General features: G+C 39.5%; 1 protein-coding gene across 1 annotated transcript; it reads left to right on the forward strand.

Annotated features, from left to right (window-relative positions):
* The first annotated feature begins 10,676 nt into the window (after nt 1-10,676).
* TRHR (thyrotropin releasing hormone receptor) lies at nt 10,677-54,506 on the forward strand. The gene is made up of 2 exons (XM_047842788.1): nt 10,677-11,465; nt 54,099-54,506. Exons 1-2 carry the CDS (start codon nt 10,677-10,679, stop codon nt 54,504-54,506), a joined length of 1,197 nt encoding a protein of 398 aa, XP_047698744.1.
* The last annotated feature ends 17,583 nt before the right edge of the window (nt 54,507-72,089 follow it).

A 72,089-nucleotide genomic window follows, 5' to 3' on the forward strand; every position in this document is an offset into this window, starting at 1 on the left:
ATCATCCACTTTCCCCTCTCCCCCATCCGCCATCAACCCTCAGTTTGTTCTCAGTATTTAAGAGTCTCTTACGGTTTGTCTCCTCCCTCTCTATAACTTTTTTTCCCCCTTCCCCTCCCCCATGGTCTTCTGTTAAGTGTCTCAGGATCCACATATGAGTGAAAACATATGGTATCTGTCTTTCTCTGTATGGCTTATTTCACTTAGCATAACACTCTACAGTTCCATCCATGTTGCCACAAAAGGCCATATTTCACTCTTTCTCATTGCCAAGTAGTATTCCATTGTGTATATAAACCACAACTTCTTTATCCATTCATCAGTTGATGGACATTTAGGCTCTTTCCATAATTTGGCTATTGTTGAGAGTGCTGCTATAAACATTGGGGTACAAGTGCCCTTATCATCAGCACTCATGTATCCCTTGGGTAAATTCCTAGCAGTGCTATTGCTAGGTCATAAGGTAGATCTATTTTTAATTTTTTGAGGAACCTCCACACTGTTTTCCAGAGCGGCTGCACCAGTTTGCATTCCCACCAACAGTGCAAGAGGGTTCCCGTTTCTCCACACCCTCTCCAGCATCTATAGTCTCCTGATTTGTTCATTTTAGCCATTCTGACTGGCGTGAGGTGGTATATGAGTGTGGTTTTGATTTGTATTTCCCTGACGAGGAGTGACATTGAGCATCTTTTCATGTGCCTGTTGGCCATCTGGATGTCTTCTTTAGAGAAGTGTCTATTCATGTTTTCTGCCCATTTCTTCACTAGGTCATTTGTTTTTCGGGTGCGGACTTTGGTGAGTTCTTTATAGATTTGGATACTAGCGCTTTGTCTGATATGTCATTAGCAAATATCTTTTCCCATTTTGTTGGTTGTCATTTAGTTTTGTTGATTGTTTGCTTTGTAGTGCAGAAGCTTTTTATCTTCATGGGATCTCAATAGTTCATTTTTGCTTTTAATTCCCTTGTCTTTGGAAATGTGTCAAGTAAGAAATTGCTGTGGCTGAGGTCAGAGAGGTTTTTTTCCTGCTTTCTCCTCTAGGGTTTTGATGGTTTCCTGTCTCACATTCAGGTCCTTTATCCATTTTGAGTTTATTTTTGCGAATGGCGTAAGAAAGTGGTCTAGTTTCATTCTTCTGCTTGTTGCTGTCCAGATATCCCAGCACCATTTGCTAAAGAGACTGTCTTTTCTCCATTGGATATTCTTTCCTGCTTTGTCAAAGATTAGTTGGCCATAATTTTTCAGAGTTTTCTATATCACAATCATAATTTCAAAGGCATCAGTAAGAATTTCAATTCCACAAATTCCCTAACTTGCTATGAACATAATTATGATGAATGAACAAATGCTTGCATTTTTTGTTAATTAGTTAATAAAATTACTGAGGCATAAAAACATGCAATGTTATATTTTACATTAACTCAGTTGTAAATAATAAAAATTATATATCACTAGGATCTCCATAGATATATAACCTACCCAAACCGCTTAAAACTCCATTGGATACAGCAAGACACACTTTATGACTTAGATATTTGAAAATTTCTAGATGGTGTTTTATCAAGTTTAATAATATCAGTTTTATATTCGACAAACACATTGTATTTACAGAGGAGTAAATACACTACACTTCTATTATGTGCCAAGTGCTGGACTGAGTGTTCGATATGTATTACATCATTTACTCATTACATCTATTCTAAGAATTATATTTTAAGTCAATAATTTGAGAAAATTAATTTACTCATTTATACACCAATTTGTGTTGTGCACAAACTCCCTTTTCTGTGTACTTTGTACATTCTCTCTGCTGCGTGCTGGCGGGCACACAAATGCACAAAACAGCGTTCACCCTTAACTTACATAGTTACTTTCTGCTTTGAAGTTTTTACCTCTAGCCATTATGAATATTTTTATGAAAACAAAATATGTAGATTTGTATGAAAATGGTACAATCGTTTTGGAAAACATTTTGGCAGTTTCTTAAAAAATATAAATATATGCCAAATTTATGTCCCAATAATTTCACTCTTTGGGAATTTAGTAATTCTTATCCAAGGAAAATGACAAAATATTTCCACAAACATTGTATTTGCATAGATATTAATAAAAGTTTTATTCATAATGACCAAAACCTAAAAGTAATCAAAATGTCCACCAATAGGTGAATGTATAAACAAAATATGATATCTCCATATATCCATACAATGAAATTTATGTATCAATAAAGGAAAACAGGACACCTCGGTGGCTCAGTTAGTTAAGCGTCTGATTCTTGATTTCAGCTCAGGTCACGATCTCATGGTTTGTGAGCTCAAGCCCTGCATCAGACTCTGTGCTGACAGTGCAGAGCCTGCTTGGGATTCTCTCTTGCCCTCTCTCTCTGCCCTTCCCATGCTCTCTTTCTATATATTTCAGAACAAATAAACTTTAAAAAAAAGAGAACAAACTACTGACTTATGCAACAAATTGATATTTATGAAAAACATTATGCTGATTTAAAGAAGCCAGACACCAAAGGGTGTGCAACGTATAATTTCACTTACACAAAACTCTTCAAAAGATAAATATAATCTTGACATAGAAATCTGAACAGCATTTACCTGAACACAGAATTGTTCAAGGGATATAGAATTGACTGGGAAGAAACATAGGGAACATTTTAGAATGATGGAAGTTTTCTATATCTTAATTGTGGTGGTATTTGTCAAAATTCATAAAACTCTACACTTCAAGTGAATTATTTTTATTTTATGTAAACTATCTCAATAAAATTGATTTTTAAAAATTACATATACACATCTGGAAAGCAGTGTTTTGTGTCTGCGTTTGTGTGTATGACGTAATAAAGAAATCAGAACAAAGGAGGAACCAAAGGTCGAGTACTAAATCGATAGATTTAGTAGGCAAAAACAAATTTTATTGGGAAGGCCTTATACAACTATTCATGTAAGGACATACATTTGGACTTGAGATCCCTAGCAGCCAGAATACAGAATAAAATATGATCAGCTACAAGATGGAATTTTATAATAACTTAATTTCAGTACATTTTTGAATTATATAAATATTTAAAAGTAGATTTAGTGTACCATAAAGCATGCAGTGAATCAAGATTAAACACAAGCTCAGAAGTAGGATGTTGTGATTAAAATTCTTACTCTTAAATCTCCCACTTGGGTCATGCTTCCAAGTAACACTTCAGGGAAACTTCTAAATGGTGTTAACTCTTCCTAAACATGCTTCACCTGACCAGATTACAAATGCTACAGACTGCAAAGAAGCAGTAGCTGTGTGTTTGTGTTTATACTTTTCACTTTTAGGTTTTTTTCAGTTGAGTTCTACTGTGCTTTTTTTTAAATGTTTATTTATTTTTGAGAGAGAGCACAAGTGGGGTAGGGACAGAGAGAGAGGAGGACAGAGGATCCAAAGCTGACTCCATGCTGACAGCAGAGAGCTCAATGCGGGACTTGAACCCACGAACCACGAGGTCACGACCTGAGCCAAAGTCGAACGCTTAACGAACAGAACTACCCAGGTGCCCCCACCGTGTTTTGTTTTTAAATCTAAGATCCATTTTTTTCCACAAACTGGGACATTAGGTAATATAAAAGTATATGTTATAGAGAAACAGAAAGGAAGGGCAGCTTGTGCCCAAAAGACACATTCACTGTACATCTTACTTTACAATTTAGGGTAAAAAGATACCATGTCTTTTCCAATAGCACAAACACAACTTCATAACCCCATTACATAAAGTATTTTCTTTTGTTGATCAACAGCCAACAATTTTCCCCAGCTAATATTTGCATTTCAGCAAAAATGGATTTTGACATTTGTCTGTGGTTTGCCAAATGCCTTCTCCTACTCCAGGCTCTAGGCTGAAGCCTATACCTGCACAGAGGAAACTGGAGGATCCTTAGGTCAGCATTTAGGTGATTCAGCATCGAATTCTGTTTTGACTTTGTTTTCTACTTCCAGAACCCAGACCTTCTATCTCAGTTCCAATGACCAAGTCTTTACCTTGGTGTTGTGTCTGAACCTTAAGTTGATAGACTGTATACCATGTTCAGCACGTCTAAACCTAGAAGTCTGCATAGCTCTACAGTTTCTCTCAGGAACCTGAGTCCTGTGCTACTGTTCTGTTGCCAAATTGTTCTGATGCTGTCACCCTTCTGAATCATTGCACATGCTTTGCATGCAGTTTATTTCATCCTCGCACAGCCTGGACCACCAAGAACCACCAATCCTTCATTCCCAGAGACCAACATGTGGTGGTACAGCTCAGTGATTCTAAACCACTGTTGCCCTAACCATGCGTAGGCTTCACTTGCTAGCTAATTAAAGAATATCTGTGAGTGAGACCTTAGTATGTGCATTTTTTAAAAACCCTCCAGATGATTCTCAAACTCAGGCTGAGAATAGGGCGAGGCAAGGGAGGGTGCTAAATTTAAGGGGTGGGGGGAGGTCCACGAAAACAGTAATCAGGATGTAACTTTAGTGTACTATTTTTTTAAACCATAATAAGCAAAAAAGTAAAATTTTAAGTAAAGGCTTGGAGCCTGAGTTGAAAGGGAAATTTTCATAATATTGATCATGTCTTTATTTAAAATTTTGGTATTTGATTCATCATAGGCTTATTTGCGTTTATACTAATATAGAAAACAGTCCATGGAAATATTGATTACATTATGTGCTGAGGTTTAGGGTGTCCCCTGAAATTTTGCTGTCTCCTTATCGTGGTCTGGGCCATACAAACCACTGACCTAGTCGGATGCTCTACATCGTCTCTGACCCTAGTGCCAGTTGACCGTAGTGAGCAGGTGGGAAATTGTGCTCTCTACAGACAACTGGCCCCCGGGGTCAGAGATGATGTAGCACTTTCCACTAGGTCAATGGTATATATATGAAGAACAAGTCAACTGCTTTTGTCCAGGGTCCCAATCTCTTTCTTAAGTCTTAGTCTGATTCTAGGAAATACACCTGTATCCAAAATATGTAGGAGGACTAAGCTAGTCCTCCTTTTTATTTTTATTAATATTTCAGTTAGATTTTTTAAATGTGTGCTTATTTGTTTTAAGAGAGAGAGAGCACAAGTGGCAGAGGGGCAAGGAGAGAGGGAGGGAGAGAGGAAGAGAGAGAGAGAATCCAAGCAGCTGACAGTGCAGAACCCGACCTCACAAACCATGATATCATGACCTCTGCTGAAATCAAGTGTTGGACACTTCAGGGCACCTGAGTGGCTCAGTCAGTTAAGCATCTCACTTCGGCTCAGGTCATGATCTCATGGTTCATGGGTTCGAACCCTGCATCGGGCTCTGTGTTGACAGCTCAGAGCCTGGAGCTTACTTCTGGTTCTCTATCTCCCTCTCGCTCTGCCCTTCCCTCACTCATGCTCTGTCTCTGTCTCTGTCTCTCTCTGTCTCTCAAAAATAAATAAAATGCTAAAAAAATATTTTTAAAAAGAGTTGAATGCTTAACCGACTGAGCCACTGAGGCACCCCAATATGCACATTTTTAAAACTCTTTCTAGGTGACTCTGATTCATCATCGCTCCCCACCTCTCACATCAGAACCATTGAGCTAAGTCATATAGTACAGTGTTGCTCAGAATGTGGTCCACAGAGCAGCAGCAGCAGCATTGCCTGGAAGTTTATAAGGAATGCTCAGGTCCCATCCTTGAGCTACTTAAACAGTAATTTGGGGGATGGAACCAGGAATCTAGATTTAATAAGCTGTCCAGGAGACTCAGATGCATGCTAAAGTTAGAGAACTGCTAAATGTATAAATAGTCATCTATCTATTAATTGGATTCATGACAACCAGTAGACAGCCACCTACTCCCAAGATGGCTAAGATCACCTCCAGAGATGAGGGTGGGGCTTGCCCTAATTCTTCCTGTGCAGAGGTAGGCAGGCCCAGCAAATGTGATATCATGTTAGCCAATGTGTCTCAGGAACAGACACTCACCAAGCAGATGGTTTCCTGGGGTACCCACGAAAAGGAAAGCCAGATTCTGAGAGCAAGCCGTGTGATTAGAAGTGCCAGGAGTGGGAAGCAGAAGTGCTAAATCTTTCCTGAAGCTCAAGGGGCAAGTCTGAGTCCAGACCAAAAAGAAAGCCCTGACTAGGAGTCCAAGGACATTCTTACAAAGGAACCTGTGAAGTCTGATGCTTGTTTTTATTGTTGCTGGCTGGCTGGCATGTGGGTGAGGTGAGAAGGCATTAACTATGGGCATAAGGTCAGAGAAAATAGTCTGGGACTGAAATGGGCATGAGAAATGCATGCAGTGTGTGGGTTTGCCATCTACATGGCTTAGCTGGGACTTATCAGCCTTTTTTTCAAAACAGATGCCACTGGACTGTTTTCAAACTTCTCTCTAGTCTGAAGTACTTACAAGATATAAAATCTGCGGTTGGTTTACAATTTAAGATACTAGTGTGAGAAAAAAAATCAACTCAAATGTAAGGTTTATTTTATTTTATTTTTTAATGTTTTTATTTATTTTTGAGAGAGACAGAAAGACAGATCATCAGCAGGGGAGGGGCAGAGAGAGAGGGAGACACCGAATCCGAAGCAGGCTCCAGGCTCTGAGCTGTCAGCACAGAGCACGATACGGGGCTTGAACTCACGAGCTGTGAGATCATGACCTGAGCCAAAGTCAGACACTTAACCGACTGAGCCACCCAGGGGCCCCTAAGATTTATTTTAACTGAACCCGATTTTGTGCAGTTCTTTACACATAGGGGACATTTATTTGATATCATCTGATTGAGCTTTGAAAATGAAAAGCCTAGCTTATGGAATCTCAGTTACTTTGAAAATATAATTTTGTACAGAGCATGAAGTTGATTAAAAAACAGACAGAACCACAACTTCACAGGACGGTGAGGTCAGAGTTTGGACCCTCCAGAGTTGAAAGAACAGCAAGGTACGGGGCAGGGCAGGGGGAAGATGGTCTGAGTCAGAGCAGAAGGGAGGGCTCCTCACGAGAAAACCTGCCTGGTTACCATCACTGGCTGTCTCATCACCAGTGCCACCTCCTCATGGCCAGAGCAAGATCATAAAATTGCACCCCCCCCCCATCCTTGCCACTTTACACAGCTGGACCTTATCTATCCTATTGCCTCCTTTCACCTGTCAAAAAGCACCTGTACTTCTCTTCAAGAATGTTTTCCAATGTTACCTTGCCTCTGAAGCCCTCCTGGGTCCCTTAGCTCATTGCACCGCCCCCCACCACCACCATGGATGCCTTCCCCTGCACTTCTGAACCTTCTCAACATAAGCTTTTAGTGCCTAGATCCCTGTAACTATTTATAAGTCTGCTTCTCTCACACCAGACCATGACCTATTTGAAGATAAAAACAAAATTTTACATACTGGGTGCCTGGTACATAGGAGGAGCATGACAATTATGAGCTAAAAAATGAATAGAGACCTGGGGCGCCTGGGTGGCGCAGTTGGTTAAGCGTCCGACTTCAGCCAGGTCATGATCTCGCGGTCCGTGAGTTCGAGCCCCGCGTCGGGCTCTGGGCTGATGGCTCAGAGCCTGGAGCCTGTTTCTGATTCTGTGTCTCCCTCTCTCTCTGCCCCTACCCCGTTCATGCTCTGTCTCTCTCTGTCCCAAAAATAAATAAACGTTGAAAAAAAAATTAAAAAAAAAAATGAATAGAGACTCAGATTGACAACATCCTGCAGAAACGCTGAAGAATGTGCTAAGATTTGGAGTCAAGGTGGATTTGCCAGAGCAGATAGCATTATAGATGGGCTCTGCCCTCATTTTACGACCCGAAAGTAAGACTTGAAGTAAGGTCTTCTCAGGAGCCCTGAAAGCCAACTAAAATCCAGGGCGGGGGGGGGGGGGGGCGGGAAATGAGGGGAAGATGTGCCATATGAACTATGACTTTTCAAAAGGTATTTTGGGTTGGAGATGGTGATATTGGGGCAGAGTAGGGAGGCAATGCCTTCTCCTTAGAAAGCACTTTTTTATTCCAGAATGTAAATGGCTAAGCAAGAAAAGGGGTGCTCAGAGTAATCTCTGTCCTCTAGTCCAGAAAGAGAGGCATGGAGGGCATCTCCTGTCCAGTCTGCTAAACAAGTTGGAGGAAGAAACTATAATGCTCGCAGAAATCCTACTCATGGTGAAGGAACGTGTATTTGGCTCCTACTCTAAGGAACTTGCTTATGATAAGGAACCAAGACGCAGATGGTTACAGAGGCCAGGTATGTGTGATTACTAAGTGAAGCTGGAATGTGTGACAGACAATAGGGAGCAAGTATGGAGTAAGGATAATAGAAGAGGGCACATCCTGTATCAAGGACCCCCACAAATTACCACCCACAACCACTACTCAACTCCAGGTGGTTATTTCTATTCAGGAATGTGGGCCCACATTTGCCAGACCTTTCTAATTTTTATGAGAGGCGGAAATTCAGATTTAGTACACAATCTCCCAATTTTGAAAATTAGACAATAATTTAATTATTTTAAATCACACTTGAGCCTACATTGTATGAGCCAAACAATAAATGCCTCAAAGCTGAATCTGGGTCATGGGTTATTAATTTGTAATATGATGATTTGAAAAGAGAAGGAGATAGTCAAGGAGCACTCGGTGGTTCAGAGAGTGAAATTACTCAATATGATCCAGGAGTTCCCCTGCATCTTATTGGTACCTAGCATTGAACATGGCTTTGATCACCCCATGGTTCTGTATACTCAAAATCTACACTTCCATTGATATCTAGAAAGAAGAACATCTAAACATCTTAAAACAGAGAATCAAACCATTTACCATACAGGAAATTTGGTTAAGGGCTGTTTTTCGTTGTCAGTTAATAAATAAGAGTGGACCAACATTAACATTTGGTGTATTAGGTTGGTGCCTGTGGAAGGGAGACATGTTTTCTGAGCCTCTATAAAAAAAACCATAAGGATTTTAGAGAAATAAAAACCAAGTGGAAGTACAGTTTTCTAAAAAAAAAAAGAAAGAAAAAGAAAGAAAGAAAGAAAGAAAGAAAGAGATGGAACCATGAAGTTTCGTTTCAGAGGTGTGGTACCAGAGTTGCCCTGGCCTAGATTTCCACAGGATGCGTTTTCCACCTGGAAATAAATGAACACAAAATGTTGCTGGGTAGTATGTGTGGTTGGCATACCAGAAGTGGATGAATAGGGAAAAGGCACCCAGAGAAGTTAGAGAGATTCTAAGAAGTTATGCAGAGCCAGAGTTGAAAAACAAACTTAACAGATCATATGTAGGTTTAAATCAATATTTTTAGCTCAAAGAATTTTTTAAAAACTGATTTTTATAAGCCTCAGAAGATCACAGCTGCCATGGCTTAAAATCAATTTTAACTCATTTTCCATTCATATAATATGAGAGGAGGGAGCCAATTTCACTGGTTCACTTGAGAAATAGTTTAAGGGTTTCCATAGTGGAGAAAGAAGTTGGTTTCAGTTCAGACAGATATTTCAAGCTTCAAGGGCTGTGTCTGGACGGAGAAGGATTTGCTCTCCCGGAAGTCCCATCACACACAGGGAGTGTGAACATATTTCAGGGCTTCTCAGGTACTGGAATTCCTGTGGCACTTAGACTAGAAGAGACTACAGTCCCAGCTGCCTCTGGAAACCTTGCTTGTGATTTCAGCCTTCCAGACAGACCGAGGACCCTGTCATCAGCCTGTTTAAAAGGAAATCCTTCAAGGGGAGAAGACTCTGAATCAGTGAGGACTGGCTGGCCAGTGTGTGTGTGTGTGTGTGTGTGTGTGTGTGTGTGTGTGTGAGAGGGAGGCGGGGGAGGGAGGGAGAGAGAGAGCATGTGTGCTCATTAGGGGACGCTCTATGATTCGACAGCCTCATTGTTGCTGCCGCTGCTCCTGCTGCGGCTGTGTGGTCTGTCAGCAGTTGGAAAGAACTGCAAGGGTTTAGAGGAACTGCAGGTCTGAAGACTGAGCGCTGCTAAATGGTATCCCCGTCAACAAAGTAGACGAGACCTCCTGCAGGATTGGAAACTTGGACTTATTACTGCTTCATCCACCTGGAGAAAGCAGGCAGCGCCACAGAGGAAAAGGTAAGAGAAGAAATTGGCCTCTACTGGGAAGGCAGGGCAGGGGGCATGGGGAAATGGAGGCTCAAAGACTTGCTATTTTGTAGCCAAGCCATCCCACCCTCAGAGAGCAAAGGAGGCAAACGCTAAAATCCTACCAAGCTTCATCATTGAGCCTTTTCCCCCTGGTACATTTTTCTTCTTTACACTTTTCCCAAGCATCTAAGAGGTCTCTTTGTATTTCTTTTTCAGCGAGAGCAGGTATCATTCAGTTTTTCCTTCTGGGCAGTCTTTCAAAATAGGGAGCTTTCTCTGTTTCTCTTACAAGCTTTTTCGCCATTAAGAGGAAACAGGTGCCTCTTATTAAGCTGGTCAAAAACAGTTGCTCCTTCCTACACGAGGGTTGCCTTAAAGGGAGTTTTCAGAAGTACATGTGAGCCCTGTTACTGTAGAAACACGAGAGGTGAAAGTAGCAGAAGAGAGAGCTACTGTCAGTGACTGGCCCCATTTGAAACGGTGATGAATTTGGACTATAACTCTTCACAGGGGGAGAGAACCACTGAGATAAAGGCAGAACACCAGGAAGAGGATGTTTTGAGAAGTGTTTCAGAGAAACTTCAAGTCACTAAAGATGGAAAACGAGACAGTAAGTGAACTGAACCAAACACAGCTTCAACCCAGAGCAGTGGTGGCCCTAGAATACCAAGTGGTCACCATCTTCCTTGTGCTCGTTATTTGTGGTTTGGGCATCGTGGGCAACATCATGGTGGTCCTGGTGGTCATGAGAACCAAGCACATGAGGACCCCCACAAACTGCTACCTGGTGAGTCTGGCAGTAGCTGATCTCATGGTCCTGGTGGCTGCTGGCCTCCCCAACATAACAGACAGTATCTATGGGTCCTGGGTCTACGGCTATGTGGGCTGCCTCTGCATCACTTACCTCCAGTACTTGGGCATTAATGCCTCCTCTTGTTCCATCACAGCCTTTACCATTGAGAGGTACATAGCAATCTGTCACCCCATCAAAGCCCAGTTTCTCTGCACATTTTCCAGAGCCAAAAAGATCATCATCTTTGTCTGGGCTTTCACATCGATTTACTGTATGCTCTGGTTCTTCTTGCTGGATCTCAATATTAGCACCTACAAAGATGCTATTGTGGTGTCCTGTGGCTACAAGATCTCCAGGAATTACTACTCACCTATTTACCTAATGGACTTTGGTGTCTTTTATGTTGTGCCGATGATACTGGCCACCGTCCTCTATGGATTCATAGCTAGGATCCTCTTCTTAAATCCCATTCCTTCAGATCCTAAAGAAAACTCTAAGACATGGAAAAATGACTCAACCCACCAGAACAAGAATATGAATTCAAAGGCCTCTAATAGATGTTTCAACAGCACAGTATCTTCAAGGAAGCAGGTAAGCAAACCAAAGCCTCCAAGTCCACAGAAGAAATGTGGGATAGAGTCCCTTGCAGGATGGGGTCCACTTTGCCTTACTTAGCTGATGGCAAAATGAAAATACAGTCATGCAAATGTTTCACAGTTTAAGCTTCTGCTTTACATATTAAATCCATCTCTAAGGCAAGTAAAGACCTAAAAATAGGTGGGGAAAATGTGATAGCATATCAGCAGGTATCAGTTTAGGTGCTGTTAATATAGAGGGAAATATAAACAGAAACTCTAGAAATCTACCTTTAAAATGTTTGTGACTCTCTGGGAAATGTTATCAAAATACACCATTTGTGGCTTCTGGATATCTTTAAAAGTTCTATTACATGACAAAGATTTGATAAGGTAGTTTGAGAAAAGATGAGTCAAAGCAATAATTCTACAGTTGTTCACTGAGATATATAAATGTGAGGGGTTCAGTTCCTGGACTTCCTAGTTTTAGTGGGGAAAGTTTCTATCACCCTCTCCCCCAGCTCCCTGCAAAGCATCCCAGCATGCAGAAGCTGAAAAAGCACTTTGCTCAGGAAATGTTCTGATAAAAATGCTAACACCAAGCTCAATTTGTTTGTCACAAAGAATGATTTATTTTTTTTAATGTCTGTTTTTCCTGGTAAGCATAACTAAAAATCCCTTTATGCTTTCAGATCACCAAATGTGGATGTGGTTACGGTTGAATAGTGGTTTTACTAGTGAATGGAGTGCAACTTTGTTACAGTAGAAAAGGCTTATAAGACAATATAGGAATGAAATACTTTTATACCACATACACGTTCAGCTCTATTTACATATGAACTTAGCCTTCAGTTCCTTTCCCTTCTCTGCTAAACACAATAAACACATGGTAAACATTTATTCTCATGGCTGAAAAAGAAAACTTCAAATCAACAGTACTGGCTCTCTCTCTCTCTCTTTCCCTGTATGAAATGCAGTTCTTCCTGTGTGCATAGATAGAAACTGAGGAAGCATGCTTTAAAAAGTATGCATATAGATTATACATGCTATTACTTCCTAAACTCTAGGTTAGTTGAGATATGAAGAATTTTAATTGGACATATGGGCACACACTGAAGTGAGCTACTAATAATTACAGGTGTTGTAGATATGCATGGCATACATAAGAAACTGTAATTTAAAAGGAGTATCATTTTAAATGATACTGTGAGATTTGATTTAGAGAACATTTATTATTGAAGATACCTTGATACTAGACAGAGAAGATGTGGGAAGTGCCAGCTCTTAGATCCCTATTGCTTTGGGTCCAGCAATGCTAGCTAATACAGGGCATGTTTGGCCATCCATTACCCAAAACTTGATTAAGGAAAATTTAGATCTGTTGTCCATCTGCCAAGACAAACATTAACAAATACATTAAGAAAGTAAAGAATATGTACATCTCAATTAGAGATCAAACGTGGTTTAATGTCTGCAGCAAAGGGGGTCTAAGTTCATTAGACTCCAATTTATATACTTGTTATAAATTCTAAAAAAAAATGTTTGCACTAATGTCCTTCTTTTCAATTATAGTCACTAGTACCTATTTTAAATTGTTAATTATGTTACATGTTCACACTCTTATTTCAAAGCTGTTACAGATAGTCTCTTTATACAGGCTGGGGGTAGGAGACAAAGTTGAAGATTTGGTCCCAAACAATCCTGGGCTTAAATGCCAGGGCCCTAATCAAACAGGATGACATTGAATAAGCAGAACACTGTGAGCCTCAGTCTCCTCATTTTTAAAATAAAGATAAATAGCATCCAGGCTTGGTATGAGGGTTCAACGAAACATCGTATGAAATGGAACAGTGATTAACACCTGACTGTCAATTAGCCTCCTTCCTAGTTTTGTAATCTGTAAGCAACTGTAAGAGAAATAAAGATTTGTTCTTTAAAATACTATATACAGTCACCATTTAAACAGCTTAGTTGTTGAACAGATGTGTATATGATATAGTACCCTCTCTAAGGAACTTTTGAATAATGAAGGCATTTGGGAATGTATTCGGAGCATTTGGGTTTGTCACAATAACATCACTGTCTGATAGCATTCAAGAGTGACAGGCACCAAATGTCCTGACATGGTCAAGACAGGCCTGTGCGTTGAAGAAGTGCCCTGTCACAAATGCCAATAATGCCCTCATTGAGAAACACAGGATGGCATATAAATCAATAGAAGTGCATTTAAGTAATATGTCATGAAATTCAGTCTTGATTACAGATGCGATAGCAATTCAGAGAAAAGAAAGGAAATTATGGGGCTAAAGGGATCAGAGAAGGCTTCCTGGAAGAGGTGGCATTTGAAAAGGCTCTGAAAGAATGGAGCTCCTTTGCAAAGTAAAAGTTAAGAGGACAGCACTCCACACAGGAAAGGACCTGGCTGGGGTGAGAATGCTATGGGTTTTGAAAGGAGACAAGGAAGGGCACACGGAGTGGGATTTTTATGGTATTAAGTGATTTGGTTGATTAAAATGAGTGATGTATTTGGGGGAGCAGTAAAAAGAAAGATTGTATTAATGTGTGTGTGTGGCGGGGCGGGGGGGGGGGGGGTTAAGAGACAGAGAAGGGGCTGTGGAGGATCCCAACTATCAGGCAGAGAAGGGAGTTGTGGGTGGTGAGCAGAGAGCAGCAGTCTGTGGACTGCTGCATGATTCAGGGGGGTGATCAATGTGTGGATGAAACAGGAGACCACTGGCAGAAAGACCACTTTGGAAATGGGTGGCAGTGGTTCAGGCATGAGGTAGTAAGATTCTCTATCAGGAGAACTTAAAGTAAGGTGTGAACCAGAGATATGTTTCAAAGAAAGAAAGGGTGAAGTGTGAACTGGCTGGAGACAACACAGCGTCAGGGCTCTGAGCCTAGAAGACGCAAGTTGCCCTGATCCATGGGTGGGAGTGAGAGCCATGCAGGGGGGCCCGTTTTGTCCAAAATCAATGTACCTTTCGTTTGGCCTTTTTCTCTTCTAAAATTGTTCTTTTCTTAAATCTTCGAAAGGTTGAAACCTCCACCTACTATGACCAGGGTCTTTTATTTCCATATTTTCTCTGCATTTTTTTTCTTTCCGGCAAGTTTAATTTACATTTTAATAAATACTCTGTCTGGGCCAGGTCTTTCAAACCAAGTTATTAAAGTCAAATATGCATAGCCTAAGAGATCTCCATTTAAAAAGTAAATAAATGAGCATTTATATGTAAGGGACAAACGTGCATTTTCGTTTGTCTTCAACTTTTATCCCCCATGCAGAAAATCCAGATATCTCCCTCCCCCCCCTATTATTTAGAGATTCAAATATATTTTAGGAAACCGACTAAATATTTGGTAAATTCAATGAAATAAATTCAATGAATTTCAATGAAATTCAATGAAATAAATTACTCAAAATCAAGGCTTGGGCCTGTGTAGAAAAAATATTTTTCTGATTGACTAAATCTTTTGCTTTATAATTGGGTGTTTTGATATTGAGGAGATAAGGTTTAAATGGTCCCATTTGTCACATTTCAGCTCTTTTCACTCAGTGCCAATTCCCATGTGGAGCATTGTGTAGATAAAATATCTCTGTTACTGGCTGTATATTTCAAAAGAATTGATTGGATCCTTCGGTACTTTGGAGGCACAGAAACATCTTGGTAATGGACTGTACTATGGATACACACATTCAGTACAAGCATTTACTTTCCATAGAATGCAGGGGTGCTCAGAACATTGTGTGGATCAACTACCAGTTTTCTTTTGCATTCAGTGACTCTAATTAGTTTCTCTTTTCTCTGGTGGGAAAACTGTAGAACGGAGTCCAGATAGATGCTCTGAGTTTATGGCAAATTTTCCATTATGGGTTTTATTTGACTAAAGAAGCCTTTAAAATACCAGTCTCTGTTTCCATACATTTCTTACCAGCCTTCTACCTTACCAGAGGAACATTGCTAGCCCAAGAAACAAAGCTGTCCTTTTTAAAAAAATTTTTTAACATTTATTTATTTATTGAGAGACAGAGCATGAGCATGAGCAGGGGAGGGGCAGAGAGAGAGGGAGACACAGAATCTGAACCAGGCTCCAGGCTCTGAGCTGTCAGCACAGAGCCTGGCGCGAGGCTCGAACTCATGAACCACAAGATCATGACCTGAGCCTAAGTTGGATGCTTAACTGATTGAACCACCAAGGTGCCCCACAGCTTTCCTTTTTATTTTATTTTATTTTTTTTTAATTTTTTTTTCAACGTTTTTTATTTATTTTTGGGACAGAGAGAGACAGAGCATGAACAGGGGAGGGGCAGAGAGAGAGGGAGACACAGAATCGGAAACAGGCTCCAGGCTCCGAGCCATCAGCCCAGAGCCTGACTCGGGGCTCGAACTCCGGGACCGCGAGATCGTGACCTGGCTGAAGTCGGACGCTTAACCGACTGCGCCACCCAGGCGCCCCAGCTTTCCTTTTTAAAGTGATACATGCCTTTTGTTGTTGTTGCTACTGTTAATGCTGCTGATGATATAAAAGCAATCATGCATATTATGGAAAACACGGAAAACTAGGATTAAGAAAAAGGCATCTCTTACTCCACCTCCCCAAACCACAGTTTATTAGCATGTGCTTATATTCTTTTCCTTATGTTTTCACTTGATCTTTTGTATATAAATACAGAAATACATATATATACATAAAATTTTATACTCTGCCTTTACATAAAATGTTGAAATTAATATTCTCAAGGAGAATAGCAGAGTAAAAGAAAATGGGTAAGACTGAGTCAGTTTCTCCTAGTCTTGATTTTTTTTAATCAATAAAAGGGGAATAGCAATTACTCACAGACTCCTTGTCCAAATCCAATGAGATGCATGTGACAAAATTCATCTTAGCTCCTTCCACCTGTCCCCTCCACTACCCTTCCTTCCTGTCTGTCCTTTCTCACTGATCTCCAGCCCCTTGGCACACTCCAGTAGTGAGATGGGCTCCTGGAAAATGGAAAACTGAGATAAAGAAAGGGCTTAAATGTGTCTTTTCTCTTCTCCTCATTCCTGCCTCCGATTCCTGGCTCCAGTGCTATTTACTTTTTTTAAAAGGTGTTTTGGTTTTTTTTTTAAGTTTATTCACTTTTGAGAGAGACAGAGACAGTGTGAGCAGGGGAGGGGCAGACAGAAAGGGAGAGAGAGAATCCCAAGCAGGCTCCACATCATCAGCACAGAGCTCGAACTCACAGAATCATGAAATCATGACCTGAGCCGAAACAGAGAGTCAGGCCCCCCAATGTGCTACTTACTTTTTAAAGAAAACACCTTGAACAAGGAAAATCCTTTAAGACACTGGAAGGGTCTTAAGGGAGGGAAAGAAGGCATAATGGTATAATATCAGGCAGTAGTGCTGGTATTTGGAAGCATAAAATCCTGTAAGTTGTCTAGGCAGGTTCATCAATGGCTAATCTTATCAGGCAAATTAATGGTACTAAACTCTTCAGCGTTAAGCCTAAATCAGGGGTTTCTCAAGTTTTACTGTGACTGTTTCCACAGTTTCTTTTTTGATTTCTATTTGTTTTATTTCCTTCATTTGTCTGGGATTGATTATATCCTTCATAGTACAAAGGTCTCGAAGATGGAAGAAAATAGGATTGTTGTCACTTGGCACACAGGTATCTAAGTGAGCCATCTTATTTTTATTATCAAAGAATAGCTTTCTATTTTCCCATTCACATCCTGTATAAGGAAAGACTTTGTACATACCCCATAAACCAACTCATTGAAAATCCCTGCAGTTATGTGCTTTGTGTCCCTTGGTTAGATGAACATTGTTTATTCCTAGTTTTATATTTGCAGCTTCGAGCCATAATTTCATCAGTAGAGAAAAATAATTTTTCCTATATGCCTCCTATGTACCCCTACACACACACACACCTTAAAATCGGCTAGCCTTGATCATGACAAACTGTATTTCTTTACGTAGCCTTTTGTGAATTCTTCAAGCTGCGAGCAGATATCCCAAGCTCCAGACACAGGAAGGCTGGGCTGGCACCATGTCTTTAGGCTCCTTTACCCTTTCTTTATGGGTTGGGGGAAGGGTGAGAAATATAAAATTAGAGCAAGGTCAACACTAAGCAAAATCATGCAGTAGGGCATTTTATATTTGGTATCTTCCTCACTTTAATGAAACATCCACTCATAATCCAAAAAGCACCTAACACTGTCCTAAGTGTGGAGGCTACAGGGACATAGAGAGATGAACTCTTCACCTTCAAGGAGCTCACTATTGACGAAGTGCACACACTAGCCTGAGCAGCCCATCGTGTTCTGGACAGAAGACACAGCATCAGGAGGGGAGAGGTGAAATGAGGGAGAAAGGAGGCAGGCTTTCTGGAGTATGTGGCATTGAGTTGAGCCTGTATAGATGGACAGAAGGTCTAAAAGCCACACCAAGAAGACCAGGAGAGAAAGAAGGAATGGAGCCCAAGAGAACAGAGGCTGGGAGATGGCTGGGCAGGTTCAGGGACAGAACGGTCTAGAGCTGGTGTCGTTGCAGTGGAGCGACAAAAAGCAGTTGTCCAATGAAGGTCACCTGACCCTGTTGCATCTGACTCCCTTCTTGCCTCCACAATCCTACCCTTTGTAATTCTCCCTGCTTTTATCCGTGCTCAGTTACGAGTCTGCAGCATGCAGCTCTAGCAAACACTTTATTGTTTTCTGGACATCATGTAAGTGCATCAAATCCAATATGTCTGAGACTAAACCCATTATTTTTCTTGATAACCTCTACCTTCCTCTTTCTTTCTTATTTGAGAGTCCCAACCCAGAAATCCAAGAGTCCTTCTAAGGTGCCTTCTGCCCTGTATACCCAAGTCTGAGTGGTTCTAGCTCCAAATTCTCATATTGTACATACCCCGTTCACACCACCATTGTCCTCCCTCGCCACTGCCCACCTGCTCGAATTCAGCACACACCTCAGCAGCCTCTCAGGCTCCAGTTCCAATCTCTCCCAAATCATTCTGTACACTGCTCACTAGGGGATTGCTCTAACATAGAGATATGTTATCCAAGTGATTTATATGGTTCCCTGAGGTCTACAATTTAAACATCTTAGCATTAACAAATAAGATCCTGCCTCCTTCCTATGTTTTCAGCTTATTCTCTTGTGGCTCTCCTAACTTATGCTTTATGCTGTAGTGATACTGAATTATTTGTAGCTCTCTGAACTTGTTCTTTCAGCCAGAATGCCCTTCATCTGGCAAACTCGCAATGATCTTTTGAGTCTCAGATCAAATGGTACCCCCAGCTACCCCACCAAGCCTTCCCTGAATTTCTCAGGCAATTTATATAACTGAATGCCTAGCTGTAACTATGTATGTTAGGTATTCTAGCTATGTTTCCATAATGATTTGCATATACTGCTGGTTTAGTAATTCTTAGCATCATTATTATTAGTCTGTCCAGCTTCCTACTGCTACAAACATCCTTAAGAGTAGGGTCTTGTATCCTCAGTGACCTCAGCACTGTGTCTGGCACAGAGCAGACTTCCAAAAGTCTGTATATGTAGTTGCGTGTTACAGCCAAAAAATACAGGCTTTGGAAGACTAGGTTGTTAGCATGTCTTCCCAACTCTGTGTTGGTCACACTGGTTGCTTAAAATTGGCCATGGGTGTAGTTTTGTTTTTTTTTTTTTAACTACAGAAATCAGCAAGTATGACAATTCTGTGTTTCCCCTTTTTTTGTGGCAAGCCAGCTGTTAAGTATTTTTCAGCACACTTGTGTGTGTGTATCATATGTAATTTTATATATATAATGAATGAAAGTGTGAAAGAGTACATGCACATTTACTTTGGGGCTTGGTCAATTCCAATATTATTTTGCTCCATGAAAAATCATTGTGGATTTATGCTACGGTCTTCTCTGCTTTTAATTACAATTTTCTTGCCTTTTATTGAATCCCCTTTTTTAAAAAAAAATTATTTTATTTCACTGTAAGTAATCTCTACACTCAACATGGGGCTCGAACCCATAACCCCAAGACCAAGAGTTGCATACTCCTCTGACTGAGCCAGCCCCGCACCCCTACTGAATCCCTTTTTTATTCTAAAGTAGCCACACAAGCAACTACCCAGTATGATGGTGACTATGTGAGTAGGCAAGGCTTTTTATGAATATTTCCCATCCCAGACAGGATAGGCTAATTTGGAAATATGGAAGACACAAATAATAATTTACCTTTTATACAAAATCCTGTTGGCTTTCCAATTGGCCTTTGAAATACCCTCTGTAATGAAAGAGTTGCACTGGACAGGATGGGCAGAGAGGCAGGGGGATAGCACCTCAGGGAAGGAAAATAATGTCAGTAGAGGTATAAAAATGAGAATAAATCTATCTGACCATCCGTATGTGACTAATTTTCCTAAAACAATTTGCACACATCATTTTCTTTCAAAAGGAATATCCCCAATATCCTCTGACTAGCTCTTAAAACTCTCTAAAGTCTGACCCTTTCATCATTATTTTGGCTTTGTTTTATCCATTATTTCTTCAATTCAAAAAACATTTATTGAGTGCCAATTTCATGCCGGGGATTGCTCTGGAAAACCAATGGTAGTCACTATCTTAAGGAACTTCTAGTGAAATATCAAAGATTGCCATTAAAGACAGTTGGAAAAATAGAAGGTTAGGCTGTACAGTGTGCAGAAGAGGCAACAGAGAGTGGTAAACAGTGTGCTTAAGGCTGGAAAGCAAGCCTCCCACAGAGTAAGAGTCACCTGCACAGAACAAAAGAGAGCAGACTTATCTGTATTCATTCCTTCCCCGTAGATTCAGGCATGTCATACCAGATTCTCCTGTACACACCAGTCTCATTTATATTTTGCAACCTTGCTCATGCAATTTTTTCCCACCTGTAAAGCCATCCCCACTCTTTACGCTACCACACCTATCTGTGCATCTCACGTTTCAACCTCTGGCTGTAGTTGGATCAACAGGTCCCGTATATTGGATATATATTGGAAGGTAGGTGAGCGTGAGCTCTAGAGTCAGAAACACATAGGGACACCTGGGTGGCTTAGTCAGTTGAGCATCCAACTCGATTTCAGCTCAGGTCATGATCCCAGGGCCATGGTCAAGCCCTGCGTCCAGCTCCACACCTGCTTGGGATTTTCTCTCTTTCTCTCCTTCTATCCCTCTCCCCTGCTCATTCTGTCTCTCTAAAACAGGAAAAAGAAAAAGAAAGAAAGAACAACATAAGTCCCAGCTCTTTTACTTTGGATAAGTTATTTTACTTCTTGATATTTCGGTTTGTTCATATGTAAAATAGGATACTAATGATACCCACTCATAAGATTCTTGTGAGGCAATGCCTAGTCCATAAGAAGTATTCAGTAATTTTTATTTACTATATTTAAATTGTATGCTATATTTGGAATGTCAGTTACTCCCTCCTTTTTCATGACATTGCAAAAATATAAAAGGGTAATTCTTTCCCAAAGAAGACAAATTTAAGAGGTTATAAAAGCGATAGATCTTCCAGGATCATCTAACAGCATATTAATGAGATCAAATTAGTAAATACTTCCTGAGTTCCTACTACGTGCCCAGAGAGAAATATAAGTGCAATATAAAACACACACATAACAGAAGCTAAGTGTCACTGACTTTTTACTGTGTATTCTGTACTCTTTTATTTGAACTAACTCATTAAATTCTCACAACCATCATGGGAAGTAGTAACTAATTATAGAAGAGGATGCAAAGTCATCCGGGGCTGCTAAGTGTCCTGCTCTGGGTCACACAGCCGGCTGTGGCAAGCCAGGATTTGAACCCACACTCCTGCTCCAGAGCTGATACAATATCAACCATAAGGGCAAGAAAAAAGAAAATAAAGGTAGGATTGGTGGAGGTTTAAGTAAGTTTCCTGGAGCTGGTAGGATGAAAGGGGTCCAGAGGTTTTAAGAGGGTTATGGAGGGGAGATAACAGAGGTTCTCCCAGATAAAAGAGGGAGAAGGGAAATATGTGACAGTATTATCCATAGGAGAAAAAAGCCCAGAATTTAAAAATGCGTGTTCTGTCTGAAGAACAGTGATGAGATGAGCTAGATGTCAGCCAAAGGTCCATGTTAGTGAGACATGGGATATAAATGTGGAGGACACGCAGGCTGGGAATGGATCGATGAGACCAGGAACCCAGCACAGCATCCCCACTAGCACCTAGCTGGCGGCTCCCTGGTCTCTCCATTGGGCGATGCCACGGAAGAGTGCACGCTGTACAAAGCTGCTCAGCCGCCCTTGGAGTTTCCATTCCAGCCTTGGTGACCTCTGTCCCTGTACAGGACCATAAGAAGTTCCTTCTTTTTGTGCTTGAAGTGCCTATTTCAAAGCTCCCTGATTTCCTCATACCATTATACCTGCAACGTTTTCCACTGAAAGTTCTCCCCTGACATCTGTCTTCTATCACTGCTTCCTCCGCACCTGTGTTTCATTGCCCCTCTGTGCTGCAGATGGGGAGGCCGGCTCCTGCCTTGCCAGGCTCTTGCCCGGGCTTCTCAACCAGTCTCCCAGCCCTTAATCTCCCTCCTCTGGGTCATCCCCCAGAGTGCTGCTCAGATCCTCTAAAATGCACACTTGATAACATCCCTATGATGCCTGGAATCACCAATATCCTGTGTCTTACAGGCATAACTGCAGCATCATTATTACGGTATACTGGGACATTTATGATCTGCTGTCTACTCTCCCAAACCCACCTTCAATCCCCAGCACCCCATTCCAGGAGCAGTTTCCTAAACTGACCCGCTCTGTCATGGGTCCAAGCCAGCATGCAAACCCTGAGCTGGAAGCTTTCTGCAGCTCCTTCTTGGACCCGTTACTTCAAATCCGCCCCTCACTGATCTCCTCTCGGAGCAGGCTTTCCAGAGCCCACTGGCAGCAAGTGTTTGAGGTTTCTCCCTCCCCTCAGCAGCATTTTGTTCTCACATCTGTGCAGCACACTGTGTTGATGTAATAATTTGCTCAGATGTCTCTGCCACCAGATCATGTGTCCCACACTGGCGGCAACATTATCTGGTTCGTTTTTGTGTCCACACTGCCTGTTGTGGTACCTCGGGACATACTGATAAATGACTGAATGGGTAAGGACTGGGTGTAAAGGATGAGGATGATGGAAGGGTCAAATATGACTCTGGCAGTTCTTTTCTGAAGCCTGCAAATGGTGAAATTGAGAGAAACATTGAGGGAGAGATGTCAAAAGCATTGTTCGAAATCTTCACTGTCAGAGGAGGATCATTTTTCCATTGTGTTTAGGATTTGGAAGTTTTTACATTGTGAATGGAGTGGTCAGGATCAAATATGTGCCTTCAGAGATCATTAGAATAATGGAAAGAAGGTGTAATTTGGATTGAATCTAAAGAGAGGGAAGGACAGACTAACAAAAACTGAGTTCTGGAGGAATCTTTATAATTAGGAGGCTGGAAGGGGACTGGAGTCTTTGCTGGATAAAAAGACCTATTTTCCCCTCTTGGAACATGGCCAGAGGGCCAAAGGCAGAATTATAATAGATGCTTTGCCTCCAGTTGGGAGGGAAAATAAAGAAAGAAGAATGAGCCAAGGAGAGAGGGAAGTTTCTGTTATAAGAGTAAGTGGATTTATCTAAATCTGGGAAGTCATGGCCTTGCCACCAGAGTCAAACACAGCTCTTCATAGCTGCATGCAAGGTGCATAAGAACTTAAACTACAAATTAAATTCTCTCTGAAAATTAGACAAGACTAAATGTGCACACAAAATAGAATGAATAATGCAAAACCCCGACAGCCCTGTTTAGTGAAATAAAAATAGAAAAAAAGTCATTTTGAGAAAGAAAATCCTGCAACCTTTCATAAGCAGCACCGGTGACTTGAGGCTGTCCCTCTAGGATAGCTCGCCTGAGCATAATTGTGTAGTGACTGCAAGTAGGTGAAGCATCCTGTGCCTCTCCATTCTGCACTTCGGCGTTGGAGCTCTATCGGGATTTATGGCTCTGGGAGAACTCAGCATATTTTCTGCAGGCAGCAGCTCTGAGATAAGGGAAGGCGGCCGTGACTCAGTGAGAAAGGCAGCACCATCTTGAGAGTGAGAGAGAACAGAAGCAGGGTAAAGGCAGAGGACCCCATGAATTTTTAAGGATCATTTTTAAAGTCAAGTAACTGGAGCCTCCAGTACTGTGCAGGACTGATGCCCTGCCATCTTGCTCTGATTGGAGTTCGGCTTTGTGACTGATTCGACCTGGCAAACGTGGAAGATTATGCATACAGAAAATGTGGATGAGGGAGGGCGGGAGAAAAAAACGGGCACTGAAATATTTTCTGTTCTACCAGGAAAGATGGGAATGGGCTCAGATTCAGGGTGAATTTACAGGAGAAATATTTAACCAGAAACTATAAAGTGCTAGGATGGATCTCCAGCTATTTCTCTATTAAATTAATTAAGAGCAATCAAATCAATACTTTTGTATCAACCAACTACAGTACACAGTGGAGATGTTGTCCTTGTTAAATTATTACAATCCCTTCAGTGTGTTATCATATGGAATAGGAAAAGAGTGGAAGTAAGGACAGATTTGCACCTGCTCATCTATGGTTTAATTGAAAATCTATATATCAGGCACTGTGTTAGGGACTAGGATACAAACATGAACAGGTTACAGTTCCTGCTCACAAAAAGTTCATAGTCTAGTAGGAAAAACAGGAAAGTAAACCAATAATTAAAGCTACACAGGAATAAATGTTATCATCAGAAAAAGCAGAGTGGTATTCTGTTCTACTGACCTAGATGGCTTAGGGGCAGATGGGCATCAGAAAGGCTTTCTGGAAAAGAGGACTCTTACACTTCACCTTGTAAATTAATAGAAGTTTTGTAGGTGAAGAAGGGAAGGAAGATGGTTTATGCAGTGGGAACTATACAGGGGAAGGCTGGGAGTCCAGAAAGAATGCCATCAACCCAGAGAAATGCACATAGCTCATTAAGACTGGACAACAAAATATGAGTCTAATGAGACAGGCAGGGACAAGGAAACAAAATCTTTATCTAAGATATTGAATGATGTAAACAATATTCTAAGGGCTATGCAAAGTCATCAGAAGATTGCAAGGTGAGGCATATTATCATCAGATTTGTGCTTGAGGAAGATTGCTGTCTTCTTGTAGGCAAAGGATTGGACCAAAGTCAAGGGCATTAGCTAGGAGAGGGCTGCCACAATATGGATGGTATAATCTGAATGACTCTACACAGGCTTCACATTATAAGGTAAATGGCAGTAAGAATAGAGAGAAATAGATACATTTAGAATCTAATCAATAGAGTTTGTGTGAGTAGATGTGCAGAAAGTGGGACTGAGAGAATCAAAGATAAGTCCCTTGAGCCATTGAGAAAGTAGTGTGATAGTTGACAGTCTGCATTCTGGAGTCCCGTGCACTACAGCAGAACCAGGGTTGGCCACTGACTACAAGATGTGAGCCAGTTAATTTGGCTCACTTTGCACATCCTGTAAAAAGGACACTAATAATGGACCTATCTCTCAAGGTAACTATTAGGATTTAGTGAAAAAATCCATATAAAGCACCATGCATGGTGCCTGGAACATGGAAATGATAAACGCTAGGTACTGTTATTATTAATTGGATAGTGTAATTTGCCTAAATGAGGACAATTAGTGGAGGAACACATTTCAGGGCAGTGAGCATATTAAGTTTAGCTTTGCCCATGTTGCATTTCAAGTGTCTAGAGAACACAAGGGTGCAGTTTGAAGTATAGATTTCGAGCTTAGAGGAAACACCTGGCCTGGAGATACAGATTTGGGGCAATCAGTGTCCAGATGGTTTGTTGGGGACTCTGGGGTAGACATGATTATTAGGGGAAACTTTGTGGAATAGAAAAGAAACCCTAGAGAGGCTAGAATTCTGGGGAGATGGGATGAAGGAGCCTATAAAATAAAGAGAAGGAATTGTCAGAGAGGGAGGAGGAAAGTCAGGAGAAAGTAGAATCACAAAAGCTGAAGCAGACTTTCTATAAAGGTCAATAGAAAGAGGTAAAGGTAAGGACTTAAAAAGCACCCCAAACAGGCATTGGTCACCTTTGTGAGTGCAATTTCCATAAAGTGTTAGAGGAATCAAATTAGATTTCATGAAGTTGTGAATGAATTGATGAGGGGAAATACAGAGAGTAAGAGTAGACAACTGTTTTAACAAATTCGATTATAAGAGAGAAGGGTGGGGGGGGGGGTGCACGGTAATGACAGGGAGAAAAAAAGGGTATTCTTGTTTATTTTATTTTGTTTACTGCTTAATACAGGAGAAACCTTAAGCCTTTAAATCCTGATAGGAAAGAGCTAGCAGAGTGGGAGGAATTATTTGCAGATACACAAGCCAGACTCGCTGTTGAGAGGGCATGGTCCCCGAGGAAGTGCAAAGGAATACCAGAAAGAGCATAAGCAAAGCAATCACTTTGGGGAGGGAAAGGGGGCTTCTTTCCTTTCCTGGCAGCAGGGATTGAGTGGAATTCACTCATCCACTTACAGCACCTTGCAATGTCTGGCACATAGAAATCTCAATGAATGTCAAATGAATGGATAAATGAGTCAATTAAAGAAGGAATGCATGATACAGGAAGAGAGGTAAGGAAGATCATGGTGGCAGATTATTTTTAGGTTAGGGGACAGGAGGTGGTTAATTCTCAAAAGCTGGTCTGTCTTTACTTGGTGAAACCAAATGGAAAATCATGCCCTGAGAATGAAGAGGCAGTGGTGGAGGCATGGCAGTCCACTGTGGGGAGTGGGAGAGGCAGAGTTCATGTTTAGAAACAAGGAGCTGGTGTGATAGTATATTACAGGCAATCTGAATTTCTTAGTGACATCTAACACTTTGCAATGGGCCAGTTCTTGGACTCATTCCCAGTAAATATCTCAGGCAAATTAGGAAAGTCCATCCCTTTGTTTAGGCAACCAAAAGCACTAATCCTTAAGGTCTTTATGTGTGTGGTGCCACATTTAGATGATCCAGTTCACTGCCTTCAAGGTTGTTTCCTTTTCTGTTACAAAGAATGGCACACCCACAGCCAGTACAATTTACATTTAGCACTTCATTCCCTTTTGTTGAGGCAAGGGTCTTATGATAAAGGGTGTGACCAGATAAGATTTGATGCATAACCAAGGGCAGAGATGTCTACATTTGCCAAAAAGTTCCATCTGAAGTCCTGCTCCAAATCGATAGAAGCCAGGTGCCTCAATAATTCCCTTACTCAAAAATGTTGTGAACAGGATCAGCTCATGGGCAACAACTCCTTTCTCACAATCTTGAGCCAGGTCTCTCTTTTATCAGCACCCTCAGCTGATGTGACTGGTGTTCACAGTCTTTTTCCTTCCCTTCAAACATCCCGGCTCTTTCCAATATATAATTGAAGGATGCTGGGAACATATTTAAAAGCAATTAGCCTTTTGACAAAAGTAACACAACTCCATTCTGCCGACAGTTCTTGACTTTACTTTGCTCCTGACTTTGTCTCATAGAAAGAAGGCATTATGAAGTGCAAACACTCTTAATAAACAGGGATTGGCAGGATCAAGGGTGCTTGGCTCTTCTCATTCTTATGCAAGCATACTGCGTTTTTGTGCCTCACCAAGACTCTTGAGCTATGAAAGGCAAAAGGCACAGAGGTTCCATATAACCTTCTCTTTGTCAGTGCACTAGATCCCACACGATGTTTGCTTCTTCTGGGGGGAGCTCTCCCAACTCAAGGAGTCTGTGGCAGCCACTCAAAATCCAATGCAGACCCCAACTTCAGACATGTGGAAAACTCTGTTATGGACTATGGCTTTTAAGCTAATGAATAGTTTCTGTTGCTGGCTCCTTCCCAATTGTACTCATTTCCTCAGAATAATTAATTAAGATTGGTTATTAAATCACATCAGGCTTATTGTACCCATCCTAAACATGCTTTGATGTAGACAATTATCTATGTGCATACCACAAGTAGAAAATGCAGTCTTGAATTTATTTCTTTAATCATGAAGACTGAGATAGTAAAAGAAAACCCATGTTCCTATTATGCCCAGTTAGTCAAAAGACAGAAAATTCTGGGCTGTGACGGTATGAATTATCTTCTCAAATAATTTTTAATGGTCATTAAGAAGTTCTAGACTGCCTCTCTCTCTGCCCCTTCCCCTGCTTTCACTCTCCCTCTCTCTCTCTCACAAAGAAATAAACTTTAAAAAAAAATTTTAAAAACAAAGTTCTTAGTAGCATTAAAGGAAGGTACTCTCATTTTGACAAATTGATACCTAAATGTAAGCCCACTTTAAGACAGTCCTGCTGTCTTTCATAAAGAGTTAGAGTAAAGCTATTATAATTAGAATTCCATTTATTCAAGAATATTACCTTTCTGCCTCAGCTAAACTGGCCCAGTATGATCTCAATATTAAGGATAGAATCAAATTGTTTAGTAACACTGAGGAATATAAATAATTTTTTCAAAAACAATAATTTATCATAAAGCTGACTTGAATATGATAATTAGCAATGACAAAATTCACAAAATCATTTTTTCCTAAAAAGCAATAGAAATGTCTTCACTCAGAAGTAAAACATTTAGGGCGGCTGGGTCGTTCAGTAGGTTAAATGTCCTACTCTTGGTTGGAGCTCAGGTCATGATCTCACGGTTTGTGGGATCGAGCCCCAGAGCAGGCTCTACATTGACAGCAAGGAACCTGCTTGGAATTCTCTCTCTCCCTCTCAGTACCCCTACCCTGCTCACGTGTTCTCTCTTTCTTTCTCAAAGTAAATACATAAAAACTGTTTTTAAAAAAGGAAGTAAAACTGGGAATGCAAGCTGGTGCAGCCACTCTGTAAAACAGTATGGAGGTTCCTCAAAAAATTAAAAATAGAACTACCCTATGGCCCAGCAATTGCACTACTAGGCATTTATCCATGGGATACAGGTGTGCTGTTTTGAAGGGACATAGGCACCCCAATGTTTATAGCAGCACTATCAACATTAGCCAAACCATGGAAAGAGCCCAAATGTCCATTGATGGATGAATGGATAAAGAAGATGTGGTATATATATACAATGGAGTATTACTTGGCAATCAAAAAGAATGAAATCTTGCCATTTGCAACTATGTGGATAGAACTGGACAGTATTAGGCTAAGTGAAATTAGTCAGAGAAAGATAAATATATGACTTCACTCATATGAGGACTTTAACAGATGAACGTAAGGGAGAGGGAAACAAAACTAATATAAAAACAGGGAGGGGGACAAAACAGAAGAGACTGTTAAATATGGAGAACAAACAGAGGGTTACTGGAGGGGTTGTGGGAGAGCAGATGGGCTAAATGGGTAAGGGGCATTAAAGAATCTACTCCTGAAATCATTGTTGCACTATATGCTAACTAATTTGGATGTAAATTTAAAAAAATTTTTAATTAAAAAAAAAGAAGGAAGTAAAACATCTTGGTAAGCTGTTGTATAGTCATGCTAGGGAAACTCTGTGCACAAAAGCTTCTGAGTGAGCAGTGATTCACCCCATGTGTACTAACTAGCCAACATTTCATACATATTGCATGTTTACAGCCATCAGAAAGATTTGATCATATTATACCTTAGTAATATATTGTAAATTTATTTTCAGATTTTTTTTTACTCCAAATCCCTGAGGAACAGGGAATGTTCCCTTCAGTACAGAAACACATCCCAACCCAAACTGTAAAGAGAGGCAATGATGCCAACTCCCCAGGAGCATAGAGGGTTTTGAAAATTTCCCTCAAGTGACCCTCAAAACCTCCCCATCCCAGTTTGAGTTGCTGTTTCAATATTCTAGCTGAGATGCCTCAGTTAATATCATGCACCAGGCTGCTTCCTGCCAATATAACCTAGAAAATAGCGTGTCTCATGCCTGGTTGGCAGTCGCTTATCCACCCTTCAGGTGACTGGTATTCCTGAGCTCATTCCATGTGCTAGGTATGCTGCCCAGGAATTTTTGCACATCATCACATTTGTACCTATAGCATAGGTATAATTTATCATCTCAGTTTTAAAGGTGAGGAGTCTGAGATTTAGAACGTTAACCTTAAGGTCATCCAATCAAGAAATGGAAGAACACGGAGGGGTACCTCGGATGGCTGTCAGTTTGCCATCTAACTCTTGATTTCTGCTCAGGTCATGATCTCATGATTTGTGAGTTCAAGCCTTATGAACTGTTAGTGATGTCAGCATGGCACCCGCTTGGGATTCTCTCTCTCCCTCTCTCTCTGTCCCTTCCCCCTGTGTGCACACTCTCTCTCTCTCTTTCTCTCAAAATAAATAAATAAACATTTTTAAATAATGGAAGAACAGGGATATAATCCTAGCATCTAATCTAAAGCCTCTGACAGTAACATTATACTCTACTTCATCACCCTTACCCACCACTTACCCACCGTACTAGTATCTCAGAGATGAGGTACATATCTTAGGCCATACCTGCCTAAGAAAAAGGAAACTTCTGGGGCACCTGGGTGGCTCAGTCAGTTGAGCATCTGACTTCAGCTCAGGTCATGATCTCGCGGTTTCTGAGTTTGAGCCCCGCCTCGGGCTCTGTGCTGACAGCTCAGAGCCTGGACCCTGCTTCGGATTCTGTGTCCCCCTCTCTCTCCACCCCACCCCTGATTGTGCTCTGTCTCTCTCTGTCTTTCAAAAATGAATAAACATTAAAAAAATTTTTTAAGATAAAGGGAACTTCTTATATATGTGACAATTACATCAATTCATTTATTCCACAAAATGTGCTGAACACAGTCTTGAGTGTTCCTGGCACTGTTTCAGAATTGAAAGAGTGAATAAATAAGACAAGAATCCTTGTCCTGTGGAGCTTACATTCTAAGGAGGAGGATAGAAACAGAATAAATACACACAGTATATAAACATATACACATAGAATATCAGATATTGGAGAAAATTAAGCATATGAGGGTGATATGAAATAAGAGGGAGATGATTTTAAATAGGGTAGTCAGTGATTTAAAATAAATAGCCCATCGTCAGAATGGAGTGTTGTTTTGATTCTATATGCCGACACTAGCTAATGTCCTTTATAAATCAATGCCTGAAAGAACAGGATTTTTCCCATTAAGGAAATGTTACAACACCAGGCTGGCCTACATACATCATTTAGCTTTTATGCACAGGAAGCATAGCAGTGATACTATTCAATTATCTTTCATGAACTTTTATAACACTTATTCTAGAGGAAAAGCCATTCTTCATTCTAATTCAGAACAGAAACAGTTTCCAATGGTGGGAATAGGGGCCTCTAGGTAGGTCAGGCACTGAGAGGTTCGTGACCGGTGTTACCTTATCTGTATACAGTGCTTGTTCTCTTCCTTCTTGTCAGAGAAAATATGACAATGTCTACCCAGTTCCACCTAAGGAGTAAGAAGCAGTTGCCTTTTTAGGGACGTATAGGACAAGAGACTTCCAGCTCTTCAATGGCAGCCAGCATGGTGAAGCACAGAGGGGGGCAAACCGTATGGATCAAATCCCAGCTTTGCCTCTTGTGAGTGTATGTGAGTTCCCTCATTTGTAAAATTGAGGTTAATGGCAGCACCTTCTTCAGGATTTTATTGTCGAGATTAAATGAGCTGATATGTAAATGAAACACTTAGAACAGGGTCTGATGCACAGTAAGTGATGAATGATTTTTGTTGTTAGTTTCAAAATGAGCTTTGCTTTTACAGCTTTTACTATGTTCCAAACACTACAGAAGCCCTTCATAAACATGATCTAATTTATCCACACAACCACGCTTGGAGATAGGTAGAATGTTCTTCACCATTTTACTGAAGAGAAAACTAAAACTCAGAAATAGAAAGGGGCCCAACGTCCAACAGCCGGTAAATGCTGAAGCCAGGATTCCGGCACAGAGTGGCTGCTCTATAAGAGGAGTATTTGGCACAGGGAAATTAGAATCTGATATGAGATCCAAGGGACAGGCTTGCTCTGGGCCAGCCGGGTCCACCACCATCAATCTGGAAGTGCACTGTCTCCAACTGGTGCCTGAACTCATCCGTAAGAGCACACGTCTTCTGTCTTCTGGGAAAGCTGCTCCAGGATTATTAAAAGGACTGTATTGGCATGATATTTTGTAGGTGACAGATTTTAGAGTGGTAATGTTCATGATGCTTCTGTCATAAGAGAAATCAAATTTTAAAACAACCTTGGTCCAAAGTTGAGAGCCAGCATTATTGGTCCATATTTTTCATAGGAGCTATTGATAATTAGATGAATAATTTGAAAAAAATAGCCATAAATCATAACAGTAGATTGAAATGGGTTATATGTCATTTATCTGTTTGACTGAAAGTTTTTGACTATTCCATTGGTTGGCAAACTACAGCCATGGGCCAAATCCAGGTGCAAGAAAAACTGCTTGTTTTTCTAAATAAAGTTCACCCGTGTCTGTTCATTCACGTGTTGTTCATGGCTGCTCTTGCATCATAGCAGTAGAGTTGAATAGTTATGACAGAGACTGGGGGCTCCGTAAAGGCTAAAATACTTACTGTCTGGCTCCTTACAGTAGAAGTTTGCTGGCCTTGAACTATTCCTATTTAAAAGATTATTTGTGGGGCACCTGGGTGGCTTAGTCGGTGAAGTGTCTGACTTTGGCTCATGTCATGGTCTCATGGTTCATGAGTTTGAGCCTCCCATCAGGCTCGCTGCTGTCAGCACAGAGCCTGCTTGGGATCCTCTGTCCCTCTCTCTCTCTGTCCGTCCCCTGCATGTGTGCTGTCTCTCTCAAAAAAAATAGACATTTAAAAATAAATAAATAAATACATAAAAGTTTATTTGTGAAAATATATACTTAGTACAGGTACATGAAAGGTGTTCAAGAAATACATAATAAATATTAAACAAATACTACGAAAACAAGAATTACCACAAAAGAGAAATTTCAAGCTTATCACAGGCAACCTAAATTAGCAGCTAGTGGATCCCCTGCCATCATCTTGACTCTATATCCCCTAAAGAAAATTCTTTTTCCATTATATGGGAGAATCCTTGATTTCAATGGACTCTAAAAATACAAATCTTGGGATGCCTGGGTGGCTCAGTTGGTTAAGCATCCAACTGCAGCTCAGGTCATGATATCACAGTTCGTGGGTTTGAGCCCCACATTGGGCTCTGTGATGACAGCTCGGATTCTGGAGCCTGCTCCAGATTCTGTGTTTTCCTCTCTCTCTGCCCCTCCCCAATCATGCTCTGTCTCTGTCTCTCAAAAATAATTTAAAAATGTTAAAAATTTTTTAAAAATTTAAAAATACAAATCTAAAATGCAGAGTGACATCCAGAAAAATACTTTTCTACAGCTTTATGAGTGACTAAGAAGCCACAGATGACTTAATGTGACAGCAGAGAGGTAAGACAGCACAAGAATGACTGTCAAAGTGGATTTGTATCTTTTCAAGGAAAACCCCACTTTGGTATATATTAATGCAGTATCAGTCACCATCAGTAATGGGCAGTGACCTCAGCATAAATCATATCGACTTAGCATCTCTTCAGTTGTTCATATTCCCTAAGTTCTTCATAACATTATTTCTAACAATTGTTTATTTTTACAGAATAGCAGACTGTTCCCCAGAAAATGTTCTTTACCCTAATTCCAGTTTGATCTCTTGTGCCCCTTTTTGAGACTGAATATTTACACATTCATTTTCATTTTTTATGAATATAATTTATTGTCAAATTAGCTTACATACACCACCCAGTGCTCATCCCAACAAGTGCCCTCCTCGGTGCCTATCACCCATTTTCCCTCTCCCCCATCCACCCTTAGTTTGTTCTCTGTATTAAAGAGTCTCTTATGGTTTGCTTCCCTCCCTCTCTGCTTGTATCTATTTTTCCCCCTTCCCTTCCCCCATAGTCTTCTGTTCAGTTCCTCAAGGTCCACATCTGAGTAAAAATATATGATATCTGTCCTTCTCTGACTGTCTTATTTCATTCAGCATAATGCCTTACAGTTCCATCCACGTTGCTGTAAATGGCAGGATTTCATTCTTTCTCATTGCCAAGTAGTATTCCACTGAATATATAAACCACATCTTCTTTATCCATTCATCAGTTGATGGACATTTAGGCTCTTTCTATACTTTGGCTATTGTTGAAAGCGCTGCTATACACATTGGGGTACATGTGCCCCTATGCATCAGCACTCCTGTACCCCTTGGGTAAATTCCTAGCAGTGCTATCACTGGGTCATAGGGTAGCTCTATTTTTAATTTTTTGAGGAACCTCCATACTGTTTTCTAGAGCAGCTGCACCAGTTTGCATTCCCACCAACAGTGCAACAGGGTTCCCGTTTCTCCACATCCTCAGCAGCACCTGTAGTTTCCTGATTTGTTCATTTTAGCCACTCTGACTGGTGTAAGGTGGTATCTCAGTGTGGCTTTGATTTGTATTTCCCTGATGATGAGTGACATTGAGCATCATTTCATGTGTGTGTTAGCCATCTGGATGTCTTCTTTGGAAAAGTGTCTATTCATGTATTCTGCCCATTTCTTCACTGGATTATTTGTTTTTCAGGTGTTGAATTTGGAAAGTTCATTATAGATTTTTGATACTAGCCCTTTATCCAATATTTCATTTGCAAATATCTTTTCCCATTCCATCAGTTCCCTTTTAGTTTTGATTGTTTCCTTTGCATTGCAGAAGATTTTTATATTGATGAGGTCCCAATAGTTCATTTTTGCTTTTAATTCCCTTGCATTTGGAGATGTGTTGAGGAAGAAATTGCTGCAGCTGAGGTCAAAGAGATTGTTGCCTGCTTTCACCTCTAGGATTTTGATGGTTTCCTGCCTCACATTTAGGTCTTTCATCCATTTTCAGTTTATTTTTGTGAATGGTGTAAGAAAGTGGTCTAGTTCCATTCTTCTGCATGTTGCTGTCCAGTTCTCCCAGCACCATTTGCTAAAGAGACTGTCTTTTTTCCATTGGATGCTGTTTCCTGCTTTGTCAAAGATTAGTTGGCCATACATTTGTGGGTCCAATTCTGGGTTCTCTATTTGATTCCTTTGGTTTCTGTGCCTGTTTTTGTGCCAGTAGCACTGTCTTGATGATTACACCTTTGTAGTAGAGGCTGAAGTCTGGGATTGTGATGCCTCCTGCTTTGGTTTTCTTCTTGAATGTTACTTTGGCTATTCGGGGTCTTTCTGGTTCCATACAAATTTTAGCTTTGGGAGGAATGCCAGTGCAATTTTGATTGAGATTGTATTCAATGTGTAGATTGCTCTGGGTAGTATTGAAATTTTTTTTTTTTTAATTTTTTTTTCAACGTTTATTTTTGGGACAGAGAGAGACAGAGCATGAATGGGGGGAGGGGCAGAGAGAGAGGGAGACACAGAATCGGAAACAGGCTCCAGGCTCTGAGCCATCAGCCCAGAGCCTGACACGGGGCTCGAACTCACAGACCGCGAGATCGTGACCTGGCTGAAGTCGGCCGCTTAACCGACTGCGCCACCCAGGCGCCCCTGGGTAGTATTGAAATTTTAACAATATTTGTTCTTCCAATCCATGAGCATGGAATGTCTTTCCATTTCTTTGTGTCTTCTTCAGTTTTCTTCATAAGCTTTCTATAGTTTACAACATATATGTCTTTTACATCTTTGGTTAGGTATTTTAGGGTTCTTGGTACAATTGTGAATGGGATCAGTTTATTTATTTCTCTTTCTGTTGCTTCATTATTGGTATATAAAAATGCAACCGATTTCTGTATATTGATTTTGTACCCTGCAACTGTGCTGAATTCATGTAACAATTCTAAGAGTCTTGGTGGAGTCTTTCAGGTTTTCCATGTAGAGTATCATGTTAGCTGTGAAAAGTGAAAGCTTAACTTTGTCTTTACCAGTTTTGATGCCTTTTATTTCATTTTGTTGTCTGATTGGTGATGCCAGGACTTCCAACACTATGTTAAACAACAGTGGTGAGAGTGGACATCCCTGTCATGTTCCTGATCTCAGGGGAAAAGCGATCAGTTTTTCCCTATTGAGGATGATATTAGCTGTGGGCTTTTCATAAATGTCTTCTTTGACATTTAAGTATGTTCTTTCTATCCCAACTTTCTTGAGGGTTTTTATTAAGAAAGCATGCTGTATTTTGTCAAATGCTTTTTCTGCATCGATTGACAGGATCATATGGTTCTTATCCTTTCTTTTATTAATGTGATGTATCACATTGGTTGTTTTGCAAATATTGAACCAGCCCCACAGCCGAGAAATGAATCCCACTTGATCATGGTGAATAATTGTTTTTATATGCTGTTGAATTCGGTTTGCTAGTATCTTGTTTAGAGTTTTTGAATTTATGCTCATCAGGGATATTGGCCTGTAGTTCTCCTTTTTTGTGGGGTCTCTGCCTGGTTTAGGAATCAAGGTAATGCAGGCTTCATAAAATGAGTCAGGAAGTTTTCCTTCCCTTTCTATTTTTTGGACCAGCTTGAGAAGGATAGGTATTAACTCTGCTTTAAATGTCTAGTAGAATTCCCCAGGAAAGCCATCTGGTCCTGGACTCATTTGTTGGGAAATTTTTGGTAACTGATTCAATTTCTTCGCTGGTTATGGGTCCATTCAAGTATGGGTCCATCCATACCCTTATGTGTATACCCTTGTAGGTTAAGGCCTGTTTATCCCTGGCTGCTTTCAGAATTCTCTATCTTTGTATTTTGCCAGTTTCACTATGATATGTCATGCAGAAGATCCATTTAAGTTATGTCTGAATGGAGTTCTATCTGCCTCCTGGATTTCAATGTCTGTTTCCTTCCCCAGAATGGGGAAGTTTTCAGCTATGATTTGTTCAAGCACACCTTCGGCCCCTTTGCCTCTCTCTTCTTCTGGAACTCCTATGATACGGATATTATTCCATTTCATTGAGTCACTTAGTTCTCTAATTATCCCCTTGTGATCCAGAATTTTTTTATCTCTCTTTTTCTCAGCTTCATTTTTGTCCATAATTCTATCTTCTATTTCACCTATTCTCCCCTCTGCCTCTTCAATTTTGACTGTCACCGCCTCTAGTTTATTTTGTTCCTCATTTACAGCATTTTTAATTCATCATTACTATGTTTTAGTTCCTTGATCTCTACAGCAATAGATTCTCTGCTGTCTTCTATGCTTTTTTCAAGTCCAGTGATTAATCTCATGACTATTATTCCAAATCCTTGTTCAGTTATATTGCTTATATCTGTTTTGAGAAATTCTTAACTGTCATTTCTTCCTGGAATTTCTTTCAAGGAGAATTCTTCTGTTTTGTCATTTTGGCTAGTTTTCTGTCCCTTATGTATTTTAAAACTTGTTATGTATCCTGCACCTGTGAGCACTGTTATATTAAAGAGGGGTCATACACTGTCCAGGGCCTGGCCCTTCAGGAGGTGTTTTTTGGAGAGTGTTATTTGCTGTCTGTTGTTGTGAGTTTGGTTGCTTTATCTCCCTACTCGTAGTGATGTTTTGAACCCTCCACCAAGTGTGCTTTGATGTGTTTGTTGAAGTACCCCTGTAAAGGAAAACAAACAAACAACAAACAAAACAAAAACACTCAAACACACACACAAACACACAAAAAAACCCCAAAAACAAAAACCCAGAAACACCAGCTACAAGTAAACAATAGGGTGGAGAGGTGCTGATGGAAGAGGCTGTACCCCACACAAAGAGAGAAATGACAGGGGTGGGTAAAAAGAAAGAATAAAGTTGACCAGAGAAACTATATGGCTTAATCCAGAGACAGAGAACAGAGAATAAAGAAGGAGGTGTGGAACATGTATCAAGGGAATGCATTAGATATGTCTGCTTAAACAAACCAACAACCAGAGTAACCAGACTAGAGGAGGGAAGAGATAAGAAGGAGAAAAGGAAGGAAGAATATATCTACATAATAAAAATTGTCCAAGAGTGAAATCAGGCAATGCAATAGCATTGGTCTGGAGGATGGGCCCTTGGGATCCTCAGCGTCAGTCCCGCTCTAGTAGATATGCAGCTGCCAGGCACTGAGGGGTGGTTTCATATGGGTGGGTCCTGCCTCCACTGTGGGCCCCAAGGTCTGATCCCTGAGGCCCCACCTTGGTTGTTGTGGGGAGAAAAATGATGACCCCCCTAGTATTTCCTCCACGGACCAGGTGTCCAAACCACTCTGTTTGTGCCATCCTCACTGTGCTGTGGGTGCAAACCAGGCAGTTTGTCCTGCTCCATGGACTCCTGTGCCCTGGTGTTCAGCTGGGATTCAAACTCTTGCTCCAAGTGCCCCAGTACTGGGGAAGCACCACTCTGCATGGCCCAATGTGTGGTCCCCGGCTGACAGACACAGGCAGGCTTTGTTCTGTCCCACAGCATTCCAGGGAGGGGATCACTTTCTCCTACTGTGGGTTGCACCCCTGACATAGCCACCCAGGCTGGGACTGGCTCCCTTCCTCGCTAGGGGCACGATCCGGGCAGCCAGCCTCAGTCCTGAGAAAGCCCCTCAGTTAGAGATTGGGTCTTCCTCAGTCCCAGCTGGAGGTTTCTCTCTTGTCCAGATACAGTTCTATGCTTCCCCAGACTCTCTTTCTCTTTCCTTTGTCTCTCCACAGAAGGGGATCCATTTATTTTATCTCTCCCAGTTCACAATCACACACCTATGGCCTGTCAGGTTGTCCCTGTGGGTCCCTGGAAGTGACTGTCTCTTTTCCTCCCAGATTCTTGGAGTTCAAAATCCTTTAGCTTCAACACTGCTTTGTTTGTGAGAGGAGGGAACTTTGGATCCCCCTACTTCTCCACCATATTGGCCCCTTCTCCTCTTGATTTTCATTTTTAACTCCAAGCACTTTTTTTTATGCCAAACCTTGATTCAAAGGCTAGAGTTAAAAATATGCAGTGCACATGATTCCTGCCAGCAAGATCTTATGTGTCAGAAAAGCAATCAGACCTAAAATAACAATGACATTTGTGATTAGGGCTGGAAGTACCAAACAACCATGTGGATGGAACTGCATGGAAGAAGCAAAAGTTAGAATAGCATTAGTTTATTGTTTATTCATTCATTCATTAATTTCTTGATTATTCATGGTACATACTAAATGCCAGACCTTCATGTTGCTCCATGTATATAGGTGGGGCAGGGATCCTGAAGGAGCTATCATTCTAAGAATGAAAAAGAGACAATAAACAAATAAACAAATGAAGCTATAGCATCCTCTCAGAATGGGATGGTTAGTTCACATGAACTAAACAGAGAGATATGTGAGAAAGCAACCCAAGGAAAGGTTAGTACCTGCCACTCTCTAGAAAGTTAATATTCTTTTCTCTGTATCTCTTTCTCTTTATCTATAAAATGAAAATAATACCTACTTGATAAATACTGCAAAGATCAAATAATTCAATAAAGTCCCTGGTGTTATGTTTAAGATCTATTGCATACAATAAGGAATTGTTGTTGTTGTTGTTGTTGTTGTTGTTGTTGTTGTTGTTGTCAGAGTCTTCTCTGCTGTTTGGTTAAATCCTCCACTTTTCCCAGAGATGGTTAAAATTATCTGTTGTTTATTGAAGACCATACTCTTTGCAGGTGCTTTACCTAAATTACTTCATGTATTCTTTACACTTAATCCTATTTCACAGGTGAGTATACTGAGGCTTACAGGCATGAGATATGTTGCCCAATATAGCTAGAGAGAGGCAGAACTAGAATTAGAATCCAGCCTGTTCCCTCAACTACTATACTAACACAACCTGGACAAGACCATTGAAAACAAACTCTAATGATTTAATAATCTGTGATAAAAGTGTGGGCATCATAGCTTAGGCCCAGCATGCTGTGGTTTGCATCATATGCCTTGTAGACTCATGTAGGTTTTTAATCAAACCAGTAAAAGCAGATAAATGCAAAGTAGCTCCACTCAATCTGTTAGGCTAACAAGGAGTGATAAAGTTAGCACCCCTTACCAAGGATGCATATTTCAAGACAGGATAAGGGATGTAACAGCACCTCATAGTAGAAAGGTCTAGTATATGTTTCAATGTGATTTCACATCCTCCTTGCAATTAATCCTTATATATTATTAACTAGACATCAAGGCTCAGCAAGTTTTGAGTGGCAATGGTTGGTAAAGCTGACATTTCAAACCACATCATCTGATTCTGAGTCCCATGTTTAGCCCATCAGAGAGCTAAAAATCAAGGAAAGGTGCTAAATTTATGATATGCTGAAGAAAAGAAATGTATTTTCCCCATTTGGCTGTTTCTGTGAGTTCTTTTGGGACAGCTGGAACATTAGCTCCATAACTCCTGACAGGCCCAAGCATGCTACAGGCGGTCTCCCCCAGGAGAGACACAGGTAGAGAAGAAGGTGGCTGCCTTCCAGGTGCTCTCAACCCTATGATGAGGTACTATGTCCAAGATCTTTAGGAGCAAGACAACTAAATATGCACTAAAACTTTGGCAGCCCTGAGAGCTTTACTTCTATTTAGAGATTACCTCTCTCCCCCTCCATCATTCACATTTTACATTTTAAAATATTCTCATTGATTTCCCATCCCCTGCTGGGTGAGCTGAGGGATTGTGTGTGTGTGTGTGTGTGTGTGTGTGTGTCACTGTCTATGGTGCCAACCCTCACCAGGCTGCATGGCCAGGGAAGCACAGGGGAGAGATGAGATTGGGAAATAGCTCCCTCGGAAAGGACTGATACCTTCATAGAAGTGTTAGAGCCTGCTGCTGGACTCTCAGCTCAGAGCCAGCCAAGATGCCTCATTCAGAATCTCCAAGGTCTGGTTCCAAAGAGAAAAATGACCAGAAGAACTAAACACATTCTAGAGAGCAAAGGTAAGAAAGCCCAAGCGAGGCAGTAGGGCAGGCTTTTCCACATGCTTAGCCATTCGCCAATAATTTACCTGCAAGTTCAAGAACATTTAGAAGCTAAATAGCACACTCAACCCACAGCAGATGAACTGTAGCATTGTTCCAGTATGGCTCATACTGAAAGAATTTAGAGTGACATTTTATTTTCTAAATTGAGATGTTATTATAATTTGAATCCCAATTCTGCTGGCTGAGTTTTCCCCTTCCCAGCATGTTTCCAAACATCGGCATCCTATGAACAAGAAAACATACAAGCAACAGGAGGGGAGCCAGCCTTTCATCACTCCCAATTATCAGACTGTAACCAACCTTGAAATCTCCACACCACAGTAGTTGCTAGTGTTGTGGTAAGTTTTATAGCAAATCCTCAAGGCTAGCTACAAACGCTACCTAGCCCTGGGCTGTTTTCCACTGTTAGCAGAAGAGCCCCTAAATCGGAAACATTCAAAAAACATGCTCCCTCAGAACTTAGTGGCACAGAAGGAATGGAATCACTGTTAGGGGCTGAGGCATAAAACCTTGGGTGGAACTAGGAATTCATTTTTCATTCTCCCTGCTCCACTCTCTTACAGCCTTCACCACTTCCCAACTTTCAAATCAAGTTTTGTTTTTTGGTTTTGCAAACTTTAAAAAAATTTTCCCCAAATTCAAGGTCTTATAGTAAAGAGAATAGGGAGACTTGCAGTGAAATACACATGCCCTTAAAGTGTGGCTTTCATTCATCAGCATACGACTTTCTAAGCATCAGTCTTGTCCAGTAAAGTGCAGACAAAGTCGGGCTTTTAGGAAGAAAATGCCAAGCGCACTGCCTGGCACACAGTAGGCATTGCATATATTTGGATGCTCTTACTCCCCTTTCGTCTGCTAATTCCTATTGCTAGATTAGAATACCCTCCACTTTCAGGGCGCCTGGGTGGCAGTCAGTTAAGTGACTTCAGCTCAGGTCATGATCTCACGGCTTGTGAGTTCGAGCACCACGTTGGACTCTGCTGACAGCTCAGAGCCTGGAGCCTGCTTTAGATTCTCTGTCTCCCTCCCTCTCTCTGCCCCTCCCCTGTTCATGCTCTGTCTCTCTCTCTATCTCTGAAATAAACATTAAAAAATTTTTTTTGTAAAGAATGCCTTGCACTTTCATCCTGTTTTCCTATCTCCATACTGAAATATGTTAAGAAATACTGCACAGTGCTCCTCTAACAGAGACTCTCAGAATTTCTCAAAAAATGAGGCTTACAGCTACTCAGTGTCTCTCTTACCCTGAGAGGTTTTGGTATAATTTAGCCCTGAACTCGAGTTCCACTAACTAGAACATCTCAGTGCTCCATCGCTTTTTTCCACTCTTCACATGTCTGTACCTCTCTCTAACTTTGCTCATGAAACAAAGTACAGGCTTTGAGGGTTCATCCCACATCAGACTTGGATGCAGAACTCTGTTTCCCATAAGAAGTGCCCTCACACTTGGTATTTGGTGATGCTTTGTAAATTTTCTGGAGCACTGTGGATGTCACAGAGGAACGGTCACATGGTGTTCTACATGGAAGTATGTCCTTCTATAACTCCACCCCTCAGCCATGCTCAGGTATCTTACCAAGGGCAGTGCCAGCTCATGACCACACTGGCCCATGAAGCCCCCCCCAGGGTATAGAGCCCAATTTCCTGTCTCCACAAATGTCTTACTCAGAAAACAGCTCTGCTTGACAAGTCCATTTTCTCAGCACCTATACAGTTGTGGAGGAAAGTTTTCTTTCAATTTCACTGGATACACCACACTTGCAAATTTATACTCAAAAATCTTGTGCCACTATTTGTTTCCTTAATCCCTACTTCTCCCTTAATCACTACGCCTTCCTCAAGCATCACTAAATACAACCAAGCTTTCTCTACTGTGAATCTCTGCTAATATTTTCCATGGACATTCTTAATCAGAATAGAGCCCAGAAAATACTTTGTAGTTCTAGCTAGAGTGACTCTTCTTAATGGAATATTTAGATATAGTACTTCACAGGTGGAATAAAGAACCCATGCGTTATCCTGCCTAGGTGGCTTCTTGCCAAGAAATCTGTTAGTAATCCACAAGGCAGGATTTGACATTCCATGGTCTCTCCACCATGAATCACCACTCAGACTTCATCCACTTTTATTGTACTTTAACTGACTTTGAGTTGATTCCAAGCCCTTTGGTGGCCCCATCATTCAATTTTTAAACCTTACCAGTGATCTCACTCCTTAGTATGAAGCACCCCACATTGAATATAACTGTCTTTTAAAAACTGTATTGCCAGGCTCCAAGTCAAAACAAAGCAGACAGAACACTCTCGGCGAGGAAAATCCCAGAGCTCCCAATCAGTGTAGACACTTACCTAAATTCAGATTTATATAATTGTCTCATCAAATATATTCCTCAACTGGCTCAATTAATGTAACAAAATGCAAGGGGTCATTGATCACTTTGCTAAAGGCCATCTGAGAGCAAAATATTCCCAGTAACAGAACACTTTGTTAAAATGCAGCAGTGCAGGAGAACATGGACAGGATCCAAACACAGAACATATTGTTACTCTTCAAAGAATGGCATTAGAATATTAAAGCTAACGGTTTTGTATTCATTGACCAAGAAAATGTGTCCAGAAGGAGTATGCTTTTTGAAATTGGGAATATGCCAGCCAGAAGTACAGGAACTAAAGCACTTTGCTGATTTAAAGAGTCCTAAACCCATAAATGCCTTTCAATTATATTTTAACAGATGTGAAAAATAAATATTAAAGAAAAATAAGTATTTACTCAGTAATGATTCGACTGTACATTGAGCCCTCATTATGTGGCAGGCATATTTGCTAAGGACTTCTCCCAACCTTTTATGTATTAGAGATCCAATAAAAGTTTGTTGATGATTTACTTTGGTCATGAAGCCAAAACCAGAACTTTGGTGTTATAGAACGTGGGATCCAAAACAAGTAAAGAGCGTATGATTCACAAATTAAAGTTACCTGTGATGACACTCGTGAAGATCATTCATTATAAAAGTGGTAAATATCTTCAAATACAAGTTACTGATATGGTTGTCATCTCTTTTTACATGGCTTTGTTTTATGAAAGCTTTTAGTTTAAGTCTAGTTTAAAGTTTTAGTTTTAAGAAAGCTTTTCTAGTATTTAAGATTGCCCTGACACCTTTTGGGATGAGCACTGGGTGTTGTATGGAAACCAATTTGACAATAAATTTCATATACTGAAAAAAAAAAAAAGATTGCCCTGAAATCTTTATATTCTGCCACTTAATTTCGGCCAAATGTTTGAACGGACCCTGGTACCTGTTATTAAATAATTTTTGGCTCAGCATTCCTTTCAAAGCTTCAGTCTTTAAATTGACAGTATTCCTTAAAAATAAATATAATAATAATGATAATAATACATACATACATACGTTGACAGTACTCCTTAAAGAGGATTCACTTATTTGGCTTTCTTCTTAAAGTGATGTCCCAATACTTCTCTATAACTCAATTTCTTCAACAGTATTTCACTTATAATAAACTTTAAGGAAAAAAAATTTTTTTTAATGTTTATTGATTTTTGAGAGAGAGAAAGCACAAGCAGGGGAGGGACAGAGAGAAACGGCAACATAGGATCCAAAGAAGGCTCTGCACTGACAGCAGTGAGCCTGATGTGGGGCCTGACCTCACAAACCACAAGATCATGACCTGAACCAGAGTCAGACACTCAACCGACTGAGCCACCCAGGTGCCCCACTTATAATAAACTTTAAAAGGGAAAATAATAGGGGCGCCTGGGTGACTCAGTCAGTTGAGCGTCCGACTTCGGCTTAGGTCATGATCTCACAGTTCATGAGTTCAAGCCCCACATCCACCTCTGTGCTGACAGCTTGGAGCCTGGAGCCTGCTTTGCATTCTGTGTCTCCCTCTCTCTCTGCTTCTCCCCTGCTCATACTCTGTCTCTCAAAAATAAATAAATATTTTTAAAAAAAATTTTTTAAGGGAAAATAATAAAAGGTTAGGAGACCACGGTTTTGGGTCTAGAGATGCACCTTGTTCTTAATTAGCTATAGAAAGTTAAAATGAATTCTAGTAAGTTCTTCAGCACTTCAGGAAACTTCAGAGAATCCTCCCTGTGAATGCAGCAATTAAGATGATGACTGACAATCACTGTTATTAGGAATTGAATTTATTCCTATAGTTTATCAGCACTTTGACGGATATATATGCTCCAGGGACTATTTCCCTTTGCCTGGCCTTACAGCCCCCAAATAACCCCCAGTTATGTGAAAATGAGCACAAATATGTCTGCATATTATGTTACCATAATATATAAGTTATATCTTCTTAGAATGTTGGAACTGGAGAGACTTTTGAGATAAATATAGATTCCATATTTACCAGCTCTGGAAAATGAGGTTCAGACATAGGTCATACGATGTGCCCAATCTCCTCAGAGTCAGAGATGGATTGTGAAACCAAGCCGCTGCATCCCAACCCTAACTCTTTGCTCTGTACCCACTCCACTTTGCCACTCACTAACATACAGGACTATGCCACCACGATTCTCTCCCAAGGAAGAATGTCTAGATAATAGCAAGACCCGTGACCATGCACAGAATTTTTCTGAATCAAACATAAAATCAAAAGTCAGAATTTTTTCTGAATCAGTACAAGAATTCCAACAAAATCTTCCAGAGAACTGAGGTATCAATTAACTCCCTGTGACTTCCTGGGCAGACTAATAAGCTAATCTCTGATAATGAATCAAAATGTCCCCAAATCCCATGTAACCAGATCTTCACAAATGACATGCTAATTGCACTGTGACCCCTGAAATAGCAGTTTTCAGTTCACTTTATTTTTTATTCCATTTAATTACTTTTTCATTTTAAATTTTATTGTTTGGTTTTTTTCCCTAGGAAGTAGATTGGTGTGAAGGATCCCTATCTGCCTTGTTATGACAACTGTCTTCTCCCTAATCAATACTTTCTAAATGTAGCACTCCAATTTTGGGCAAAAAAACACACGTAATCCTAGGGCTACCAATGATTCCTGCCAATAATATTATGCTTTCCAAATATTTCATCAACATTGTTTACAACAATAGAAGTCTTCAACTCACTATACATGTTGATTTTTGGAATTATCTAGAAAGAAAACTAGCTGTAGCATCAAAAGACCTTAGTCCAATAACTAGCTTTGCTGTTTATATGTATATACGAGTTGTATGACCTTATTTCTGCACTTTTCTGAGCTCAATTTCCGTCCCTCTTCAATGAAATGGGAACAGTAACACCTGTCCTACAGATTTCATAGGGAAAAAATACAAAATAACTTGATGACAATGAAAGTACTTCATTAATTCCAAGGAAGTAAATAATTTGCTGCTATTAGAACCCTATTCAGTATTTAGGGTATTGACTTAAAAGTGACATTTTTCTCCTGCATTATCTTGATCTTTTAGATTGAGTGTGGCTAAGGAGAAAATGGGAAGATATTAAAAAAGTGTTTTCATGTATATGTCTGAGAAGAGGCCAACCTCACCACTTGTGCACCCTGTACTATTCCCTATTCATGAACACAGTTCTTCCAATTGTCTTCTTTTTCTCTCTCCTGGATCACAAAATTTCCCCTCTCTATGGGATTGCTCCTTCAGTAAACAAAGATATAATATCTTCTATTTTTGAAAAAAATCGATTGACTCTGCATCCCACTCTGGCAACTCTTCTATATTACCAGTCCCTTTTCCAGCAAAACTCTCAAAAGATATTTTTATAGTCACTATCCACTTCTTCCACCATCTCTTGAACCCACTCCAAACAGGCTAACCTGATAAGTGAAAATTTTATAAGTATAAATAAATAATAAACTTCTCCAAAAATATCCATTTTCTCTCACTCATGTTTTTCTGTCTTGCTGTTCTCCAATTTTCAAGAGCAGCCTAAGACTAATCCCAACTGTTTTAGGTTTGTCTTTCTTTATTCTGTATCTTTGTTGAGTCCTGATATGTCTATAAAGTCAATTAGTATTTTTCACCAGGTATTATATTAATAATTATCTCTCAGAATTGTTCTAATGATTAAATGTTTAATATTCTTGAATGCTTTATAACTTAAAATGCAATATACAACCAGCAGCTCCATTCCAAGGTATATACCCAAGAAAAATAAAAACATATATCCACATTAAGAACTTGTACACAAATGTTCATAGCAATATTATTCATTACAGGTAAAAAGTGCAAACCAGCCACATGACCAGATAAATAAAATGTAGCATATACATAGGGTGGAATATTATTCAGCAATAAAAATAAATAAAGTACTAATACATGCCCCAACTGTGGATGAACCTTAAAACATTATGCTAAGTGGAAGAAGCCATTCATACCACAAAAGACTAATTCTATTCATATGAGATGTTCAGAATAGGCAAATCTATGGGGACATAAATATATAGTGGCCGCCTAGGGCAACCTAGGGCTGGGAAAGGTGGGAATGACTTGTAATGGATGCGGGGTTTCTTTTCAGAATGATGAAGATGTTCTAAAATTAGGTTGGTGGGGCGCCTGGGTGGCTCGGTTGGTTAAGCGTCCAACTTCGGCTCAGGTCATGATCTCATGGTCCCTGAGTTCAAGCCCCACGTCGGGCTCTGTGCTGACAGCTCAGAGCCTGGAGCCTGTTTCAGATTCTGTGTCTCCCTCTCTCTCTGCCCCTCCCCTGTTCATGCTCTCTCTGTCTCAAAAATAAATAAATGTTAAAAAAAAAATTTTTAATTAGGTTGTGGTAATGGTTGCACAACTCTGTGAGTATACTAAAAACTTGAACTATACATTTTAAGTGTGGGTGAATTTAATTATATGTAATCTATGTCTAAATAAAACAAAATATGAGGTTAACATTAGTCATAAGTCAAGCTGATAACATGCACCCTTGGTGTATTGTGTTGAGAATGACAGTTCACCTCTATGGCCCTCCTCCCCCAAATCCATACCTTCATTCTAAGTGTGAGAAAAATATCAGCCAAGCTCAAATTGAGGGATAGTCTATATAATACCTAACTGGTACTTCTCAAAAGTAAGGAAAGTTCGAGAAACTGTCACTGCTCAAAGGCACCTAAGGAGATGTGATGATTAATAAATACATGGTATCCTGGACAAGATCCTGGAACAGAAAAAGTGAACCAGGAAAACCCAATAAAATTTGAATAAAGTATGAAGTTAACTAATTCCATAGAAAAATTATCAATATTGGTTTGTTAATTGTGACAGATGCACCACACTTTTAGGTGTGTTAATGATAGGTATTAATAACAGGGGACTTTGGTGTAAAGTATATGGAAACTCTGCATTATCTTTGCAACTTTCCCATATATAAATCTAACACTTTTTAAAAACAATATACAAACATTAGCTAATAGTTTTAGAATTTATAGTAAACATCATAGTACATGGGATAGTAGTTAGTAATACAAGGATCCTTAGCGGGCTGAAATAAAGAACCCAAAAGGCCTGGTTTTTCACATGCAGCACATATATGCAGAGTTGAACTAGTATTTCCTGAAGGAACCATAATTTCAACTTTAACAGTCAGAAGATAGAAATTTGTGCAGTTCACATTAGAAAGAAAGAAAGAAAGAAAGAAAGAAAGAAAGAAAGAAAGAAAGAAAGAAAGAAAGAAAATCTCTACTAGAGTCTTTATCTAGAGGCTTTATAATAATTACAAAGGATGTGTTGAAAAGGACTGAATCCAAACTCTTTTATGAACACTGTATGCCACTGTTCCACATAATTACAGTGAAAAGTAAAGTGTAAATAGTGGGGCTTGATTTGTTTTTTTAAATTTTGTTAATGTTTATTTATTTTTGAGGTGGGGGTGGGGAGTGAGGGAGAGAGAGAGCCAGAGAGAGGCAGAGGGAAAGGAAGACACAGAATCTGAAGCAGGCTCCAGGTTCTGAGCTGTCAGCACAGAGCTGTGAGATCATGACCTGAGCAAAAGTCAGATGCTTAACTGACTGAGCCACCCAGGCACCCCTAGAAGGGCTTGATTTAAAATATTCAAGCTGATCCTCATGAGAAAGATAACCCTTCACTATGGTGGCCAAAAACAGAGGCCCTTGCTTAGCTCCTCCTGTTCCCACCCTGCTCTTCCCCTCAACCATCTCTGTATGCAATCCCTCTCTCTCCAAACACTATGTTTTAATCAATTGACTTTTCCACCTTCCTTTTCTTGCCCTCAGTATATTGTGCAAAAATGGCTGCCTACCTTCTCATTGACTAATGGGGCTTCATGGAGCTGACATTTGCAGAACTCACCACTGTGTCTCCTTTGGCAGCTCCATCTCTCCTTCTGGCCTAGCCATGGAAGGCCAGGCACCCCACAGTGTGACAGCACCTCATCAGAGAAAACTGATAGCTTTTGTAATGTAATAAAAATATGGCTTTTTGTAAATCTTCCTAGAGGAAGAGAGAGAGAGAAAGAGCTCCATTTAGTCACGTGATCTGCAATTGGGACTTGCATACTAAATCACTTCGGGCCCCCATGATATGCCCCGCTATCTCATGCCTCCAGGTTACCATACACATCCAGTGTCTTCAGGAACACTCTTCCTGCCTCTCTTTACCTCCAGATTTTGGCTTAGATGTCACTGAGACCAGAAAACCGTCACAAACCACCACTCAACCTCAATTCCAGATCAGGTACTCTCATAGAACCAAAACTTTTCTCTGTCTTAGGATTCATCACAATGTATTTTATCTGCCCATCAGATTATAAGGTACATGAAGCCATTGGCAAGGTCTCTCTGGACCACCGTCAAATCCTCAAGAGCCAGGACATTGACTGGCACCCAGTAGGGATGCAAATGAATCTCCTAAATGAATGGATAAATTCCTTCCCAATCAAAAGTATGTTGTGAAATCCTTTTCCCTGAAGATTGTGTCATACTGTTTCTCAAGGACCTTCACATTCTGGTACAGAGGCTTGTAAAGAAGCAATCTTTCACCTTATCACATATCCCATACATTGCCCTAGCAAAAATGTCAATGCTTAAAAACAATGGCCCAAAGATATTTTCAAATTTGCATATTTGTCACTTTATTTGCGATAAGGAATAGCAACAAAAATAAAACTTCAACAACCACAGTGAAATTAATTGGGTATGAAAGACAAACACCAGGACATTTTTTCCTAGGTGTTTGCTTCTATACTGAACAAGAGCTGTTAAAATCCAAGCTATGGTTACACTAAAAACTTATGAATATTTTAGAAAGTGATTAAATGCAATAAAAAATGCTGGGAATTAACTAAAAATAATTACAAGTGGAGTTAAATGTATTCTCTATTATCCCACTGGAGATGTATTTTCCACTTCATCAATTTTAGAAACATATTTCACTCCACACTTCCTTACATTTTTAAAAATATATTTATTTCAACAAAAACTGAAATGTATTTAGAACTCATTTTATTAATTAACCAATCTCCACTTAAAACAGATTTTTTTAATATTACAAAGTCAAATGTTTGCAAAAATCCCCTAACAATATGTTAGAGAATTACAATCCAGAAAAGGATCATGGCTATATTTTGAAATAATTCTTTCCATGCCTGAATTTATTCAGCATTTACTGGGGGCTGTCTTATGTCACACACTGTACTAAATCCCTGAGGACAAAGAAATTAATAAACTTACCCATGCCCTGAAGAAGATTACCATATATTGGAGAAGTGGACAGATATAGCTCATTGCAATAAAAAGTTTTGGTAGTGATGTCAAAGTTTTCCTGGGGAACTGTGGAAGCATATGGCATAAATATTAACCTTGAAACATGTTGCTTTTCTTAAAAACAATGCTCCCTCAGTGACATTAAGTGAAAACAGGTAGGTAGTTATTAAATGTGGGTTCAATGTTTCACCTGACAATTGTAGAGAAAAACACAAAGGCAGATGAAATTCAACCTTTAAGTTGGAAATTTAACAGCAATAAGTATGTTGGATTTATACTTAGAAGAAGTTAAAGGTTTAAGTGACCAGAATGGGGATAACCCAGTAGAAATCTCATAGTTGGAAATGCAAAAGACTTTCAGAGAGAGAGAGAGAGAGAGAGAGAGAGAGAGAGCGCAAAGTATAAAGGAAGGAGCGTGGGTTTTGGCTTAAGTAGACTTAGGTTGAGTCACAACTTTGTCACTCACTACTCATGTAGTGTCCTTAGACAAATCACACAGATTCTTTAAACCCCAGTTTCCCAATATGCAAAATGGAGCTAACACTAGCTTACACATGGAGTTATTATAAGCATTAAGTAAGATAATGTTTACGTACCTTTATGATGAGCCATCATAAAGAACTTAAAAGTGATGGTACCAATCTCATCGTTCAGGAAGCACAGATTCAAATATCCAATGCTGAGTCCTTGGCAAGGAGTGGGAAGATGTTAATGAGTGTGAAGCAGTGACCTGATGTCAGAAAACCTGGAGTACTAGAGAGAAGACAAAGGCAGGGATGGTGATGACAAAGATGATAATTAATGTAGCTCCCTCTGAAGCCCAGAATACTTAATCACTGGATTAAGTGATTTCCTAGGACCAATTAAAGTATTTACTTATAATCTTAAAAATCTTCTTAGAAAAACATTAGGCTTCAGTTAACCTCTTGACTGAGTAAATCCTTCTTATCTCTGAAAGAAGTCAGAATCTCTGGAATATTTTACTTGGTATTATATGAACCAATGTGAAAATTACACCATCTCATGGAACAACTTCTCTACCCACAGCGAGCAAAATGTGAAGTGTTAACTCTGTGCACTGAGTCTGAAGAGAAGCTCAGGGTACAATGAGTGAAGCAGAAGAGGGGACATGGGACCATTCTTGGAGGGCAGGGAGAGCTTCAAGAAAGTGATAAGATGGCCCTAGAAGGGAGGAAACAGGAACCTGAGAGGAGGTGGATAGCTCATAGGTATCACTGCAAGGAAGTAGTAGGAGTTGTTCAAAAAGAGATTGTAATGGTTTAAGAAAGAAAGAAAGAAAGAAAGAAAGAAAGAAAGAAAGAAAGAAAGAAAGAAAGAAAGAAAGAAAGAAAAGAAAAGAAAGAAAGAAAGAAAGAAAGAAAGAAAGAAAGAAAGAAAGAAAGAAAGAAAGAAAAAGGCTATTTGTAGCCATAGATTATATTTGGAGAGTCAAGGAAAGAGACAGTTGCTATAGATCTGGAAAGAATAACAGCAAGAAAGTATCTACTTCCACAATGTAGGATGCAAGGGGAATTCCTAGCTGAGGCAAAAGAGATATGGCTAAGAGTGAAACAGAGCCCCAGTGTCAGAAGGTTAAAAGTGCTAGGGATAGGGGCACCTGGGTGGCTCAGTCGGTTGGGGGGCCGACTTCGGCTCAGATCATGATCTGTTCTAGCCTCACATCGGGCTCCGTGCTGACAGCTTGGAGCCTGGAGCCTGCTTTGAATTCTGTGTCTCCCTCTCTGGCCCTTCCCCATTCACACTCTGTCTCTCTCTTTCAAAAATGAATAAATGTTAAAAAAAAATTTTTTTAAGTGCTAGAGATAAAAGGAGGTATTCCAACTCAGGAGACCCTGATGGATTCTATTACCAGGTATAGATTCTATTACAAGGTAGGGAGATGGATTTATAGTAGATACTGATGACAGAATAGATGTCTAGATGCGGAATCTTTATTTCTACACTAAAGAACTTTAAAAAGCCCTCTCTGAAAACAGGATTCCCCTCGATGCCAGAACAAGATAGAGGCTGCTGGTATTAACTTCAGTAAAACAGCTGGGAAGTCTGGAGGGATGAGGAGGGAAGAATCAGTTCCTTCCATTTGGCGTAGTTTTCAAGCTCAGAACATCTGGAAGGTCTGGGCCAAGGAAGCTGAAAATTCTCAAACTCTGTAAGAGACTAAAAATAACTGAAAATTATGTATGTATGTACTTATTTATTTATTTAAAGATTTTTCTTATTTTTCAGTAATCTCTACACCCAGCATGGGGCTCAAATCTACAACCTCGAAATCATCAGTCACATGCTTCACCAACTGAGCCAGCCAGGCACCCCTGAAAACTTATTTTTAAATGTGTAAAGTGTTGCTTTAGAAGAAGAGCAATCAATTACCTTCCCCACCCAAAAGATAACCACAGCTACAATTTTAATATGCCCTTCACAGAATTGAAATATTGTGTCCTCTTTACACTGTCACTAATCAAAGGATAGCATTTTCATAGTGGTTTAGAGTTCCAAAGCCCTTAACATGTTCATTATTTTTGAATTTTATTTTCTCAATATCTCTATGACGTAAGTGAAACACTATGATCAGGCATATTTTCAGATAGAGAAATGGAAGTACAGATGAATGATTTCATTAAGGTCTTAAAACCACTTAATATAGACAAAGCCAAATGACCTAACTCTGGGTCCAGGTCAAGCCCCAGCTGCTCACCGAGCATGAAGGTGAGAGAAGAATCTTCTAAACGATGCTCTTTGGTAATCTTGTCCCTGGGCAATCTTGGATATCAAGTCCATCCTACCTATTGTCCTAGCTCCTGTGCATTGCTGTTCTTAGGAGTAGGGTCAGCTCCACGTAAAATTTCAAAGTTTATTTTCTCCATCTTGCATCTCCCTTTACACTGAAGGAAAGTTGTGCATTGAGAAAGGCAAAACTTTGGATCTGGGCTGACTTAGATTCTGATCCCAACTCTAAGACTCTGCCATTTCTGCCAAAGTACTCACCAGCACCTACATGTTAGTTTTCTAACTTGAAAAATGGAAGATGCCATACATATTTTGGAAGGTTTTCAGCTCTTTTTTTAAATGTGGGTTTTTTGTTTGTTTTTGAGAGAGAGAAAGCATGTGCGTGAGCAAGCATGGGAGAGAGAATCTTAAGCAGACTCCATACCCAGTGGGGAGCCCAACACAGGACTCAATCCCATGATTGTGAGTTCATGACCTGAGCCACAATCAAGAGTCAGAGGCTTAACTGACTGCACCACCAAGGCACCCTGTGTTTTCAGCTTTTTAAATGTAGTGACATATGCAAAGCAGTTAGTCTAGTGTCTGGCACATAGTAGACATTCAATAACCATTGGCTTTCTAAAAAGACATTTTCTCCTTTTCAAACTATTACGTTCCTCCTTGGATTTAAGGGAGCAATACTGGCTCCATTTTGCAGACAAGCTATAAGGTTAAAATCATTTCTCAGGGCCATATATAAGGTAAGTAAAGATGGGATTAGGCCCTAGGTTTCCCAACACTTGTCACAGACATTTATGGTGGCCTGTGTCACATTCTCTCAGCTGGACTCTGATTGCAGCCATTGTTATAGTGGATGGTTCCTATTTGCAGAGAGCATCCTGTTTCTGGTGTTCACTGTCCCCTGTCTAGCTTCTCTGCCTCAAGTTTCTTTCTAAAGCCCCCAGGAGTTTCCAAGCAGGAGAATTCTGAATGTATGGACCAGTTAAAGCCCCTAAGGGCACTCCTCAACAAAAGGGAGATGGCAGCCAGTGGACAGATGCCAGGGCCTCTCTTTCCCTGGACAGATAATCCTGAAATGCACAGTGGGAGCCATCACCCCATCTTAGCTTTCCTCTTCCATCACATTCTTTTTTTACCCTTAATCCTGTTTCCTGGGATGATCTCACAAATAAACCACCTGCATTTAAGTCCTTGTCTCAGACTACATCTTGGGAAATAATTGCAGGGGGGTGGGGGGAGGGAGTTGTTTTTATTTTCATTTGTTTGTTCTGTTTTCATTTGTGTTTGCAGTGCATTTCTCTTTATTTCTCCATAGGTCACCAAGATGCTGGCAGTGGTGGTAATTCTGTTTGCCCTTTTATGGATGCCCTACAGGACTCTTGTCGTTGTCAACTCGTTTCTCTCCAGCCCTTTCCAAGAAAATTGGTTCTTGCTCTTTTGCAGAATTTGCATTTATCTCAACAGTGCCATCAACCCAGTGATTTATAATCTCATGTCCCAGAAATTCCGTGCAGCCTTCAGAAAGCTCTGCAACTGCAAGCAGAAGCCAGTGGAGAAACCCGCTAACTACAGTGTGGCCCTAAATTACAGTGTCATCAAGGAGTCAGATCATTTCAGCACTGAGCTTGATGATATCACTGTCACTGACACTTACTTGTCTGCCACAAAAGTGTCTTTTGATGATACCTGCTTGGCTTCTGAAATAACCTTTAATCAAAGCTGATTCATGAATAAGAAGAAAATGGACCACAAAGTAAATGAGAATCTGTGCCATTATCAGCCCAAGAGGAAACAGCCAATACTTGTACGTGAAGACAGAGCAGATAAAGTCTTTGCCAACGTTCTAATAAATCCTGGCCCAAGATACTTTAACACATGAGAATGATTCATATTTTCCTTCTAGTATCACAGAAATGTTTCACAAAAAATGAAGCAGATTTGTGAAAGAGCCAAATGGTAGAAACTGACAGTGAAGCTCTTTCCATTTAATTTGAGAAACTCACTATATTTCCTGGGGCTGTGAAGTTTAGATAAAATCTAGACATCGATTTAACATTATTCATAATAAATGTAATTTCTCAAACTCCCCCAAATTACTTGTCCATTTGGTAATTTGCAACATGTAAGTGTTTAAATGTTTGCATTTAACATTTCATTTTAACAAAGTACAGTGCTATTTCATGCATCTCTGAAACTACAGGGGAAAATAGAAAAAAATTGTTTATTGAGTAAAAATGAGATTTCAGACAAATATGTTCACTATATGAAAAACAAAATGTCATAATGCTTATAAAATTCTGAGATGATTTTTTTTAATTCAAGTACAGCTGGCACACAGTGTTACATTAGTTTCAGGTGTAAAACATAGTGATTTGACAGCTGGATATGTTATGCTGTGCTCACCAGAAACGTAGCTACCATCTGTCCCCATACAACACTATTACAATAGGATCGACTATCTTCCCTATGCTGCACCTTTCATCCCCTGGAAGATTCTTATGTCTTATAAAGTAGATGTCATCATTCAACTTTAATGGAAAATAAACCTCAATATAGCTGGAATTACAAGTTGGGAAGACATGTAGATTTCATTTTTAGATGAATCCGACTCTGAACCAACTCTTTGAACCTCCTAAATGATGGGTGAGACAGGAGAAATCTATTTAATAACTATGAAGATACAAACTAATGTGTGAGTAATATTGAAATGCAGAGACAGGACAAGAGTGAGTATTTAAAATAAGGTTTTACTCTTTCTCTAAAATTTTTAAGGAAGAAAATCCTTTTTGAGCATTCTTTGTGTATAAACTACTGAGCCATGTCAAGCGAATCCTTCTAGTCAATCTAGCTTAAAAAGTTTGAAGCATGCTCAAGAGCTTTGTTGCTGTTATAAGTCAGCCAGAGTCTGACTATTACACTTCCAGATGAAGACTCCCCACAGAGCATTGTAGTCTACGAACTTTTAATTTGTCTGCAACCACCTTTCCTTCCCACCTGCTTGTCATTTGTAGATTTGGAAGATTTTTGTTGTTGTTGTTGTTGTTGTTGTTGTTGTTGTTGTTGTTGTTTTTATGCTAGTGATATTTTGTTTACAGATTTTAAGTCAAAACAATGCAAAAGTCTGTCGGCTTTACTTTCAATAGAGCTAAAACTGATTTCATCTCATTATTGATATCTTTTTCTAGGTATGACTTAGACCTGCTATTCTATTCCTGTGATTATGAGAGAGGTATGAATGTGAATCTGTCCAAGACATAGTGTCAAGATCCTACTTTAATTCCTTCCAGATGACTCACCTACTGGTATTTGGTCAATCAGCATCTCCAAGTGTATCTCCTTGGTGATGGTTCAGTAATATTTCATTTTTGATGACACAGTCAAAAAGTCCTGGGTGCCCCATAGACTGGCATCTTCCTCGCTCCAGCCAATATTCCTATTTCATGGATTTTTTTTGAGACCTAATTGCTAATGACAATGACCTCTCCCCACCTTCTTTATGAAGAATACATCATTTCTCTGTTGGAAACTTCAGTTTTAAAATGCTGCTACATGGAGACTCTGCTATCTAGAGCATCAGAGCAGAATATGCTTTTGAGAAAACTGGCCTCATCTCCTCCAGGAAGACATTCTTATCCTGTCCCTGTATGAGTAAGCAAATGCAAGCAAATATCTATAGGAAATACACTAAAAGTCTATCTGTATGATACCAAGAAATCTATTTTAACTGACTTTTCATCCTGGACTAAATATTAAGCTTAGAATCATATGAGTAGAAGCACCAGAGTGACCCAACCCCAAATCACACAGGCACATGTGCAGAAGCATACAAATTCATACTCACGTGTGCATAAATTGCTTAACAGAAGGCATTGGAATATATTAGCTTTTTTCATTAGGGAAAGGAGCTGATATCATTGAGCATCTACTGAGCATGTCTCAGGCTTGCTGGTAGGTACTTAAATCACATTATCTTCATCACAGTCTCACTATAGCTGTGATTTATTTCTCTGATGCTAAAACCAAGGATCAGGGATTGATACAGCTTCTCTAAATTGTGTAGATACTGAAAATGAAAAATGTGTTTCTTTTTTGTTTCTCTTTTTTCAATCCAGCATGCTAATAGCAGCTTGTGAACTGATGGCCTAAATAACTAAACTATATATATATAGTATATATATATATATATATATATATATATATTTTTTTTTTTTGCTAAGTGGTAATATTAGATGTTGAAAAAAAATTACAATTAGTTTTACATGTTGTACACAGAACACAATATACTCTGCCCACCATTGGAAATTTCATTGATGGGCTCAGTCTTTCCATTTCCACTTTTAATAACCTGTTAAGTTTTAGACCACATGGGACATTCAAAAGAACATAGTTCATAGTGTTTCAACTCTAAAGCAAATGTCATTATGAAATTAAATGTTCCCATGCAATGTCCAATAGATAACTGGGTTTACACAGAAAAGATATGACTTTCTAAAGTATTCTTTATCACACCGTACTAAATCATAAAGTATTTCCATAAATCATAAAAACTTAATACACCATCAAATGAAAAATAAAGAACTTGAAAAAAATTGCTGATGCAGTAGAGCAATATTATTAAAGTCCTCCCTTAATAAAATCCCTTGGGTTATTTTATTACTTCCAATTTCATTAATTGTTGAGTGTCTTTGGTTAGATCTTGCACCTGAGGTAATTAGGTAAAGGTCACAGATTACAAATAAAACAAGCAAACGTAAATTACCTCTTAAGATTTCTTCCATCTGTATTGGGAGTGTATTTCTAGAGCTTAATTCCAACACAGGTATTTTGAAGAGAAATGAGAGAAGTCCAAACCATCATCATCCTTAAACGGGCTAAGTGAACAGAACAATACACCTTGAAAATATTTCAAAACAAGTGGCTGGTTTGAGCTACATAACTGGTAAAGCAAAAGGAAAACTATGGCCATAAGGTTTAGTGTGACTGAATCTTAAACTTGAATTCTATAATTCTCAGCTGAATGTGTTGGAATACTAAGGACAATACGTATTAGTAAAACTGAATCCAAACACTTTTGGTCTGCTCTTAAAGATTGAAGGAGTTACATCACTATAAACTGTTAAATCTATAAATTTGATAGAAGAGAGAAAGGATTAACTTTTTGGAGGAAAATCAGATTTTAAATAGTCTACCAATGATTCTGTAAATTCTATAAATACTATAGTCAACATTATTTTTGCCTCTTAACTACAACTCACAAAGGAATTGGAATCTTCATGCATGGAATAAGGAAATTCAATGTGAAAGAGAAAGCATCCAGAAACAACTAGTCAGCCATAGGTTCAAAGAAAATTTTTTTTCAAATGTTTGGAATCACTCATTTCTCTTGAAGGAAGCAGAGGATGAAAATTTCTTGCAATTTATTTTTTTCTTATCTTTAGTTGTCCACAGTAAATAGCCATCCAAACCAAGATTTGGCTGAGGGAATGTAAGTGTTTAGAATAATACTCACGAAAAAGTCTTACAGAGCTCTATAGTAACAAATACATTTTTCTCTCCTCCCTTCCTCCCCCCTCCTGCCTATCAAGTTTTTGTTTCTCCTAAAAGATGACTTTCCTCTGAACAGGCAATTTCATAGGACTTTATTTCATCGGACTATCATCCAAGACTAAACCTGGACATGAATTAAGTGAAAGTGTAAATATTCTTTCAAATATATTTATATGTAAGAAAATATCTTGTTCTTCTGAACACTTTCATGAGATCATGTTTCAAGTATGGAAAAACTGATGCTTCTGGCATTTCTAGTTATGTCCCCATTTTCACAGTGGGGCTCAGGTGTGGTGTTGAGCTGCTTGATGTGGCTTTTTCCTCACAGAAACAAGCCAAGGTTTGGCATTTCAGAGCTGCAGTGAGAAGCCAATAGTGGCTTCATAAATGAAAACTACTGCAGGAATTCGTTTAAGGGAACAAACGGCTCTTCCTATTCTTAAGGATCTCACAATCCAGTGAGGAAATACAAAACCAATGTGATATCTCAAGATATAACTGTTGGCAATATTTAGAATATGAATTGGAGATGTCAGAAATGTTTTTTTAAGAAGCAGTTGTTAGAATAGTTTATGTATTGTGATTCTATTTTATGAATTATATTTAGAAGTATCAATTAATTTAAATGTTAATTTCATTGATTACACAGGGGGGAAAAGGTCAGATAAGGCCCTGTAATTTTTTGTTTATATGTTTGGTCTATAAGAATAATCTCAAATCACTCAGCAGAAGATCTCATTTACAAAGTTGCACATTGGGGAATAGTTTTGTTTCTGAGATGGTTAGCTATCTGATGTAATATAAATCTTGATGGTTCTAATTCTAATATTCAAATAATCTCTTTTGAAAAGAGTAGCTGTAAATATTTGTCTACAGTGTTGTTAGGCCTATTTACATTCTTCTACACCAAATACATTCATGGAAAATCCAATCTGGAGTGAATGATTTATGTTCTAGAAATCAGGTCCAGAAAAATAAAGGGGCTCAGTGAAATGGTACAGCTGGGACAACACATTGTTATAACTGTCAAATCTGGATCCAGCAAGAAAACAAAAGACAGTTTTGTGACCAATAAAGAGCAAATTCACATAATGGTTGCCTGTATGACCTCATGGAGGAACATCTGGGTCAAGTCTATACCACAGGCTCTCAACTAGAATAATGGAAATGAAAGTACTTTGAAAATTATAATAGAAGGATGTGCTAAGCAGTGGAGCTGGCTAGAGCTGCAACTTATTTGATCCCTGAAGCAACATTCATAAGTGATTATTTTGTTCCTCTCAGAATAATGGACCTAACTTTTGTTCATATGAATTTTCTTTGACTTGCAACAAAGAGAGAGTATGAACTTTCTCAAGAATGTTATGGACTGATACTGATAAAAATGGAGACTTTCCAAAATAGAAAAACAGGGACGCCTGGGTGGCTCAGTCGGTTGGGCCACCGACTTCAGCTCAGGTCATGATCTCGTGGTCTGTGAGTTCCAGCCCCGCATTGGGCTCTGTGCTGACAGCTCAGAGCCTGGAGCCTGTTTCAGATTCTGTGTCTCCCTCTCTCTGACCCTCCCCCGTTCATGCTCTGTCTCTCTCTGTCTCAAAAATAAACGTTAAAAAAAATTTTAAAACAAAATAGAAAAACAGATACAACATAGCAACAGAATAAGAATCCACCTAACTAGAGGTCTGAATTCAGAAGTCAACAAGAACATTCTCTATATTTCTGGAATGACATTAAGTGCTCCAGTGAGCCAAGTGTTCACTCCATAGCCAGGAATAATAAACCATTCCCACTTTGGTGCATTTAAGAATTACCTGGAAACTTATCTTAAAATGTACTTTATTTGGCCCTGCCCCAATAGATTCTCACTTATTAGGTGATTTCAATGCCTGTAGTCCCCGACCACATCTTGAAAACCACTGAGTGCTGGTCCCTCAGGTAGAGCCTTCAAGGCTCTTACTTATTTCACAATTCTTAATAAACAACAACATGGAAAATCTCTTGAGAGTAAGCCTATTTCATCTTTGTATTCCACAAGTTATTTAGACTTGGATGATGTCTCTGTCTGTTAAATGGATGAACAAATCAATGAATCCCAAACTAAGGAATATATTTTAAAATCTGGTGATGCCCAATTTGCCTATAAACCTATCCTCACAATAAGATAACTAGTTCTATTTGGGTTTTTTTGTTTGTTTTTAAACAGTTTTCCTTTCAGTGAAAGCACTGCATTAAGTGTATTAAGTGTACTGGATCGTGGTCAGAACAATCCCTTATATATGCATAATGCTTGAAATTTCAGTAGCACTTTCATGTCCTAATTTAATAATTCTCCTAATTTAATAATGAAAAATTAAGGCAAACACATTGTCTTTGTCCCCAGGAGATTATAATTTAGTGACAACATATGAACAAAGAAATACATAAGAAATACTGAATATGTAATTGGAAGCCAAGTTGTATGATTTCAGACTATAAATGAGTGCCTCAGAGGAAAAGGGTCCTCAGTGGGACTTGGATTAATTAAGCAGGACTTTGAAAAAAAGACAGGACTTCTTTTAAGGATACATTTGATTTAGGTCATTAAAGGAAAAACAGTTCACATGGGAGAAATAAGATGAGTGAAGGCAGGGAGACATAATAGATCTTAGAGAAGACCTCTGGACATTAAGGATAGATATCTGAAGCAAGCCCATTTTCAGGGGCGCCTGGGTGGCTTGGTCGGTTAAGCGTCCGACTTCAGCTCAGGTCATAATCTCACGGTCCGTGAGTTCAAGCCTCGGGTCGGGCTCTGTGCTGACCGCTCGGAGCCTGGAGCCTGTTTCAGATTCTGTGTCTCCCTCTCTCTCTGCCCCTCCCCTGTTCATGCTCTGTCTCTCTCTGTCTCAAAAATAAAAAAAACGTTAAAAAAAAATTGAAGCAAGTCCATTTCCTAAGGGGTTAATCAAGGAAGACAGCTAGTCCTTTATATTTGCCACCACCAATAAAGCCCCAAGTAAGGGGAAAAAATGGATGAAGTCAAGTTATTTTTGGTGAGAAAATATTCACCCATGTACTATGAATATGAATATGAAGGGAAATAAAAGCTTCTAGGTCAGCACTGTTTGTTTTCTAAACTTTGTGAATTTCACTATCTATAGAAAATATACTACACTGTCTCATAAGTGTTATAATTCTAAAAGCGTTCTTATAGTCTTGATATTCCAAGTGAAAAATATATGTGTATACATATGTATTGTTTCTATATCATATTGTCACAATATATAAAAGTATTTATACCTATGTATATTATTCAAGGGTCCATAACAACTCTGGACTTATCAAATTGTGATAAACATAGAGATCAGAGCTAGCTCAGGAACCTAGGCCCTTCACGAACTTAAGCTTCAGGATTAAATATAAAATCAAAAAGCATGTACTGCTTAGCTTCAGATTACTTCTGACAACATCAAAGACCTGCATGTTGCTTATGGTGTGCTTCTGAATGTACTGGCTTCCTTCTATCAGTTTTAGAAAGTTATATGCTGACTCGCTTCGTGGGAATTAACTGCTGTGTCCATGAGGGACAAAGACTCTTCTATCAGAAAGTGCAGTATTATGTGTGCTGCTGTGAGAAACTGTGTGTGTGTTCCAATATGTGTACTGTGAACAATAAAGAATCAAACTGAAAGATCTGGCTCTTTAGCTTTCTTTTTTTCCTAATTATTTAATTTTGGGTGTAACTTAACCCTAAACCACTTGCCTAGAAGACTTCATTTAATCCAGTGGCACTCAACATGAGCACTGAGGGTTTGTTTGTTTGTTTGTTTGTTTGTTTTGAGATGATTATAAGTAATACACAGACATTTCCAATTTTAATAATAAGTTTAATGTGTATTGGAATGAATAAATATAACTACCTCATCAAATTCATGATGTCACTCATATTAATGAACTCACTTAATGTTGTTCTAAGACAAAAACCATAAGGGTTAAATAAGCTGAAGTTTGAGCAACACTGTTGAAGTAATTCTTTCAAATGTCTCTGTCTCTTTTTAAACAATAGCAAAGTAAACTCAAATATTTGTATGTTATTGTAAAGCCGATCGCTCCATTACCTTTTGATTCCAAGTAATCTCCAATATATGTGAAATAGGGCAAAAATACACAGACTATAAAGTTCGGCTCTGTGTGAAAGTGGGTTTAGTTAGTCCCTGGAGCCATCATTCTAGTAAACAGACTCCATTTGATAAAGTTCATTTGGGCATGTAAAAGGAAATGCTTGATGAAGTAAATCTCAAGCTTCATTTGAATGACCTCACTCATCCACACTTGAAGAACACGTGGAAAAGTAAATAAAAAATATACTTGAAGCCCGGTAGCACTCAGTGAACAAAAGAGGATTCTTTGAGTCTCTTTATTCAATAATAAAACACTGTTGCTACCACTAACACTACCTACCTTTCAAAGTATTTGTTCTTATATATGATGCTTAGTACTTGCATCCTATGTAAATTTTTCTTAGTCTCTCCAGATAATTAGTATAGTGGGATTATACCCAGTAGCATATTCCTCTTTCTCAGAACTCCTGAAAACGCTGTAAAAAATCAATGAGGACATGTGTTTGCTCCCTGTGGTCAGCAAAGTGCAGTGACTAGTACAGTGCCTGGCATAAAATGATTGCTCCACAATATCTATTAAGGGATGTATATGACTGTGTTTATTAAAGAACTAAATTTAACGAAAAGAAAGAATTTTATACCACAGATAATACCTATTAAGTTTGTAGGTTGCATATACACACTGAAAAGTCCCAGACCTCCTAAATCTCAAACACCACCCACTTATTCATGTTAATCTTAAAACATTCAGGTTCATGATTCAATACTGTTTCCTCTGACATGAAAATCTACTCAGTATTCAGTGTGTCTACCCCATAAACTCCACAAAACTGCCAAATTTGCTTCTAGATTTGTTATGCGAGGTGAGATAACGTAGATGAATCTGTGCAAATAGATCTGCTTTGTGGGTAGCAGCCACTTGTGGAGCCTTGTGCGCCATCTCCTCTTTAGCTCCTGTTATTTCAGCACAGCTGTGGTGAACAGCTCCTCACACAAGGCTACTCTCCCATGTCCAGCAAACCAAGGTGACTGCTTTTCTTTCTTTTTTTTTTTATTATGAAATTTATTGTCAAATTGGTTTCCATACAACAACCAGTACTCATCCCAACAGGTGCCCTCAATACCCATCACGCACTCACTCCTCCCTCCCACCCCCCATAAACCCTCAGTTCTCAGTTTTTAGGAGTCTCTTATGTTTTGGCTCCCTCCATCTCTAATCATTTTGTTTTCTTCCTCTCCCCCATGGTCGTCTGTTAAGTTTCTCAGGATCCACATAGGAGTGAAAACATATGGAATCTGTCCTTCTCTGTCTGACTTATTTCACTTAGCATAACACTCTCCAGTTCCATCCATGTTGCTACAGAAGGCCATATTTCATTCTTTCTCATTGCCACGTAGTACTCCATTGTGTATATAAACCACAATTTCTTTATCCATTCATCAGTTGATGGACATTTAGGCTGTTTCCATAATTTGGCTATTGTTGAGAGTGCTGCTATAAACATTAGGGTACAAGTGCCCCTATGCATCAGTACTCCTGTATCCCTTGGGTAAATTCCTAGCAGTGCTACTGCTGGGTCATAGGGTAGGTCTATTTTTAATTTTTTGAGGAACCTCCACACTGTTTTCCAGAGAGGCTGATTTTCTTCATCACAGCCTTCTCCAAAGCTGTGTAAACTACTCAGCTTGAGCATAGGTAGCCAAGGATTAGAAAGGAGTTAATGCCTCTTCAGTGAGGGACAAGAAATGATAAGGGAAAAGCGAGGGAAACAGTGAGAGAAAAGAAATGATGGATACATGCTCCACGCTCTCTTTTGGTGGAATATTTCTGAGACATCTTCAAAATGGCTCTTTAGTTCCTCAGCATGGTGGAGCCTCCATTCTCCTTATTAGCAACCAACTCAGAAACATACCCTTCATTAACTTCTCTGCCTTCCTTGTCCCAATTTCCCAACTTTCTCACTTCTGCTTCCTGAATTTACCTCCAAATGATTCCACCCAGATCCTTGTCTGATGCTTTGCTTTAGGTACCATTCAGTACTACGATTTTTTAAATGGATGTCTAATAAGCAGTAGGTCAGTTGCCATCATCAAAAAATGACACCAAGAATAGATCTTATTGTATTTCCAATCAGAGATTGCTTTCTAAAATCTCAAAGAGCTAACATTGCATGTGTATATCAGTTATTACACCTCTAATATATCACAGTTTATGATTCACAAAAAAAAGCTGTTTCTCTGTAACTATTGAACCACATTAGGTCCTATCAATTCATTTTTGTCCCCTCATTCTCCCTTATGCAATTTGTAAGTATGTAACCCAACATAAGATCATTGCATCTGTAAAACAGAGATAGAAACACCTGATTTATTCATGCACTGTGAGGATTAAATTAAATTAAATTATACATAAAAGTAGTTATAAGATACATGACCAAGGATATACATTCAACACTAATAATTACTAATCAGACTCAAAACAAGGAATTCCAGCCATATCAAGTTACAAATATTCACTGAGAAATGTTGTGTATAAAGCACTTTCCTATGTGCTACAATTTTAAAAAAGGAAGAATTGTCCTCAATAATTTATGATCTGGCTGAAAAGACCAAATGCAAACATTTAATTTTTTTTTCAACGTTTATTTATTTTGGGGACAGAGAGAGACAGAGCATGAACGGGGGAGGGGCAGAGAGAGAGGGAGACACAGAATCGGAAACAGGCTCCAGGCTCTGAGCCATCAGCCCAGAGCCCAACGCGGAGCTCGAACTCACGGACCGCGAGATCGTGACCTGGCTGAAGTCGGACGCTTAACCGACTGTGCCACCCAGGCGCCCCAAATGCAAACATTTAAAATTTAGGTAACAGCACAAGATTTAACTAGCAGTTCAAAATGCCAAGAGAAATAAAAGAGAAATGCATGGTGAATTCTCCAATTATTTACAAACAGACAATAGTTGCCAAAAAAAGTTAAGAAGAGATAGAAAGTACTCCAGGTTAAGCCAGCAAGAGGAGGCCTTGGAGAGGTGGTGGGACATGAACTGAACATTCAATGGTAGTAAGATACGAAAGAGCAGAGAAGGTATCAGGTGGAAAAGACAGAAAGGGAGGCGTTCAAAACACACCTCAACAAATGAAGAAGGCATAAGATGGTGTGGAGACAGAAGAGTGTGGTAGAAAAATGGAAAATTCACTTGTTTGCAATAAAACATCAAAAACAAAAATAACAGTCTAAATCAGGTAGTGCTCATTCAAAAGTGGAATTTTGTTGGGCTGTTTTCTTTCAAACAAACACATCCTGAAACTATCAGGCATGAAAATAATAATACATTATGGATTAAATATTTGTATCTGCCTGAAATTCATATGTTGAAATTCTACCCCCCAAAGTGATGGTATTTGAGGGTGGGGCCTTCAGGAGGTAATTAGGTCATGAGGCCACAGCCTTCATGAATGAGATTTGTGCCCTAATAAAGAGACCCCAGAAGCTTCCTTGCTCCTTCTTCATGATTAGGGCATAGCAAGTTACCATCTATACAGAAGACACCAAATCTATCAGTACCTTGATCTTGGAGTTCCCAGACTCAAGAACTATGAAAAATTTCTCTGGTTTATAAGCCGTTCAGTCTATGGTATTCTATCATAGCAGCGCAAATGAGCTAAGACAAATACTATTTTGCTTAACTTGTTTCTGGTTTAGAATAAATAGAAAGTAAGCAGAGTGATAGTACTCACTTTGAACCTGTCTTTAAATCTAAACTATTCCAAAATAATTTGTCTATTACAAAAATTTTTAATGTTGATAATGAAAGTCCAAGAGGAAAGCAGTTTGATCTAGAATGTTTCCCCTATGAGTCCCAAAATCATTTTGACATTTATAGTTTTGTTTAAGAAATTAATCAAATGGAAAAATTAGGCCAATCCTCTTATCAGAATCACTAACAAAGTGTATAACTGTCAAATTATAATTCAAGTGCAACAGGGATTTTTTTGCATACTCTCACTGGAGTCAGTCAGCTTCATATTTTGTTACATAGCAGTGTAAACCAGAAAAGCTCCATCCTAATCCCAAACACACACACACTCCCAGATTATATAATTTACATAAGTATAAAATAATAGGAAGCTGAGAATAACCATAGACATCTTTGTTTCTTCACTTTATCCACACATTTATTCATCATCTAAAATATATTATGTATCTAGTATACAAATTTGGTCATTCTCAGGTATAATAAAATGGACTCTAGTTAACTCCAAGGTGTTTCTAATGACTGCCTTCACCAACTTACTCTCAGAGAAACTCCAGCATTGATCATTAAAATGGTGTTTCAATTTTTATACCACACTAACCTTGAATATCACATGTCTTATTATGGTAGGTGACATGGTTGTGGCAACTTCCAAATTCTGAGAAAGACTAACTCTTGAACTTGGGGGAAAAAATGAAAATGGGTGACAATAATAACTATTAGAATATTCATTTTTTGTTTGTTTAGCTTCTTAATGCTCTCAGCTGTGACTGGACAGAGATATACAGAAATATCCTGAGACACCGCCATAACAGGCAGACGAAGGGAAGAAAAACAGGAACAAAAAAACCCAGGGTCAATGAAAATAACTCTTCTAAATAGCATATTCTGTGTTGGACCTATTGGGGAAAAAGTTCTTTTAGTGTTTAATATTCAGTATTTAATAAAAGTGCCCTTATTTCATTCACGATCATTTTCTCTGGGAAGGATGTAATGAGTTACCAGAAGAACTTGAGAGAGCTGCAAGAATCAGTGCCTTTGCATGGAACATTGAACACATTCATTTTAATGCCAAGATATGAAGGGTGGGGAAACACTGATTTTGGTAGCCAAATGGGTGGACTACAGCTTCTTTCAAATTGGACATTTGCCAAGTTGACCCACATCACGCATTGTTCATCCAGGTTCTACTTCATACTGTCCTTCTGTTTGCTGATAACAGGGTGATGTACATTATTAGTTTGAACCAGTATGAATTGCTGCCCTTTCATTTCTTATGTCAGTTACATACGTTTGGATTTTTATAAAAATGAATATTGTTATGTCTTGTGACTGGCATTATATAGTAAATAGAGTAACACCTAGAAGAGCTAGAGGGATTGAGATGCAGCATCAAAACTGCTGCTTCCACAAAGCAAGCACTGAGAAAGAAGTTGAGGTAAGGGCCATCTATCTATAAAATCGGAAAGGGAATTCAGTCCATTAGGAAAAATGGCATCCACATAATTCCACTGAAGGCAACAAATGGGTAGCAAGCATCTACAATGTGCCAACAGTATGGCTGGTGGCATACAAAATACACTACATGTACTAGATAGGCAGTTACTCAAATATTTAAGTTGCTAAAGGGTGACAGATTCTTTAAATGTTTGAAGGGTTTCTCTTAGTACCTCTTCTTACTGTTCTCATTGTAAGTACACATTCTAGAAGTTTCACCAAAACCCCCTTCCCATTCCCTCCTCCTCCTCCCTTCTCACTCCTCTCTCTGTCAAAGGGTAGCGACTCATCCCGCAAACCATCCAGACTGCCCAAAGGCATTTGTTTGTATCAGTCCTAGGAGGACACCGCAGGATACTGCATTCAGTCTTGAAACGACAGGTTGAAATGACACAAAGCAAATAAAAAAGTCTTTCCTATCAAATTTTAGAAAAGCATATCAAGTGCAAATATATTGAAATGATGGAGATGCAGCAGAAGAGTGATCTTCTCTGCCAATAATTTGACATTAACTCTAAGTCCCCTAATATAAGAGTGCAATGTCTCTGTTTCCAAGTGAATTGAAATCTGGGGTCCCAAATACGTGTTTGTGCTGTCTGAAATAGAAGCATTTTTCAGGGGTACCCGGGTGGGTCAGTCGATTAAACATATGACTCTTTTTTTTTTAATTTTTTTAATGCTTATTTATTTTTGAGACACACACACACAGAATCAGAAGCAGGCTCCAGTTTCTGAGCTGTCAGCATAGAGCCCAACATGGGGCTCAAACCTATAAACCATGAGATCATGGCCTGAGTTGAAGTCCGACACTTAACTGACTGAGCCATCCAGGCACTTCAAGCATTGTCTCTTGATTTCAACTCAGGTCTTAATCTCACAGTTTTGGAATTTGAGCCCCGCATGGGACTCCATGCTGGCAGTGTGGAGCCTGCTCTCTGCCTCTCTTTCTGCCCCTCTCCCACTCACACTGTCCCTCTCTCTCTCAGAATAAATAAACTTTACAAAAAAAAAAGAATAAGAAGCATTTTTCTGAATTTTCCTGCATTTTACCAGTCCATGTACACAAATAAAACCACATTAATACTAAATTTCACTGGCTGGTCAACCGAGCTGCCTGGCCAGAGAGTGTCAACGTCCCATTCAGTTATTATATTCAGATCTGGGGATGTATCACATTGTTCAGATCCTGTGTTATCTTGTTCTTCAACCTCAGCCTCCTCATTAATCCAAACCACCAACAGTTAGCATCTCTCAGCTATCCTGCTGCCAGTTCTCACCATGATAAAATACTTTTACCCATGGAACCATCTCTTTTGACTTCAAAAGATGCAAGGCTCTTGAGTTGCCAAAAAGAGCTGCACGTCTTCTTCTGCTCCATATAAAATGCTTCTTTCCCCTACTTTATATCATTTTTTGTAATAAACTCAGTTCTGTATACCACTGCTTATGTTCTGTGTATAACAATGAGTTCTATAAAAATTGGCTCTGGTTTCCACCTGCAAACATTCTTTTGCTAGAAGATCAAATCCAACCTAGGTGTAAGGCTGAGGAAGAACACCATAAGGTCCTTTGCCTCTTTCCAAACTTTGCTTTCAGACACTTTTCACAAAATTTCTGTCTCTGGTATTTTACTCCTTTAACATAAATCAACTCATGAATTTAAATGATGAAGGTCCCTGCCCCAGCAGAGGGACAGACTGAATCCCAGTTTAAATTCAGTGAAAATTAGAGTTGTATTGAAAACAAATTAAGTAGATGTGCCAGTTCGATTCTTTTGGGGACTTGAGAGAGCAAACATTAAAGGAAAGAAAAGTTCAAGGGAGCCTGAGTTTGCTTCAAATCTGAGTTCAGCCCGACCCAAACAAGAAGTTTTGATACTGACTTTAGACATGATCATTCATGGCCTCAGACTCTCAGCCAGTGGTCACCTCAAGCATTCAGATGGCATGAATGAGGAAGGGCCAAAATGAAATATATTTGGCTCTCATTAGTCTACAAATGAACAGAAAGAAAAAAAGCTGGTTAGTTTAGCCAACTGACATCTGATCAAAATGGAATTTTGAAATCAAACAGAGAAATTTAGCTATTAAGATGCTAAAAGCAAATGTATTCAGTGGTATTTATTCTGATTTCCAGCTGTTCTTTTGAAATCCTATTGACCAGACTGAGGTTACAGCATTCTAACCAACAAACATAGATCCACTGATTTTAGTCAGTGCATTTAGAGAGAGGCCACTGAATCTACTACACTCTACTTTCTCCACAATCTGTAACTGTTTACTGATCGCTTCACAAAATTCAATTTTATGGTGAAAGGCCATAGCATTTCTCTCTCCATGTGTCAGAGACCATCAAATTATTCATTGCCTCCATTTACAGTGGTCTCAGGAGCAAGTGAGGTCTAAATCTTCGGTTGCTGGTAAATACATAATAGAACTTTCGTTAGCAAACAAAGGATGCAAATTAGAAGCTTAATTTTGGCTCGTACATGCAAATCACAAAGCAGCAGCTCAGCCAGGCCCCCTGAACCCAATTAAGACCAGTCAAATAAGCATTCTTTAAACAGAATCCTGGAAGTCCATTTTTCTTCTTGCATATTCCCTCCTCTCCTGGAGAACTTGCCCAGCAATTAGAGGTGCTGAATTCATGCAGAGAGCCTGTTACACAGATGAAACCACACACAGAAAATTGGGAGACACACAGCAGCATCAAGTAGTAGAATTAAGAAAACCGTCTTTACATTTTTCTATGAATATGTATGACTGCATAAATGACTGGGCAATGCGGCCTCTTCACTGGGAAGAGAGCCTGATGCCAGAGAGGCACCTAGGCTCCAGGAGACCCAAGAAGAATTAGGAGAAAAAGAGTCAGAAGCCAATGCATCTCAGTAAAATGTAGGAGCCCAGATACTTGCAGATAGCAAATAAAAATGAGTAAAACTTGCAGCTCAGGTACACTTGCTGATATATTATCCTGGGTCAGAAAGAGGACAGAAAGCACCATGGCAGAATGTCATGGCTGACAGGCCCCCAGGAAAGTGCCAGATCTGTGCTCTAAAAATGGGTTTTCCCGTGTTTTCAGCTACGTGGCCTCAGCACTGCTCTTCATTCTTCCCTACCTGAACACTTCCCCACCCCCTGCCTTTTTTTTTTTTTAAGAGAGAGAGCAAGCAGGGGAGGGGCAGAGAGAATCCCAAGCAGACCCCATGTTGTCAGGGCAAAGCCCATTGAGGGGCTCGATCTCAGGAACCGTGAGATCATGACCTGAGCCAAAATCAAGAGTCGGAAGCTTAACCAGCAGAGCCACCCGGGTGCCCCCAGCCCTTAATGCTTTTAAACTCTCGTGTGGTGTGTTTACCTCTTTGTGCTTCAGCTGAGAGCAGGACTGATACAAGCAGTCAGTTCTAAAAAGAGCTGAGGAAGAAAGCAGAGAAGCATCGACCTCCGCTCATGGGAGCATCCCAGTGCCTAGCTTGGGAAAATGCAGCAAGGCCTTGATCAAGGGTAATGGAAGAAAACTCTCTAAATACCTGATATGTGAGGGAAGCCATTTTAGATTTCTAAGTCAGCATGACTATACAAAAACTTTGTTTAAACCAAAAGCCTCACTTGCGGCCCCCCAAGCATGCATTGTACATCTGTTGTATGAATGAGTAGCCTAAAGGAAAACCATTTGTCCTTAGGACCTCGATCAATGCTCCTACCCTCTGCATTCTTTGATGTAAACACTGGTGATTCCTAATCTTTTGAGCTTTCACAAGATGTAAAAAGCATAGAACAGTAAAAACTGTTCATTCTCCAGAGTACTCTGTTCTTTGTGAAGATTGTGTTTCCTGGGCAGCTGTCCTAACTTGGGCTCAAGGAAAATTCTTTATTTCTTATAGAGATTCTAAAAGATTTGTTCATTTTGCATCAAGAAGGGTCACCTTGAGGAAAGCAATGAGGAGACACAGAAGACTGAGGAAGTGTATTTGGGGGTCAAATGGGGTCCAACATGACAGAGGCAAAGGAACAGTCAAGGAGGAAGAATTAGGACCCATTGCTTGGGAAGTGTTTGTACTGAAAAGGAACAGCTATGTGGTTCTAGCTCATAATCTCTCTGGTAGACATAGCGACATGTTCTAAAGCAATCCCCAAACTCATTTTACAATAAGCCTGGATTTCTCTGAGTTCAGTCTTTCAGTTTGAAAACCCTTTTTAAAATGTTACAGGAACAAAAAAATAAAGTAAAATAAATAATTTTTTAAATGTTATAGGAGCATTTAAACTTATGCTGATGTTCATTGCAAAGAAATTTATAACAGAAATATTATAAATAATCTAAAATTTCAACATTAGGAGATTAAGTAAATTATGGTACTCTTATAGATGGAATTTCATAGGACCATTAAAAAAGATATAGCATTTGTGTAG

Source organism: Prionailurus viverrinus, chromosome F2, assembly GCF_022837055.1.
Source record: "Prionailurus viverrinus isolate Anna chromosome F2, UM_Priviv_1.0, whole genome shotgun sequence".
In the NCBI taxonomy this organism is placed as follows: Eukaryota; Metazoa; Chordata; class Mammalia; order Carnivora; family Felidae; genus Prionailurus; species Prionailurus viverrinus.

Coding starts and splice junctions, on each gene's coding strand:
- TRHR (XM_047842788.1), top strand. CDS start 10,677: ATGGAAAACGAGACAGTAAGTGAACTGAACCAAACACAGCTTCAACCC. Junction 11,466..54,098: donor CAGTATCTTCAAGGAAGCAG/GTAAGCAAACCA, acceptor ATTTCTCCATAG/GTCACCAAGATGCTGGCAGT.